Raw genomic sequence first — 72,089 nt, 5'->3', positions numbered from 1 at the left:
AAAAGAAATTCAATTCAACACTAGGAAGGACGATAGTGTTGGATATATATTTTTTTAGTTTTACATTGGTTTATAATGAAAATGCATAACGTAGTTTATTTTTTTATTTATTGATAAGTTATGTAATTAATAGTGCGTATTAGCTATACTTAGCATGATCTATATATAGTATTTTTAGATTATGTTAATTTTTATTTAGGCTTATTAATAAGCAATATTTGATTTATGTAATTTTATTATCTTTGTTATTGAATGTTTTAGTATAATGCTATGACTTATGTCATATTATTGTGTTATTTTTTTGAAAAATATATTATATAGTTGTATCTTACTAGGACTAAAGAAATATCTAGAGTACAAGTTGTATATTTTGTACAATGAAGAATTTATCGGGAAAAACTCGAAAACCAAAAAATTCAAAAAACTCGAGAAAAAACGAGATTGAAAATTTCGACTTTGTTAATTTGATTTATTTTATAAATTTAAAAACCCGACACCATTAATTTAGTTTGGTAATTAAAAACCCCAAACTAACTTGACATATGTACATTCCTAGTGCGCCTATCTTCAGTTTAGACAAACTAGATGTTGGATTTTTACTTATGAACGCCAATGGGATGCTTATAATTATATATAAAGAGAACATTTTTCACTCACAAACTAGGAAGTTATATGTAACGACCCAAATTCAACAATAGATTGTGATGGTGTGCAACTAAGCTGCTAGGCAAGCCAACGCGTGAACCTCCACTTAACTATTCATTTTAAAATTTTAAAATCAGGAATTTTATTAAATAAATAGAATAAAATCTAACACTCATAGAAACCTGTGTTTTTTTTTTTTTTACCAAATTTCCGAATATAAATAAATCATAAAGTGAAGTAATAATAATAACGTGAAATAAAATAATGAACACCCACTAGGAACCCTCAAAATCCGGTATCACAAAAGCATGAGTACCTACTAGAACAATACAACACTACCACAACATCTGTCTAGAATATAAAATAGACAAGATATAATAACTAAATAAGATGAAGACTCTATGTGTTGCGAATCGTAGTGTAGAATGCAGCTCACCGTAAAGTTCCCTCAGCAGTTGCCAATGCATCAGGATGACCACCTAATGTACATGCTTTTGTACCTGCATATTTAGTGCAGAAGTATAGCGTGAGTACGTAAATCAACGCCAACCGAGTAAGTATCTAGCCTAACCCCGAAGAGGTAGTGACGAGAGGTCGATATTGACACTTACTAGTGGTCCAATAAATAAGTTATAATAAGGTAGACAAGTATAAAACATAGTAAGTGAATAGTGAGAACAAATATAGGCAAATAATACGGTTTATAACTGAACAGTAAACACAAAGTCCTCAATTATCGGATACCTCCTCAAATGGAATACGTAATGATCAACATCAAATCAACGGTCACATCTCAAGTCAGGAAACTCATGAGCACGCGGACTCCTAATCAAGTATTTCGCACGATTCTGGCGAGGCGAGCGGCCCCATCCTATAAGAGTTGTTTCATAGAACTGTCGAGGTGAACGACCCGATACCACAAAAGTATGATACATAATCTTGCCGAGGCAAACGGCCGAATCCCATAAGAATATGATACATGATACTGTCAAGGCGAACGACCCGATTCCATAAGAATATATTACTCTGCCAAGGCGAACGGCCCGATCCCATAAAAGTATTGTTGAGGCATTCAGCCCGATCCCATTAGAATATGAAATTTTGACAGATCGCTTCCCACTCAGGAATATACGTGTGAGTTAAAAAATTTAAGAAAAATTATTTGACGAATACACCCAACATAGAAGAAATCCATAAAGGAAAGTACAATGTCTACTAATAAATCAGGTAGCTCGTCAAGTGTCACGACCCGGAATTCCCACCTTCGGGACCGTGATGGCGCCTAACATTTCACTTGCTAGGCAAGCCAATGTTAGAAGATTCTTTAGACCAATTTTTAGTCAATTTCAATAGCATAATCAATTAAGCTATATAGTTGCTAAAACTGAAATGTAGAATAACATAAAGCCCATCATATTTGATACAATACGGATATGAAGTCACAACTCACGAACTTCTAAAATTTACTACAAATTGAGCCTGAAAGAAAATACAATTGTTCTGGATGAAAAGAAATAGTTAAATAAGGAAACTAGGAAGGGACCCTAAGGTCTGCGGACGTCAGCAGATCTATATTGAGTCTCCGATAAGTAAGTGTGGACTGCCGAGTCTCACGATCAGCTAGGGATGGTACCAAAATCTGTACAAGAAGTGCAGAGTATAGTATGAGTATAACCGACCCTATGTAGTCGTAAATGTCGAGTCTATCCTCGATGAAGTAGTGACGAGGCTATGACAAGACACCCACATAATAAACATGTGCACATAACAATATATGTACAAGAAAACAACAATAACCGCTAGACATGTACTATTGGGAGGGGGACATGCAAAAGGGGCACAAGATATAAGAGATACAACGGAAATGATAACCATAACAATCAACATATTTTTAACAGTGAAAACAACTATACATAGTGAAGAAAATTACACGGCATCACCCTTCGTGCTTTTACTCTCAACCTCACAATGAAACAATAATACTACACGGCATCACCCTTCGTGCTTTTACTCTCATCCTTACAATATAAATCAATAGATACGACACAACATCACCCTTCGACCTTCCGCAATTGCGACCGTTTGATCGCAATTGCGATCACTATACCCCCTTTGACCCACTTCGCAAATGCGAACTTGAGGTGCCCCAACTACTCTTCGCATATGTGATGAGTTGCTCGCAAATGCGAACCCATCAGAGGTCGCAAATGCGAAGCCTGACCTCGCAATTGCGAGGTCTGAGGCCTCCACCAAAAACTGAAGCACACCAGCAATGTTCTAAGTCAAATTCCATTCCATTGCCTATCCGAAACTCACCCGAGCCTTTGGGGCTCTAAACCAAATATGCACACGAGTCTAAATATATCATACGAACTTGCTCGTGCAATCAAATCGCCAAAATAAACACCTAGAATTATGAATCAGACACCAAAATCAAATGAAATTTTCAAGAAACTTTATAATTGCTATATTAATAACCAGATGTCCGAATCACGTCAAACCAAATCCGTTTCTCACCAAATTTGACAGACAAGTCATAAATATAGTATTGGACCTATACCGGATTCCGAAATCAAAATACGGACCCGATATTCAAAAAGTCAAACAATGGTCAAATATTTCAAAGTCATTAAGCCTTTAACTTTCAAATTTCAATAAAATGCGATAACTCGAGCTAGGGACTTTCAAATTCGATTTCGGGCATACGCCCAAGTTTCGAATCACGATACGGACCCACCGGGACCGTCAAAATATGAATCCGGGACTGTTTGCTCAAAACGTTGACCAAAGTCGAGTCAAATGAATTTTAAGGCAAAAATTTCATATTTTCTCAGTTTTTAACATAAAAGATTTTTTGAAAAAATACCCGAACTGCGCACGCAAATTGAGAAAGGCTATAATAAGGTATTTAAGGCTTCGTAGCGCAGAATTAGATTCTAAAATATAAGATGACCTATCGGGTCATCACATCAAGTATCTAAAATAGCAAGTTTGATACTCTACGCGAGTCTAATGTCACAGACCCGTTTTCTGAGGACTCCGCGAGGGTAGCAAGATAGCTTGACTACTACTCTTGCTTCAGCCCTTAACAAGAAACAAGCACAAAATTGTGCTTGGGACCAAGGCAATCACACAAACTGAAAGGTTGGAGGGATAACGAAATGAAAGACACAAAGATGGGAGGCCAAGGCCAATTTTCGGGGTTTATCTCATATACAAAAGAAGGAAATACAAGTACAAAGAGCTGTCTTCTAACAAGACTTATGTATCCTATTTATACAGAAAAATGCCCACAGGCAACTAAGTTGGCTGTGGGATCGGCCAGCCTGGGATGCACTGCTCTATGCTGGATTCCTGGAAGATGTTGGCAGTCCAGCTGCCATTTGACTTGTCCAGCTGCTGTGATCCCTTTCTTGCTGGCGGGATTTGCTCCCATGTTCCTCCAGACAGGATGTGGCCCTACTTAGCGGCGCAGCACTTGGTTTTGCTGGCGGAAAGTAGCCTCTATGAGGGCCCGGACAACCTGTCAGATTGTTGCCTCCTTGTGCAAAGACCTTCTGATCTTTGCCAGCCCAGTTTGGCTCGTTTGGCAGCCCTTTAGGCGGCGAATTTGGGCGAAAAATATGCGGGTTGGAACACTCTCCCCCACTTGAAATGGCGACGACCTCGGCGCCACAACGATTCAAGTAGTCGTGAACTTGATCTTTGAACGGCCATAATGCCTCATTTTTTTCCCACGTCGCCCCTTCTGTCGGTTGCCCCTTCCATCGGACAAGGAATTGGGCGCTTGAATTGCCCCAACCTACTCCTTGTATCACCTGATGATTGATAATGGTCTCGACCTTTTTGTCGACGACCGAAGAACTTGTGAAAACTGTTGGTCGCCTGGATTGCCTCCGCTCCTTATCACCCTTGTCCCTACAAGGTGCCTGTAACGGACTGACATGCCTCGACCCATGTAGCTTTCCACGTTGCTTCCTTGATTCCCCCAACTTTGGAGGTGCCATGTACGGACCCTTGGCAGGTGGCTTCGTCCACACATTTAAGTCCTTACCCTTAAGGACTCGTTGTTCCGAAGGAGTCAAGGCTTTGTCCCTCTTGACCTCCTTAGTCCCTATCCCGACTGCCAACACCGGTGCTCCCTTCTCCTTGAAGCCTTTTACGGTTTGAATTGCGGACAGCAAACTAACAACTTGTGGCACCCGAACTGCCTGCACCACACACGGACCCCTTGGGTCATAAATGTAAATCTGGTTGAGAAATGGGCAGATGAATGCCTTCACTGCATCCCAATAATCTAGCCCCAGAACCAGATCAAACACGTCCAGGGAAGCGACAAAGAAACTCACGTTTCCCTGCCAAGCTCCTAAGTTGAGCTGCACATTGCGGGCGATCCCTTTCACGTTGGTGGGTTTGGCGTTCACCGTCTTCAGTACAGAACTGCTAGGACCGAACACAAGGCCAAGTGACTTAGCCTTTGCTTCGGACACAAAGTTGTGTGTCGCGCCGGTGTCTACCATGATGCGAACTGATTGTCCGTTTAATTGTGCATCCACGAACAGAGACCCTGGTTCCTCTGACTGACGCTCCTTGTCAATCACATCGTCGCCTAAAGCGTTAACCAGTTTGACAATGTCATGCTTTCCCTGGGCGACCTGCTTCAAAGCAGGCTTTTCGGCAACTACTGCGCCCAGTACCATGTTGCCAAGATGAGCTATGTGCGGCGGTTGTTCTCTGGCTTGTTGACCTGCTTGAAATCTTTCCTCTATAAGCTTTCGCTCGGCAGTAACTATGGTGCCGAGTTTCTTCAAAGTAGGACAATCTTTAAGACTATGACTGGTTTCCTTGCAGATGTAACAACGATGGCGGGAACCATCATCCTTCCTCCTTTGGTTGTACCGATCGCGCCAAGGCGCCTGATTGCCTTGTTCTCTGGAATCGCGGTTTGGGGCAGCAACTTGTTTGCCCCTATCATGATATCCATGGTCTCCATCCGTCTGGAAGTTGGTGTCCCTCGCCTTTGTGGGTTCTGTCCTATAATCATTTAAGGACTCCGCAACCGCAATAGCTTCATCGACGTCTTTGACTTGACGTCGCTGCAATTCCTATCTTGCCCAGTCTTGAAGACCATCGATGAAAGTGAATAACAAGTCATCGCTTGCTAAGTTTGGAATCTGCAGAATGAGTTTTGTGAAATTTTTCACGTACTCATTTATGGAAGTTGTTTGCCTGAGCTCTCTCAACTTCCTACGTGCCTCATTGACAACGTTTTGTGGGTAAAACTGGCGCTTCAGTTCGAACTTGAACTGATCCCAGCTATTGATGGAGCAAGTTCCCTTCTCCATATCGGCCTTCTTCCGTCTCCACCTAAGCATGGCGGTCTCGGTAAGATACATCGTCGCTGCCCGGATCTTGGCAGCCTCATCAACGATGTAAAGGTGCTCAAAGTAGTCTTCCATCTTCCAGATGAAGTTCTCTACTTCTTGAGCGTCTCGTTCGCCCCTAAACTCCTTCGGTTTTGGGCCCTCGATTTTGGTTTCTCGCACTGTCACATGACCAGTGCCACCGGCTAACTCTACTGCCTTCAGTTGCTTCTTCAGGAGCTCAATCTCCCCGTGCAATGCTGATACAACCTCGGTCAGCTTCAGCTCAAGGTTGGTTAGTCCTTCCTTGTGCTCAATACTTGCTTGATCTACTGACTCTTTGACTTCGTCAAGTCCATCTAGCGTCGTAGACTCAAGTGCTTGGAAGTTATGTAGAACTTCCCCCATGTGCTGGTTTAGAGCATCTAAACTAGCTTCAGTGAGACCCATTCTCACGTTTAAAGGATCTGAGACAGAAGCCTCACGATCATCACCAAGTCTAACCTGTTGTGGGGGCGGCGGTAAAGCTGGCGCCTCACTTGTTATGGCTATGGTGGGATCTCGAACTTTGCTTGTTCCTCTCTTCTTTGGTTTCTGCCTCTTTGTTGGTGACTCGTCTCTGCCACGATTGTTGTCTAGATTTGCGATATCTCCATCAGTTGCCATGGTCGATAACCTTTGCTCTGATACCAGTTGTCACGGACCCGTTTTCTGAGGACTCCGCGAGGGCAGCAAGATAGCTTGACTACTACTCTTGCTTCAGCCCTTAACAAGAAACAAGCACAAAATCGTGCTTGGGACCAAGGCAATCACACAAACTGAAAGGTTGGAGGGATAACGAAATGAAAGACACAAAGATGGGAGGCCAAGGCCAATTTTCGGGGTTTATCTCATATACAAAAGAAGGAAATACAAGTACAAAGATCTGTCTTCTAACAAGACTTATGTATCCTATTTATACAGAAAAATGCCCACAGGCAACTAAGTTGGCTGTGGGACCGGCCAGCCTGGGATGCACTGCTCTATGCTGGATTCCTGGAAGATGTTGGCAGTCCAGCTGCCATTTGACTTGTCCAGCTGCTGTGATCCCTTTCTTGCTGGCGGGATTTGCTCCCATGTTCCTCCAGACAGGATGTGGCCCTACTTAGCGGCGCAACACTTGGTTTTGCTGGCGGAAAGTAGCCTCTATGAGGGCCCGGACAGCCTGTCAGATTGTTGCCTCCATGTGCAAAGACCTTCTGGTCTTTGCCAGCCCAGTTTGGCTCGTTTGGCAGCCCTTTAGGCGGCGAATTTGGGCGAAAAATATGCGGGTTGGAACACTAAGCTCAGGCTAAATGTAAATTAAATCATTTAAAGAGGCATGGATAACTCAAATAGTACAATTAAAGCATGGCGTGAGTCTAAGTCTACCCGAACATAATCAATAATTCTAGCATACATAGGGACACTCATCACCTCATACGTGCATAACTCCCATAACATTCAGCACATAACAAATATAACACCTACGAGGTAAATTCTCCCTCACAAGGTTAGACATGAGACTTACCTCACTCCGAAATTCAATTACCGGCTCCAACGCCTCTCTAACTCCTCAAACCGATGTCAAAAGATCCGAAACGAATCAAACAATGTGCAAACCAATCAAAATATCCTTAAATACTCGTAATTTAACAATTAATAATAATTTCCAACTCCGCTCGAAAAATCAACATAGTCGATCCCCGGACCCACATGCCCGAATTTCAAAAATTATTACTCTTAACTTATATAGTATATATCCAGAAAATCATTCAATTTCGTCTATGAATTAGCTCTCAAATCAAGGATTTACCATTTCTCAACTTTGGGGCTCAAAATCCCAATTTCTACAATTCAAATACGGATAAAAATACTAACTAACGAAACTAATCATGTAAAAATATCAAAATAAAGGTTTGATACTTACCCCCTTGTTTATACGAGAACAACGCCGCAAAAATCAAAAAATCACCTCAAACGGAACTCTAGAACTCAAGATATGCTCAAAATACTAAAATGCTCGGTCTAGCCATTTAAAACACTGCCCTAGGTGGTTTTTGTTCTTCGCGTTCGCGAAGAGTCATTTTTTGTGTTGAACGGTCAACCCAGAAATCCTTCTTCGCGTTCTCGGAACCTCTCTCGCACAAAGGTTCGCCCCAGAAACCAGCAGTCTTTCCCGACACGAAAATAGGCATAACTCTCTCATACGACCTCAGAATTCGACGATTGTTGTTGCTATGGTTACGTAATTATGATACGTATATAATGGTCCAATCTAATCACACAAAAAATATTGTTTTATCAATATATTACCCTTTATACCCAAAGAAACAACGCTGAAATATCAAATAAGAGCGCGACACAACCAAACACATCTGAAACACACCCTAGGCCCACGGAACCCGGTCCAATCATACAAACCAGTCCCAAAACATAACACAAACCTACTTGATGCCTCAAATCACACCAAACAGTATCAAACCCTTGAATCGCACATCAATTCAAGCCTAATGAACTTTTAAACGGCTAAAACACATGCCGAACCATACCAAATCAACTTGGAATGACCTCAAATTTTGCATGCTAGTCCCAAATGACACAACTAACCTATATCAATTCCCAGAACCATAATCCAGATCCGATGTTAATAAATTCAACTCTCGGTTAAGCCTATCAACCTTCAATCTTCCAACATTGCCAAAAAGCATCAATTCAACCTACTGACCTCCAAACCCAAATTCGGTCATATGCCTTAGTCCAAAATCATCATTCATACCTAACGGAACCGTCAAAACGATGATCCGAGGTCATTTATTCAAAAGTCAAACCTTGATAAACTTTTCCAACTTAAAGCTTCGAATTGAGAATTATTCTTCCAAACCAACTCTGGCCTTCCCGAAAATATAATCCGACTATATGTGCAAGTCATAATACATAAAGTGAAGCTACTCAAGGTCTCAAACCACCGAATGACATGTTAGAGCTCAAAATGACTGGTCGGGTCGTTATATTCTCCCTCACTTAAACATACGTTCGTCTTCGAACGTGCCAAGAACCATTCTAGAGTTGCCCTAAATCACTGTTTAACACCTCGTGCACCTACCCGTGGCACCACATCCCATATAAGCACATTAGCTCAAGCGAGACTGAAGATCCTTCCTGCTACCTTAGCCTACAAGCCTTAGAACCAAATTCCAACATCCATAATTATTTACCATGTCAGATTCTAACATACGCAAGCCATATCAATCTCAATACACTACACCAAAACATGATAATGCACCCATGTTGATTCACGCAATGCACCGCATAATTCGTATGCTCATAATAACATCCTCTAACCACAATAGTTGCAAATTCACGAATTTGATGCCCATAATATACCTCACAACACATATAAGCCCTGTTCCAACCCTCTCAATACTGCAACGATGAAAGAGATGTGTAGAAACTCATAACCACCAGCCAAATCAATAACGCATGGAGTCTTTCTGCTTGGCAAGAACCATTCCCTTATTCTAAACTGATTAGTGACATTTTCCCTCTATTATACATTATATAAATCTGATTGCACTAATTCTAGGTCCAACAACCTTGTCTCGCCCAGTACAAGCTGCTCGGGCAATAAGCCACCTTAAACATCGTCTAAAATCTCATACGACATAGTCAATGTGCCAACAAGCCACAACTCGAATATGACCAATATGGAATAACGAACTCTAATACAAGATTATCCGGTCTGCGCAACAAACAAAAATAACCAAACCAATGCTATGAACCTATCTCAGAGATGAAAAACAAAACTCACAAAAAGTATAAGGAACCGTACTCAACATCTCACTGTTGCAGAATGCATCCCGATCTAAATATCATACCCGTGTCGGCTTGCCACCCGATCCACACATACCAATCAATAAGGAAATACTCATTGGGCCAAAATGCTCATACCCACTAAATGCCCGAATATCGACCACAAGCATGCCAAATGCATAAACACAACCCGGAGGAGACAGATAGTGCCATGCGCTACAAAATGCCAAGCATGACTAAGGTGCAATAAATGACCTACATCTCGAGAGCCATCTCGCTTACATAACACCGCAAGCTATACAGGATCTCAACACATGTGTGAATAATCAAGTCGTCTCACAACCCACATAGCGAAATAGTAGCACCTGAAATAGGCGAAGGTAGGAATATCATCCACCACGCCCGAAGACCTATCCATAAGTAATACTATGCCGAATAAGCATATCTGATCTAGTATAGAATATACATTCACATTTGACCTATCCACAGATCTCAAAGCCAATTCTGATCATCCCCAAATGGGTCTACAACCTCCCAAAGATCCACAATAACCATGTCCATGATACATACGATCAACCGTCAAATCAGGAACAAACTCTCACAATCCGCAACCAAATAAATAGGGTGCCTTTTAGACATAAACTCTCCCATCAACGGCAGTACTAGAATCTTCATACATGATTTCAATCTCTACCACATAAATAGCTGACACATCATACTTATACAATTATCCCGCGGGAGATACTCCCACGACCTTCCGCATTAGGTAGCAAAATCTGCACATCCATGGATATCAACCATACTATTAATGTAATGCAAATCAAGAATCCATAAATCAATGTACACTGTCTATTCCACATAACACCATTCTCAAGTGACACAAAAATAATGCCAACATACTTTGAACATCTAAAATATCTCCCCATCTCTTCCGAGCTCGTGACATTTCTGTCAAAATTGGATCGCAACATTGATCCTCAAATTCTAAATCCATACCGCTCACTGCACCTATCATGATGCTACGCGAGAGTACAAGAATTTCATCATAACTCCTGAACCACTAGTAGAATAAATATTTCATCGGCTAGAACCTTTCACTTAACTCATTTTAGAAGAAGAATCACGACACACAAAAAACTTCCCATAGCCTCAAAAGACATAGAACTCAAGTCGTATTCTTAACCGTCATAACTCTTCCGGGGTCTATTTACACATAATCAAAACCATCAGAATCAAATACCTCTAAATCAATCAAATTACAAAAGATTGTCATGCCTGCACGTACAACCACGAAACACTTGTATTACCTTACCACACCGAAGGAATCGATCATTTTCTTAACCATGCTGATCCTAACCACTACTAGGTTGACTCAGCTTCTTTCGATTTCTTCTTGACTTGCCTTCATAATCAATACCTCTATTCAATCACATAACGGATCTCAATCAACACTCATCCCGAGTGAACCAAATCATGAGAACACGTATTTTCAATACCTATAAGCTATTTTATACCATCCTCATGCAGTCGATAGTAACTCCAACTGATACACCTACGCTAATTAGATCTTCTGCGAATCTGAAGCTGTTTCTCCTATTTTTCTAACACTGCACCGCAGACCCGTTGAGAACATAGAAATGCTCCAAGTACCCTTCACACTCTACTGCAAAACCCAATCCTCAGCCACACAACGAACCTAAAAATCCTTAAGCACCACACATAAAATCTCGAATCCACTAGAACCATTATTAAGAGTCATCCACTCTAGTCCAATCCAGATTATTTAAACAAACCACTAGTGCTTCGTTAGCACATGATCACTCCAATAAAGCAACCAGATAAATACTTTCCCTTGTACATCATATCCATCAAATCCCCTGCTTAAATTACCCCCGATGGTTTCTTCCCTTAGTAATAATTAATCCACCAATGTACCGATAACCCGAAACTGCAAAGGTACATCACCACGTGTCCCAATCATAGACAGTAGGCTCCCCCACTTATCTTTAAGTCACAATTACATAAATCCAGAACCTACAATGTCTTCTCCTCCTCAGTTACCATGATCTTGCACCGTTGGTCAGCCAAATTTCTCATAAGTTCTTGTTGTACTAATCATAACACATCCCGAATTACCAGCCATAATCGCACATTCGACCTCCTGACAGTCATACTATCTTCTTCAAGAAATCCAAGCTCACATCGCAATACATGTATCCCATTGGATAGAAGGCAAAACTCTTTATAGGAACTTCATCAGTAGTCATGCAACCCCTTAACCTTATCATAAGAGATAGCCCACATGTGTAACTTTATACCGACATCCTCCAACGGTATAGCCATAACCACGTCTATTAGGAAATCAGTTGATTCTCCTAGGTCCACACTCATCCACCAACTACAAGAGTCTATTCATCCCATTAACATCAATTAAAGGTCCAACAATACGTTCCAAAACTTGAAGTCATGTTGCATCCCAAAACGATAATCAAGCTTACACATCCTCTACGTTCCAAGCAAACTGTTCTCGTCACATTCAAACTTCCTAAGCAAACTACTCTATCTTTGCTACTCTTACTTGACCTTCTAACTACTCACATACCTCGAGACATAACCCTCTATGTCCTTCCTCACCCTTCGCTACTAAAATACTGCCTCAAATCATAATCCATCTTTGTATCATCCGAACTAATGATAAGGAAGATTCAATTTATAAATAAGACGTCTGTACTATTGGGTGCTTGTTATCAATTTGGGACATTCACTGCCGCAACACATAAATAAGTACCATACCATTCATACCGGCACTGCGCGATAACAACGATGGACATCACAATGCAGTATGCATAGCCTCGAAACCATAAGCAACTCTAACATTGGCTGAAATGACAGAACACCCCTTCACAAGGCGGCGATAATAATCCACTCTAATACGTATGAAAAAACATCTTGCACCACATCTGCAACACCACTACAACTCCTCAATGCCCAATTGATAACAAGCACTCAAGGTACTATTGGTGCTTGTTATCAATTTATTAATTATCCCTTTAAATTATTTGTGGTGACCTAATCATCCAAATTTGTTATTTTACACCCACATACATGTTTTAAAACATTTTTTACATCATTTCATATAATTACGTTAGTATTTTTAGCTATTTATGTAATTTTATAATAATAGCCTATATTTATGCATAATTACGTCTTATTTATATTATTTATGCCAAAATAGTATTTGTTTTATTATTATAGTGTTAAGTTATTATTTTCAATTATTTTAGCGCATAATAAATATTTTATTATTTATTGTTAATTAATCTTATTTAAACAAGTTTGTATTTAAAGTATAGCCCAAAATTATACCAATTATGGACTACATTAGTGGCCCAAAACTACCCAAACCTTATTCCAGTCCGCCCCAGCCCAAACCAGATGACCCGCTCTCTTAACCCACCCCATCTCCCTTCGATCCTGGCCGTTGATCTCTTATTTAAAGTATAGCCTAAAATTGTACCAATTCTCGTCCACATTAGTAGCCCAAAACTACCCAAACCTTAGCCCAGTCTGCCCCAACCCAAACCAGACGACCCACTCTCTTAACCTGCCCCATCTTACTTCGATCCTGGTCATTGATCTCAGATGATCAATGGCCCATAATAAAACCCTACTCCCTCTTATATCCCAAACCCAAACCCTAAAGACCCATTTCCCCTGCCCAGCCGCCTCATTATTCTCTCATCTCTCCACCTACCTCTGGTAAACCCTAGCCGCGATATCCCCAATCTTTTCCAATTCCAACCCAAACATGGAATCAATCCATGATTTACTTACCTATTTTGTGATACTCTGCTATTATACGCGTGTCTATGGTGTTACTTAGTTCTTGCCCTATTTTTGGAAAGAACTACTTCTAAAAAACGGGACCGATTTACCTTGATTTGGTGAAGATCTGGATAACCTTTTATCTATATACACGCTACAATGAATGATTCTTGCATTATTGGTTCGATTCAAGGCCGTTGGACCCAACTAGGATTTGAGATTTTCCTTTTTCCTTACTGATTTTTGATTGCATGTGATATTCTTTCTTTTCTTGTGTTTGACTGATGATTTTTCCTTGTTTGTGTGTTTAATTTTGCTACTATATAAACCCTTCCCTAACCCCCCTAAACGGACGGAAGTTTTCACTACACTCAGTATACCTTTCTCACTCGTTCATCTTCTTTGAAACCCTTGGATCTTTGGCTGGCTGAAAGCCAAGGCCATAATATTATTAACCTCCTCCGATGCAAGCACTGCTCGGGGCCCTTACGAGGCTCTTGTGAACTCTGAAGTATTGGAGATTTAGGGTTCTTCTACCAGTATTCTAAAATCCTTATTCTTTTGCTTGTCCAATTTTGTTACATGTTAGTGCCTTTAACTCTTGCAATGTTCAATATTTTTTCTTCTGTATATCTCTATGTGTTCAGGATATTAAGGACATTTAAAATTCTGTGAGCATGATTTAGTTCCTTTATTAGTTGTGAATCCTTGATACTACACTGCTATGATACTCCTATGTTATTCTGTATTCTTTGATAGTTGAATACATTTTAGTACATGTGATAGATTCCAGTTTGTTCTTAGTTTGCATTAGGCTAATATGTGTTTTTCACTATATCCTGCACTTTTATGTTGGATTTCCTTGTTTTCCTCTGGAATCAGTCCCATAACTCTGTGTTTTCTTAGTATTTGAACACGTTTGAGTTTTGTGTTTCAATACATGCCTATTGTAGGTGGTCTTTTAATAAAACTGACTACCTGTTGTTAGTTATAGAATCCTTTTCATGCCTTGCTTTGGGTACTATACTAAAACTCTTATGAAACCATTCCTTTGCTTTGAATGAATTAGTGAGTCTAGTATTTTATCGATTGTTCTTTGCAAAGTTGTCACAACTATATTAATCTCATACTGTCTTAAGATCTAGCATAAACGTGTTTCCTTGCTATTTGTGATCTTGATCTTTAGCATCATCTAAGACTTTAGGGTAAATAATGTCACATTTCCTCTCTTATGTATGGTCAACTGACATGTTAATGTGTAGCTAATCTGCCCTTTCACATGCCATAAGTTTCTGTAGAGCCTTTGTACTATGATCTATTCCCACCATGTTAAGTTTCATGATATTGGCAAAGTTATGCCATTAGTATGTTAATATGATGTTTGTAACCTAATTAGAACTGTCATGTTGGAACTTTCATGAAAAACTCGTACTCTACTTGTCTCCTGCTTATGATTATATCAAATTGACGTTTGAAATCATTTAGGATAGTGCCTTTTTCTAAACTCGTTTGGCATTGTGCACCCTTATATGTTTTTCCTATAATCTCAAAGAACCTGGTTTCCCCTAACTCTCTCTCAATATGTTGTGCTATCTCCTGCTAATTGATCGAGTCTGGAATGTCAGTATTGTTATATCAAATTCCATCACTTAGTCACTGTTAGTAGGTCCAAAATTCTTTAAGTAATTGCTATATGTATTTGTCAAATTGTCAACTCCCAATTGCTTGGTAAGTGAAACTCCATATGGGTTTAATATGGGTCCAAATATGGACTTGGGTTGTGCAAATGACACCCTCCAGTTCTTGAGCTGGATTTGCATTTGGGTCTGCTATTCGTAGAAGGTTGAGCTTGTGGAAGGCCCATGCAGTGCTGGGTTATCTTCATTTTTCTTTTGGGGCCTGATCTTGGGCCTGCAGTTTCTCGTGTATAATATTTACTTATGTTCATTAATTGGGCAATGTAATAATTTGTAAACAAACAATTGGGGTGTTAGTGAAATTGGGGAAACTGGTATATTATAATGTTTGCATAAAAGGGTAGAAACATGCCTATAGGTTTTATGTGACCTACTTGTTATTCTATCCAACCTGCCATATATGCTATTTAGTTTTTTCATGTGCACTAGTAGAAACAATGCTTATAGGGAATCACACACTCACTCAACCTGTTTTACTACGCCTACTACTATGTTTTATTAGACAGCATGCCTATAGGAAACCAGTGTCAATAACTGTTCATTAAATTTGCGCAACTGTAGCGTATTCACTAGATACCATGCTTACATGATCATATTAATTTATATTCTGCTAGATATTATGTTTGTAGGGCTTTAATTGATTAACTAATCAACTGCTTCCATTGTCTTATTACACTTCTCACCTAGACAACATGCCTATAAGAATAAACGATAAATCTGCCAATCATTAGAACTTAGCTATAAAACACTACTACTTGCTTACATAGCATGCCAAACAGGATCAAACGACAGTAATTCTGAGTTTTTCAATAGCTATCACTGCCCCCTTTGCGTAACTCACTTAGAGATTATGACTATAGATGACAATAATCTGAATAGCAGTATTGCCATGAGACTTTCTTAAAATATGTGGTCACTTAGAAACCATGTCTATAGGATTGAAGCGATATCTCGAACCTAAAACTGCCCATACATAATACGGAATATGATTGCGTGCATCAATTGCTTATGTGTGGAGGCTAACTTGGGCCTTTAACTGTCTCTACATGAAGTCCTATTTGTTTTGACTGTCGCCTAGTTTTATCATTTTTTAGCAGCCTAAGTAAGTCTAGAACCACCCCAAATAGAGGTTCAAATCCTCCTAGACCATAGGCATGGGACATGTAGTGCACGCATAGGGTACAATTTAGAATTGAATGAGAGTGCCTTTAAGTAAACAACTTTAACATAGTAGTTGGGTAGCAGGAGATAATAGTCCGTTCCCGCTGAATAATACGAGTAATCCCTATCTTATGGGAGTTGCGAAGTATTATTTATGTTGTACATGGTGATCCTTTAGGCTAAAACACTTAGGACCCCCTCTCCTTTCCTTTAGGAATTTGTTATCCACACTTAGTCATTCGATATAGACCAATGTAGTGATATCATGATAGTCATTAAGATTTGTACCAATTCTCGTATGTCATAATAAACTCTTTGACCTTTTTATTCTCTTTATTTATTTGATCATCTCGCCTAATTATAATTCACATAGTCTTAAGTTCGGCCGAGACCCACAGTTGTGGACCTCGAAGAGTGCCTAACACCTTCTCTTTGAGGTAATTTGAGCCCTTACCCGATCTTTGGTGGCATTGACTTGTCAAACAAAGTTATCTGCATAATAGGTGCCCTAACACACCTTAAACCCCATTAGGTGATGATTCTTCTCTTTAACACTCTATCTTCCTTTTTAAAAGAGTTGTCACACGTCGAAACCCGTTTTCGAGATAAAAACGGGGCGCGACAACATGACGACTCTGTTGGGGAAATGCTTAGGCTCTTACCATAATGAACTTGACTTACGTGGATTACTTTCTTTATTAAATGCACATCCCTTCTTCACCTTTATTTGTTTAAATTTGCTATTACATACATATCATTTTTCCTATTTACCTTAATTTGTTTAAATTTGTTATGACATGCACATCCATTCCCCGTGCACCTTTATTTGTTTAAATTTTTTATGACATGCACATCTCTTTACCGTTCACCTTTGTTTGCTATGACCACTCTTCATTTCATCTTATCTAAGACTGCCATATCATGCCTCTCCCATCCCTATTCCCATATCTGCTTTATTACATTCTTGCATATATTCCACGGACTAAAACTGACTTATTCTTTTTGTCTTTCCTTTCTATATTTCCTATGTTTACTTTACTATTATATTTATTGCTTTTAAATATTTATCATGCAAATACTTGACAACGTGTTATTATTTTTGCATAAAGCATGCTCCGCATCATACTCCACTCGTGCCAAGAGAAGAGTAAAGGCAAAGAAAAGAGTCAAGACCACTAACCGACCTTCCCCCCGCAAAACTCATGATTTTTCTTTGAATGCAAGCATGATAAAATAGCACTATTCGTAAATACATACGCACATCACTACCTTCATAACGACAAGTTACCAAACGCAAACACATCCAGCTAAGAAATACTTCACTCTCTTACTGTCACTCATCATTTTTATTGCATAAGGCTAAGCACTGCCTTTCCTTTGCATGAGACTAAGCCTTGTCTCCCTTCCTTTGCATGAGACTAAGCGTTGTATCCACTTCTTGCTTGAGGCTAAGCATTGCCTCTGTAATTGCAAAAGGCTAAGCACTGCCTTTTCCTGCATGAGACTAATCATTGTCTCCCTTTCTTGCATGAGTCTAATTATTGCCTCCGTAATTGCATAAGGCTAAGCACTGCCTTTCCGTGCATGAGACTAAGCATTGTCCCCCTTTCTTGCATGAGGCTAAGAATTGCCTCTGTAATTGCATAAGGCCAAACACTGCCTTTCCCTGCATGAGACTAAGCATTGTCTCCCTTTCTTGCATGAGGCTAAGCATTTCCTCTGTAATTGCATTAGGCTAAGAACTGCCTTTCCTTTGCATGAGACTAAGCACTGTCTCCACTTCTTACATGAGGCTAAGCATTGCCTCTGTAATTGCATAAGGCTAAGCACTGCCTTTTCCTATGCATGAGACTAAGCCTTGTCTCCCTTTCTTTGTATGAGACTAAGCACTGTCTCCACTTCTTGCGTGAGGCTAAGCATTGCCTCTGTAATTGTATAAGGCTAAGCACTGCCTTTCCTTGCATGAGACTAAGCATTGTCTCTCTTCTTTGCATAAGGCTAAGTACTATCTCTCTTCCTTGCATAAGGCTAAGCACTGCCTTTCCCCACGCGAGACTAAGCATTGTCTTTGTTTCCTGCATAAGGTTAAGCATTGCCTTTCTTTGCATAAGACTAAATATTGTCTTCACTACACTACATAAGGCTAAGCACTGACTTTCCTTGCGTGAGACTAAGCATTGTCTCCATCCTCTGCATAAGGCTAAGCACTGCCTTTTCTTGCATGAGACTAAGCATTGTTTCCCTTCTTCGCATCGGGCTAAATACTGCCCTCATCTCATATAAGACTAAACCTTGTCTTGTACCGTCCTAACATATAACCAAGCATCACATGTTTCTTTTATCAAACGATCAATACCGCCATATCTCTACATCTCATAGGCCGAAACATCGCCATTTTTCCGAAGGCGTCATAAGTCCGAAGGCATCATCCTCATAGTCGGGAGACACCATTCCATGGCCTGAGGATCTCTCGATACTACATATGATTATTCAAAGGTGTCATAGTCCAGAGGCACCATCCTCACAGCCCGAGGACACCATTTCATGTCCTGCGAATCCCTTATCATGTACTTCATGGCCCATGACATCATGGTCTAAGGACATCATCCTCACCGTCCAAAGACAACCTTCATGGTCCAAAGGGAATTTGCATCATGTTTAAATTGTCGCAATAACCCATATATATTCGCATGCACCATGTTTTAAGTTTTGCAGGTAATTCGTGAGGTAACCGTTCTACAAATCGGAGAAATATTTGCGTCGATTTCCGTTCACAACGTTCACATCCTTCGATCGCTTCAAACGTAACCGACTACCAGTAATTGCCTACCTTTTACTCTATGGCCGTTCAGATATCTGTCTTGTGATACATCCGTAACGTTTCAAATTCGCATTCATGACTCCACCTAAAATCATCTATTATTTGCGATAATATCCTATCAAAAGAACCTTTTCGAAACATACGACCGTTCTTATAACAACTCCATCGATTTCGTTCACCGTTGGATCCAGAACTACACATGGCCTGATTCCCGTAACACCAGGAATATGTAGGCAACTCAGAAACTAGGGTTCGGCCCCCATTTTTAAGTCACATAATTTTCCATTCAACTCAGACAAAATTGGTCATCATTTTTTTTACCCGACAACTCTTTCATCATTCCCGGATAAAGAGGGGCAGTTGTTGTTACCCAATTTTGCCCTCACAATTTTCCAAATAGTATATATATTCTTAAGATGTCATTTTTCATTATAATTTAATTTATAAGAATTATACATGTATTTTTCATAATTTTTAGAAATTTTTAGAGCTTTAAAATCAATTTTCCTGTATTTAAATTACTTAAATATTTATTAATTATCCCTTAAAATTATTTGTGGTGACCCAATCATCCAAATTTGTTATATTACACCCACATACATGTTTTAAAATATTTTTATATCATTTCATATAATTACGTTAGTATTTTTAGCTATTTATGTAATTTTGCAATAATAGCCTATATTCATGCATAATTACGTTTTATTTACATTATTTGTGCCAAAATAGCATTGTTTTTATTTTTATAATGTTAAGTTATTATTTTCAATCAATTTAGGGCATAATAAATATTTTATTATTTATTATTAATTAATCTTATTAAACAAGTTTGTATTTAAAGTATAGCATAAACATTTTACCAATTCTGGCTAACCAAACCTTAGCCCAGTCCACCCCAGCCCAAACCAGGCGACCCACTCTCTTAACCCGCCCCATATCTCTTCGATCCTGGCCATTGATCTCAGATGATCAACGGCCTATAATAAAACCCTACTCCCTCTTATATCCCAAACCCAAACTCTAAAGACCCATTTCCCCTGACCAGCCGCCTCATTATTATCTCATATCTCCACCCACCTCTGGTAAACCCTAGTCACCATATCCCCAATCTTCTCTAATTCCAACCCAAACATGGAATCAATCCATGATTTACTTACCTATTTTTGTGATACTCTGCTATTATACGCGTGTCTATGGTGTTATTTAGTTCTTGCCCTATTTTTGGCAAGAACTACTTCTAAAAAATGGGACCGATTTACCTTGATTTGGTGAAGATCTGGACAACCTTTTGTCTATATACACGCTACAATGAACGATTCCTGCATTATTGGTTTGATTCAAGGCCGTTGGACCCAACTAGGGTTTGAGATTTTCCTTTTTCCTTACTGATTTTTGATTGCATGTGATATTATTTCCTTTCTTGTGTTTGACTAATAATTTTTCCTTGTTTGTGTGTTTAATTTTGTTACTATATAAACCCTTCCCTAACCCCCTAAACGGACGGAAGTTTTCACTACTATTGCACTCAATATACCTTCCTCACTCGTTCATCTTCTTTGAAACCCTTGGCTCTTTGGCCGGCTAAAAGCCAAGGCCATAATATTATCAACCTCCTCCGATGCAAGCACTGCTCGAGGCCCTTACGAGGCTCTTGTGAACTCTGAAGCATCGGAGATTTGGGGTTCTTGCTACCAATATTCTAAAATCCTTATTCTTTTGCTTGTCTAATTTTGCTACTAGTTAGTGCCTTTAACTATTGCGATGTTCAATATTTTTCCTTATGTATATCTCTATGTGTTCAGGATATTAAGGACATTTAAAATTCTATGAGCATGATTTAGTTCCTTTGTTAGTTGTGAATCCTTGATACTACACTGCTACGATACTCCCCTGTCATTTTGTATTCTTTGATAGTTGAATGCATTTTAGTACATGTGATAGATTCCAGTTTGTTCTTAGTTTGCGTTAGGCTAATATGTGTTCTTCACTATATCCTGCACTTCTATGTTGGATTTCCTTGTTTTCCTCTGGAATCAGTCCCATACCTCTGTCTTTTCTTAGTATCTGAACACGTTTGACTTTTGAGTTTCAATGCATGCCTATTGTAGGTGGACTTTTAATAAAACTAACTACCTATTGTTAGTTATAGAATCCTTTTCATGCCTTGCTTTGGGTACTATACTAAAACTCTTATGAAACCATTCTTTTGCTTTGAATGAATTACTGAGTCTTGTGTTTAATCGATTATTCTTTGCAAACTGGTCACAACTATATTAATCTCATACTGTCTTAAGATCTAGTCTAAACATGTTTCCTTGCTATTTGTGATCCTGATCTTTAGCATCATCTAAGACTTTAGGGTAAATGTCACATTTTCTCTCTTATGTATGGTCAACTGACATGTTAATGTGTAGCTAATCTGCCCTTTCACATGCCATAAGTTTCTATAGAGCCTTTGTACTATGATTTATTCCCACAATATTAAGTTTCATGATATTGGCCAGGTTGTGCCACTAGTATGTTGATATGCTGTTTGTAACCAAATTAGAATTGTCATGTTGGAACTTTCATGCAAAACTTGTACTCTACTTGTCTCCTGCCTATAATTATATCAAATTGACGTTTGAAATCCTTTAGGACAGTGCCCTATTCTGAACTCGTTTGGCATTGTGCACCCCTATCTAGCACTCATAGAAACATGTGATTTTCTTTACCAAATTTCTGAATATAAATAAATCATAAAGTGAAGTGATAATAATAACGTAAAATAAAATAATGAATATGCACTAGGAATCCCCAAAATTCGGTATCACAAGTGTATGAGCATCTACTAGAACAATACAACATTACCACAATATCTGTCTAGAATATAAAATAGACAAGATACAACAACTGAATAAGATGGAGACTCTATGTGTTGCGAATCGTAGCGTAGAATGCAGCTCACTATAAAGTCCTCTCAGCAGTTGCGCCAATACGCCAAGATGACCACCTAATGTACATGCCTTAGTACCTGCACATTCAGTGCAGAAGTATAGCGTCAGTAAGTTAATCAACGCGTACCCAGTAAGTATCTAGCCTAACCCCGAAAAGGTAGTGACGAGGGGTCGACATTAACACTTACTAGTGGTCCAATAAATCTGATATAATAAGGTAGACAAGTATGAAACATAGTCAGTAAATAGTGAGAACAGATATAGGCAAATAATACGGTCTACAACTGAACATTGAACACAAAGTCCTCAATTATCGGATACCTCCTCAAATGAATACGTAATGGTCAACATCAAATCAATGGTCACATCTCAAGTTAGGAAACTCATGAGTACACGGACTCCTTATTAAGTATTTCGTATGATTCTGGCGAGGCGAGCGACCCGATCCCATAAGAGTTATTTTATAGAACTGTCGAGGCAAACGACCCGATCCCTCAAGAGTATTACATAATCTTGCGGAGGTGAACTGCCGAATCCCATAAAAATATGATACATGATACTGCCAAGGCGAACGACCCGATTCCATAAGAATATATTACTCTGCCAAGGCGAACGGCCCGATCCCATAAGAATATGATACATGATATTGCCTAAGGGAATGACCCGATCCCATAAGAGTATTGCTGAGGCGTTCAGCCCGATCCCATTAGAATATGAAGCTTTGACAGGTCACTGACCCCACTCACGAATATACGTATGAGTTTTAAAATTCAAGAAAAACTATTGGACGAATACGCCCAACATAGAAGATCCAAATTTCGATTACCGGCTCCAACGCCTCTCTAACTTCTCAAACGATGCCAAAAGATCCAAAACTAATCAAACAACGTGCAAACCAATCAAAATATCCTTCAATAATCGTAATTTAACAATTAATAATAATTTTCAACTTCGCTCGAAAAGGAAACATAGTCAATCCCCGGGCCCACATGCCCCGATTTCAAAAATTATCGAAAATAAATATTACCCTTAAGTTATATAGTATATATCCAGAAAATAATTTAATTTCGTCCATGAATTGGCTCTAAAATCAAGGATTTATTATTTCTCAACTTTAGATACTTACCCCCTTGTTGAGACGAGAACAATGCCGCAAAAATCACCTCAAACGGAGCTCTAGAACTCAAGATATGCTCAAAATACTAAAATGCTTGGTCTAGCCATTTAAAACACCGCCGAGGTGATTTTTGTTCTTCGCCTTCGTGGGATACCTTCGCGTTCGCAAAGAGTAATTTTTTGCGTTGACCGGTCAACCCATAAATCCTTCTTCGCGTTCGTGGAACATCTCTGTCATTCGCAATGAACAAAGGTTCGCACCAAAAACCAACACTCTTTCCCGATACGGAAATGGGCATAACTCTCTCATACGACCTCGAAATTCGATGATTCTTGTTGCTATGGTTCCATAATTAGGATACAGATATAATGGTCTAATATAATCACAAACCAAAGGTTGCTTTATTAATATAGTACCCTTTATACCCAAAGAAATGACGCCGAAATATCAAATAAGAGCACGACATAACCCAAATACATCTGAAATACACCCGAGGCCCCCCAGGACTCCGTCTAATCACACAAACCAGTCCCAAAATATAAAATGAACCTACTCGAGGCCTTAAATCACACCAAACAACATGAAACCATGAATCACACATCAATTCAAGCCTAATGAACTAATGAACTTTTAAACTTCTAAAACTCATGTCGAACCATACTAAATCAACCTAGAATGACCTCAAATTTTGCATGCAAGTCCCAAATGACACATCAGACCTATAGCAATTCCCGAAACCATAATCCGGATTCGATATCAACAAAATCAACTCTCAGTCAAGCTTATCAACCTTCTTTACCTTCAATCTTCCAACTTTTGCCAAAAAGCATCAATTCAACCTATGGACCTCCAAACCCAAATCCGGTCATACGCATAAGTCCAAAATCATCATCCAGACATAACGAAACCGTCAAAACTCCGTTCCGAGGTCGTTTATTCAAAAGTTAAACCTTGGTCAACTCTTCCAACTTAAAGCTTCCAAATTGAGAATTAATCTTCCAAACCAACTCTGATCTTCCCAAAAATCTAATCCGACTACACGTGCAAGTCATAATATATGAAGTGAAGCTACTCAATATCTCAAATTGTCGAACGACATGCTAGAGCTCAAAACGACCGGTCAGATTATTACATTATAAGAAGGAAGTAATTCGTAGAACAAAAAAAGGTAGTACATCATCTAGAAATATCATTAGGTTTTCCAAACATCGTCACAGGCTGTGACTACAGACTTAATTATCCTCACCTTCTATATAGTATTTCTGTTACCAAATTCTTGTTTCATTTCATTTCGTCTTAATTTAAAAAATCACTTGAATACAAAGTCTTTTGTTCTTCTTTCTTTCACATAGTTAATATGTAAATGAGCAAACTCAATTGAGATTGGGAACAAACTAGTTGCTAACCTTGTGACATTATAGTTCGAATTATGATTAAATGTCTCTTAGCAAACTTTGACTCGTAATAATCTAAAGACTAGCAACAATATATTTCTGTATTACTTAGCTATTGGTATGTAATTTTTCCAAAATGTTTCCTATTCATTTTTTTAAAATAACTTATTTAAAATGCTTTAAAATTTTGAAATAATCAAACAATTTATCTTAATTTGGGAGTTTGGGACGAACAACAAGGGGAAGTGAAAAAAGAAAAAAACAGAAAAACATACAAACGAAGTACTAATTGAAAGAGTAAGATGGTCAACACTTCCCACCTATAACCTTATGATCGTGGGTTCGAGTCACAAAGGATCAAAGAGGATCAAAGAGGACGGGAAATAAAAAAAGTACTAGTTGAAAGGGAGAAAGTACGATTAGTTAGATAATTAATCTTAAAAATTAACAAATAAAGTAAATATAAATATTACTTAATCCCCAAAAGTATATATACATGAAATATATATTACATTAATTCGTTTGATGTAAATATATGGTGTGAAATAAGTTTTTTCAGCCTAGCTTCCTTCATTGGAAAACAATAAATAGAAAACACGTAGATATGGTCAAAGAAAATGCCCGACAATTCAAAGTCAAAATGTTTCTAGAAAACCAAAGTTGCCCCTATAAGAATACAATTCTACAAACGCGTACTACCCAAGACAAAACAAAATACCAAACACAAGTCTAAATTCTATCATCATTCGCATAATAATCAGATCATCGATCATCGATCATCGATCATCGATCATCGGAGATGTCGAAGTACGAGGAGCCAGCGGTGGGAATCCCCTACAATCCGGCTTATAATCAGGCTCCGATGCCTCAGCAAATCCACCACCAGCAATATTACGTGGCTGAAAACCCTTATCAAGCAGGTATGATTCCTCCAAACGTCATATATGGAGATCCCAAAGGTATTCCGATTCAGCAAACTATATACAGAGATACGCCTGCTCCTTTTAATTGCCTTCACTGTGGTAATACTGGTCTCACCCTCGTCAAGTAATTCTTCTCTTCCTTCTCCTTTTTCTTACTTTTTACTTTTGGTTAGATAATTACAACTTTGGTCCTCTGTTATTGGTAAATTTTTAAATTTAGTCCTCCTGATACTTGATCAAACAATTAACTTTTGAATAATTAGAACCTGTACTTTCATATTGGACTGAATTTGCTTGCTTCAATTAATGGAAGGATAAATGTGCTTAACTTATATCACAAGGACTAACATCACAATTTGGCAGTAACTGAGTGAGTAAAAGTGCAATCTTTTTATTTTTGTTTGTCTTCTGCTTGTATGCAATTTTGTTGCTAGATGTATTGTATGATCTTTTAGTGATGGGTTCTCACTGGAAATTAATTTAGCTTATCTTTATTAAGGAGTTTATTGATATCCTAAATGGAGTGGAATGGATATTAAGGATGTTTATAGCTGCCTAAACTATAACACAAAATGTAGTTGACTCGAACTAGTTTTAGTAAAGTAGTGGTAGTTTCTTTTTGTTTTGGTGGATAAATGTGGTGTTCGGAACAACTTTCATGGACCTGAACTACAAAACCTGGTATCGATCTTTTCCCCACCAGTACAAGTATGGATAACTCCCACCAAGACTTGGGCTAATGAAGGGATCGCATGACTTTTTTTTTTAAATCTACGGTGGATTCACGAAAGTAGTAGTAGTGATAGTTATTATTGTTTATTAAACGAATCCTCTAAAAACTGGAGTGAACTTTTGTGGAAGTTTAATATCCTAATGAGGGCTCTTTATATTTCTAGCACTTCCAATAAGAATCAGGTTCCTGCATTAATGAAACACCAAATTGGTGTACAGCGTATCTATGGATTAGTTTGGTATTTTGCCTATAGAAGAATAAATAAATAAACACGTCTGTCTCTCTTATCCCCTAACTGCATCGTCAGTTTAGTTGGATGAGAAAAAAATCAGGAAGTTGGAACAGAGGTTTGTAAGAGCATACCTCTGCATACCCGCTACTTTTAACTAAGGCAGGGTGCAACAGTTTTGTGCATATGGGGCATGGGGCATGCAAAAACATTCTTGTTACTTTTTCTATCTGTAGATAAATCTTGGTGGAAAGCTAACAATTACTTTTCATTTGATAGCTTGATCTGGATTATAGTTTGCAACAGAAAGGAGTTCTTTCTTCCCTTGCCTTTATCTTTGGATCTTGACTAATAAGCTGATGACTGTGCGCTGTATCTTATTTTGGGTCCTTCATCAAACACAGTCCCTAACCCACCTTCATTAATATCAATAGAAATAACAGGAGTGAAACTTTAGTATACCTGAATGGCCTATCTTCATTCCCTTGTAACCATGTATTGCAGATAATCATTAGTTTTACTGTTGCTATAGTTTGACCATGTTTATGTAGATATGGTTGGTGATATGGCTTAATCAAGCCCTTTCATATGAGATATAGCAATATTTGAGTAAATAGTTTTCAGGCTTCCGAAGTTTGAGCATCAGAATCCATTTCTGAACTTGGTTTACATTCTAGTTTATTTCTAAGTTAAGTGTATCAGTGATCCTTTTGATAGGTACTTAATGAAAGCTTCATCCTACAAACATTCTTCTCCAAATCTCTTCATTGGCCAATGGTCGTCACTCTTACCCAAAATAAAAGGTTTTCTTGTGGTCTTAAAGATTCTAAAGAAAAGAACTATTGCAATTCTTATCGAGACTTGTGATCAATGTTATCAAAGGCGAAAAACGCAAAAAAATTGGGGCTTTAAGCGTAAAGCGCAAATAAAGTGGGTTTTAATGAAGAAAGGCGCAAATGGAGAACAGCTACAAATTTATATGTGTAGTCCAAGACTTATATCTATAAGCATGAATACCAAATAAATGGACAGAGAAATAGAAGAAAATTTACGACAAAGTGAAATATCAATCATTTAGTGTTGCCTCTTCAGGATTGTGCTCATTGGTAAGGAAAAATATATCTTAGAGCCTTGATGACAACACTGAAGCGACCGCTACGCGAGGCGAAGCGCTCAACATGTTTTGAGCCTCGCTTCAAGGCTTAAGCGCGCTTTAAGCGCTCCTTTGATAACACTGCTTGCGATATTTGCACCTTAGACAGAGACATTATGATGTTTTCCTCTGCTAATTGTCTATCACAATAGCACTTCTAAGAGTGCAGAAGTGCCCATTACGGTAAAAGAGAACTGACTTCAATTTTCCAATCTCACTGGCTGGACATTATAGTGACATGGCCCCATATAGAAAATTTGCATGGCTAGAGTCCACCAGTTCCTATAGTTAGAAGCCCAAACTTACTAATTATACAAAAGGTCCTATACAACAAACCAACACGTGCTTTAGCATGATTTATTTCGTGGACTGTGTAACTGACCAAGTTTAATGTACAAGGAGCAGAGATAGATGGTCATATAAGGAGCAGACATAGATAGAAAATTAATACACACATGTACATACTTGTACACCCACATGTATGTGTCTATGTAGGTTGTGCATGTGTATGCATATTGTGTTGTAGTTCATGGGTAATTCAGCTAAATTGACCTTCCAGTTGCATATCACAGGCAGCAACAAGGGATATTGTTGAGCTCAAAAGCGCTCACATGGTGCTTCTCTATCTTCCTCCATTTTATGCCTTGGCTCATCTTCTCTCTTTACTCAAAAGCGTAACATATGCGATGATCCTTGCACATATAACATGGCAGCCTAAGTATCTTCTGATATTCTAAATTCCTTCGCGATAATGCAGTGGTTGCTAATTAATAACGTGTAACCTTGCATATGATGTAACCAAGATCAAATACTGCTTCAATCAATTAGGGCTTTAACAACTAGCGCTATTCTAAAAGGAGCATTTCCTGTTTGCTTTTTGGTTCAAGGACACAAAGGATACTTAGAAATCTAGGGCAGCCTGGTGCACTAAGCTCCTGCTTTGCGCGGGGTCCAGGGAAGGGTCGGACCACAAGGGTCTATTGTACACAGTCTTACCCTATATTTTTGCAAGAGGCTGTTTCCACGGCTCGAATCCGTGACCTCCTAGTCACATGGCAACAACTTTACTAGTTACGTCAAGGCTCCCCTTCGATACTTAGAAATCTAATGTTGATTTTGTTAGCACTTGTGCAGCAACTTTGTATGATGCAATTCCCTACTTTTCTTTTTTATGAATGTTTGAGGTAATATCCTTAAGTCAATATTTGCAATATGCACTTTCTAGATTAAACTATGTTCTTATATAATTTGCCTTTGCATAGCAATCTTATGTTACAACAAACAACTTTGCTGCCGACTTCTCCTGTAGAGGTCCATCCAAACTTTACATGTTCTGGGCTTTCTTATTATGGCCTTATTTTGAATATATGTCAACTACTTGTTTGTTGGTAATCTATTTCTGGTGAATTTCTGAATTCCTCCAATTTGTGTTCCATTTAGATCAAAACCTAGTCCTGCAGCTTTTGTTGGCTGCATGATGCCATTTATGCTTGGAGTATGCTTTCTCTGTCCATCAATGGATTGCCTCTGGCATAAGTATCATTATTGTCCAAGCTGTAATCAGAAGGTACCGGCTATTACTAATCCAACTCTTTTCCTTGCCTAATTTATGGAACTTTTATCAATTTTAAATTTGATGGTTACTTAAGTTTCCTCCCTTCTGTAGGTTGCCGATTATGAGAAATCCGATATTTGTGCTGTGGTGGACCCTCCAAACTGGGAACAGCCAAGTTTTGCCTTGCCTGCATGAAAGCACGATCCTGGACTTGCCTCGTAGTATAACTCTTTTTCTTTGTATTTTTGTCTATATGTACGCATTTCTTGTTTGCTCGAGAGAATGGATGAACCAAATGCAGTTTGTTGTTTGTGTTATCCTATACATCAGTAACTAGAAAACGATCATTTGTAGAGCGCTTCTCTAGTAATGTGCCGAAGGAACCAGGCTTTGGAATTATAGAACTATGGCATATTGATTGATAATGGAAGAATATCAGTTCACTAAACATGACTCCTTTTCTGGTGCTGGTTGTTAGAGTTCTTATACTCTAGACTAGAGTCGATTGCTGTTGAGTCCCACATCGGGTGGGAGTTAACAATGGGTGTCCGTTCTTGGACAATCCTCATCTCATGAGCTAGCTTCTGTAAAGTTAGCCTCAAAATTCATTTATTACAATTGCTCTTTTGTGTCTCTCGTCAAATGATGATGGAAAATATTTTAGAAAGAACCATTGTCGCTATGCGTTATCCTAAATTCAAGAATCAAAAGATAATCATTTTTTTGACGTAGTTGCAGCTGGGCAGTCCTTAATGATATCGAAAATTGGAGCTTATTCATAAAACCAATCAATGAACAAATGAACGTGAATATTAATAAGAGAGTAACGTTTTGCAGATATCTAAAGTGTCTGGCGGGGAAAAACTTGTGAGGACTATCTATCTTATCATGTGAATGCTTTAAAGGCTCATCTAAAAGAAAGTAAAGAACTTCCCACCGCTCACAATTTACTTCAGTCACGCCTTTACTTTCCTTTATGTTCAATGTGATCTCCACTACTTGAATTAATCTTGAAACTGAAAAAACTCCAATTTTCCTGTTTTGGGTTCTTTGTTTAATCATCAAACAAAATCCTATATACTATGAAGGACTTGTCTTTCTTTCTTTTGAAGAATGGCATGGCAGCTAAGATGAAGAAAGGCTTTAAAAACTTTTGCAATGATGATTACTCTACTTCCACTCTCAACCAGCAAAAAACTACAACATCTTCAGTTGACCATCTCGTTTCCTCTCCCTACACAATGCAAACCACTAGTCCTGTTAATCCTAGGCAAAAAGAAAGCGAAAAAGGCCAGATAACCTTGGAGGAAATGTTGCTGAAATTAGACTTGGAGGAAAAGATGGCAATTAGTAGAGCAAAGTTGAAGGATTATGGGCAAGTCAATCATAGAATGTCGTGTGTAAACAGTTCTGACATTTTACGAACAGCAAGAAATGCATTAAACCAATATCCCCGTTTTTCTCTGGATGGTAAAGATGCCATGTATCGTTCTTCCTTTCATAACACATCTCCTATACTAAACACATTTACTGCTCCAAGAAAATCAGTTCAAAATAACCTGCCACCAACTATAGCAGGAGAAAAGGTGATTTGGTGTAAACCAGGTGTAGTGGCTAAGTTAATGGGATTAGACGCGCTGCCAATTCCAGTAAACTGCTATAAGTATAGTAAGGAAAGATTTAGTGCAATAATTAAAAAGCAAAACTTGAGGAAAAGAGCTGAAAGATACGAGATGGGGAAGAGAAGAGAAAGGGTGAACAATGTGATGAGTTCATGTTCAAGAAATGGATGCTGTGTTATGAAACCTATAGCAATGGAGAATTTAAAGGATTACCAAGAAGTAGGCTGGCCAATGCGAAGTAACGTTTTGTACAGAAATCGTAATGTTGTGTAAGTTTTATTAAGTAGTTTCTTTGCTTCCAAATGCTACCACCAAGTTTTGGTAGTCGATGGAAAATGTACTATTATTACTCATATATATGCTGCTTTCTTACACCTTTTTGTAGGTGAGTCGTCAAATTTGGAATCCAACACTTGATGTGTAATTATATTTTTCTTTGGCTTTTTTCCCTAAATAAATTTAATGCATAAAGATATTAATTAAGAAATGTGTTGTTTTCTTCTTCTATAAAATTAGACAATCCACATTTTGTGAACTAATTTTTGTGAGTGAATTGTACCCGATATCCATATTTCTTTACATTATACTTTATACTGAAGAATCAGCAGCTTGTAGAAATGCCGTGGACGTGGTCCAGACGTTAGTGATAACAAACAGAACATCAATTACCGCTTACCGCATGTATTATCTCTAATTTTTCAAAATCTCAACAGATGAAATTGCATTTTAGCATTTTCATCAAAACATAATGGCATCATATTAGAGAAAAGTAACTTTGTTGAATTGGAGAAGACAACGGTAGGACTATATTTTGGATCACTGAATTTATCATTGGAGATAATTGTTTGATTGTGAAAAATGAGATTAATATATATAATGCTGAACAAAGGCGGCTCAACAGATCTCGGGGCCTAAGGCGAAACCATATTCGGAGGCCCTTAATCCCAGTATAATCTCACTCTGGGGAGGGTAGTTTGTACGCGGACCTTACCCCTACTTTGGAGTAGAGAGGCTGTTTCCGATAGACCCTCGACTCTCTCCCTCCAAGAACTCCCCACTTTGCTCTTGGGGTGACTCGAACTCACAACCTCTTGGTTAGAAGTGGAGGATGCTCACCACTAGAGCAACTCACTCTTGTCAAATATACTAATTAATGAGGGAAGAAAATTATCATAATTTATAAATTTATTATATAAAATAACCTCAATCAAGTAACAAAAAATATACCGTAATACTTTTTTAATTCTATTTATTTATATAAATTATATAATATATAATAGTAACAATAATAATAAGAATTTAAAATAAATTTGGGGGCCTTCAAAATTGGGGGCTTAAGGCAATTGCCTCACTACCCAAAGCTAGGGCTGCTTATCGGGCGGATTGGGCGGTTAATTACTCTTAACAGTTTGGCTTAACGGTTATCGGCTTTTAAATGTATTAATCCGCTAGCCACCCGATAAGATTCGGGCGGATTGGTATCGGTTTAGCTCTTATCGGGCGGTTATCGGGCGGCTTATCGTCCTAATTCAATCTATATTGCGTGCATTAATTGTGTGCTGACCGCCTAGCATACAAATTCAGAATAAGAAATTATACATTGAGTCTAGACATACATGTCTGTTAACGCCTACATAAGAATGATGTAGTGTGTCGTGTGTTGTAGAGCGAAAAAAGCAGAACACATTGTAGGCTACATTACATCCCAAAGCAGATTACATATGAATCAAGACATATATTTCTGTTAATGCCTACCATTAAATCCCAAAGCAGACTACATTACATCAGTCCAGAATGCATATTTCAAAATGATTAATCCATAAGTGAGCAGACTACACATAAATGTTTGGCCTGCAGCTAACGCCTAACAGTGCTTGAAATTCTGCAGCTTCAAAGTTCAAACAACAACTTCAAATTTCTAACTTAAACTCTCAACCAAGCATTTCACGCTATATCATTAACCATACAAACAACACCAAGCAAAAGGTAGTTATGTATAGAAATAGGGATGGATTATAAGCAGTAAACATTTTACAGGAAACGCAGCTGTGCTCTTTCCCCAGAGCATAATTCAAGACAGTACTATCATCAATATTGTGGGATAAAAGTTGTGGCACAGCACTGTTGTTCTTCTATTAAACATAGACCACATGCATTAGTTTAAAAAAACAAAAGCAGAGGTGAACCATAAACAGCAGCTTCAACAATCTTGTTGTAGGGTGAGAGAATAAGCTAAGCTAATAGCTCGAAGAAGTGGAAGGGTTTTTGATATTTAATATATATATATATATATATATATATATATATATATATATATATATATATATTCTTAACGGTTAACGGATTATCCGTTAAGAAAATTGAATAATCCGCCCCCAAACCGATAAGCCGTTAATAAAAAAATTTCAATCCGTTCTCCGTCCGTTAAATCGTTAACCCGATACCAATAAATCATTAAGTTTCGATTTCGGTTCGATTTTGAACACCCCTATCCAAAGCCTTAGAGCCGCCCCTGATGCTGAATATATTAAAGGATCAGAAGATTTGGTCAAAGAAGATGTTAATCTTTTAGATTCATTCCCACGGTTTGATCAATTATAGTAAAACACTGGCACGCGCAGCATAGTTTCAAATTAATCTAATATGATCACTCCAGTAAGATTAGTTAAATATTAAGCAAGTTGAGAAATCTTCTAGAGGCAGTTCATCTATAACATTAATGTGTGGCTTTCTTCTCGTTATCAAGTATTAAAAAAAGGCACTAAGTAGAAATTTCAATGCCGGTTGCTACACGGGAAGAAAATGCCTACCTTCACCTTTAAGTTGATATAATTGGATTAATTAATAGCAGTAAGTTCTTGCAAACACTCATATAATTGACTTAGTAAACGTCCATTTCTGAACCAAAGAAAAAGACAGTTATTTTACGAAACATTATTTTGTAGTCGTAAACAACATACTGGAGTATTGTTTACAATTTCTGGTCAAACCACCAAATATTTATTAATAAAAGAAATAGCTTATGCGCTATGCTTGAATCAGTCTTTATCTAGCCAGAGAATTAACCCCTCCTAAGTATAAATATGTAAAATTAATACAGCACGCTTAACTAAGAAGAATTAGGGCAGCAACCACGATAAAATCTAGGGAAGATGAGGTCGGTCGCTCTTGTTTTCCTGGTTGGTGCAATTGCCTTTATATTTGCAGAATGCAACTCTGAAGGTTAAGTGTCTAATTAGAGAAACCATGTTTCATTTAATTTTCTTTACCCTCGTACATATTTATTGGAAAATAATTCGACGAACTTCTAGTATTTTTCATGTTTATTTTTAATTAAATTAATATATAATATTGAATTGAAGTGAACTTGAATGAATGAGCAGGGGACACTCTTTACGCATGGAAATCTTACCTGATAGATCCAAACAATGTGCTTCAAACCTGGGATCCGACGTTACTCAATCCTTGCACATGGTTTCATGTCACCTGCAACGGCCAGAATAGCGTTGTAAGAGTGTAAGTCACCATTTGACCTTCTAAAATCTCTTTATTAGATGAACATAGAGACATACTTAGAGTAGTTCATATGACAACGAGTTCCGTTAAATTCATCACTTGTGACTCAAATCATATATATAAATTCAGAAAAGTTACTCTAAATCCTATATTTGACTATGTAGAAACTAAGATTTATATGTTGATGTTATTTTCTTAAGCATGTTGAGATTGAAAATGATGATATACCAATGAAGGGACCTAGGTGCTGCAAACCTCTCTGGGACTTTGGTACCTCAGTTAGGAACGCTAAGCAATCTTCAATACTTGTAAGATCCTATATTTTGATGAATCCAAAAGTGTAATTTCAGATGTAAATCCTTTTCTTGTTTAATACATGGACAGGCAAGTTCAAAATAACTCAATTAGCGGAGAAATCCCAAGCAAATTAGGCAACTTGACAAAGCTAGTGAGCTTGGGGCTGGAAAATAATCAGCTGAATGGTCCTATCCCATCATCTCTTGGCAATTTAAAATCCCTACGGTGGATGTAAGCCATTCGACCATTCATTGCTACATAATATTTATTTTCTTTTATTATATGCACCCTATATTTTTTGTATGTGAATTTGTTTGAGTAGATACGGAGTTTAAGTAAGAGAGAAAGACGTTCAGAATAAGTGGTCATAAATATGCAATTACATTTGAATTGTGTGTTTATAGAATCTTGTCATTGGAGATGAAATGTAAAGTTTAAGGTATATTATTTTTAAATGTAAAAATATGTTATTTTTTTGGAGAGAAAAAAATAGCATCATAAAAAATGAAACAAAAGAGAGTAAGGCTTAACTAATAAAATGACCGTAATGTGCTGTAATAATGACTTTTATTTCCTTTGCAGGAGATTGGACGGTAATAAATTATCAGGGACCATTCCAATCTCAGTCTTGAAGCTCGTCTACTGGGGAAATTTGCAGCTACTGTAAGTTGCATATTTGTTATATTCATTGGTTTTTCTTTATTATTACTTTCCAAATTGGAGAAAAGGAACTAGATCTGTAACATATGTTTTTCAATGTCATTCATTGAACAGGAATGTGTCCGACAATCAATTGGCAGGGACTGTTCACCACGCTAACCAAACAGGTTTGGAAAAAAGCATATTGTAAATTGAGTAAATTATTATTAGAATTAGGGCTGGTGGTTGATATAAGTCTAAAAGAGAGGATTTCCTTTTCTGTAGGATTTGCTACTACAACAATAATTCAAGACTTGATAGCCTAAAGAGGTCACTTGGTTGACGATTTGAATTGGATAGTCGTCCTGTGAAGCTGCACTTTGGTATATGTTCAAGTCTATTAAGATTTGGAGTAAAATAATACTCTGTAATAACACTGTCATAGCATTTTGTACCTTTCAATTGACATTATTGATCGGCTTAACCTTTCTTCTCTACGGTCGGGGTGTTACACACTAAAACTATTTATATTTGCCTCATTTAAGAGTAAACTGATCAATGTAGCATGATGTATGATTTCACACTATCTTGGCATCTAGAGAAGTGACTTCTAAACATCCGATGATTGGAACTAGGTTGTTCCCATAAAAAAATTGTGTGAGGATGTGATGTTTTTTTTTTTGAAATAAAATAAAATAAATAAATAAATAAATAAATAAATATATATATATATAATGTGATCACCAGTTTCGATGCTTTTTAACGTTAATTCTCAAACCGCTCAATTATCTACCAATCATACTAACAATCCCTAATAATGTACGCAATACCTTGATATGTACAAATCCAAGCATACATTAGACTTCCTAGCGGCGAAGCATAGGGAGACTTCTACATTTTCTTAGTCTCAAAATCATTCTTGAGCTATTTTTTTCAATGAGCTTATTTGCTTTAGCAATAAGGTTATCACCCGATTTTTAATTAGTCATGCATGGCAAATATCTTTGGCACATTTTTTATTGAGTTTTTGTGATACTTTAAGTTAGGATCGAAATAATCAGGTGTTATGTGGAAGCTAGTAAAACAACATTTGAACGACGATAAATCAGACAACAAAAGAAAAATATATCAAAAGAGACACAAACATTTTAACGTGGTTCGACCAATTGACCTATGTCAACGGGCGGAGATGGGCAATCCACTATAATAAAAGAGAGTACAAAATATCGAGAGAACAATCTCACGAAAAGACAAACACAAGTGACACACTAATACTTGTTATAAATCTGTATTGCTGTAATAAACAATTAAACTATTAAACTTTCTGAAATATATAAACAAAACAGAAAGTTAGTAATACTTCTTTAACGAAATAAATTCTGAAAAAACAGTATAGGAATAAATCGAGCCCACTAAATACACAGTGTATCCTTAAGAAAATTATTTTCGTTAATTATTTAATTAATTGAAAGAAATTTTGTCCAAAAAGATTAATCAATCAATCTTTGACCGAAGCCCAAGCCGAGCTAAGCGAGCGACGATGACGGCGGCGCAATGCTTGCCTTCTTCTTAACTCTTTAAGAGCTAGAAGAAGAACAATTATATATATACCCATCAAAAACCTTTTCTTCTTCCAATATGGGACAATGTCCCTTTGCCAAGGAGGAAAACTCAAATATTTCATTTTTCCTCCATTTCTCATTCACCATCTTTAAGCTACACAAGCTTAAAATCCCAACAACACTTGTCCAATAAAGTTCCCCCCCCCCCCAAACAGGACTCTCAAACCCCATATGACTACATTGTGAATGCTAATAAATGAGAAGGAAGAATCCTCAACTTATAGAAGTACAAAGCCTTTTCCTCCAAAAAAAAAAAAGAACTAGCCAAATATGAGAGATTTTAATTTCCTTCTAGGAAAAGAAAAACTCAATTATATATAAATAACCCTTTCCTTCAAGAGATATGAAAACTAAATATGATAAGAAAAACAGGACAAACACATAACACTCTAGAATACATCAACTATAATGTATTTGAATTGCTAATACAAAAGTCACGTCACAATATTATCTTTCATCTCAAAATTAATTAACAGAAATCTTTTGTTTCGTGCAAAAGCCTATCGTTGCGGACGAACAGTATATCATCGGCATATGCATATTAGACCAAAATGATATGATCTTCTTTATTCATTCTTTTTAATTTCCAACATACTTGACATATAAAGATCAAGTTCAGAAATTTGTGCCTTATATACTTGATATTTCCTTCCTTTCCTTTTCACATTCTACTATCTAATAACAGGGAGTTAGCAGACAATTGGACGATATATTTGCTTGGGCTTCTGAGGGTTATCTGGTCATTTCAGTTGAAATGGAACTATATGATTGGTTCATAGAGAATCTTACCGTAGACACCTTTAAAACTTTTGGACACTTTGACTAATTTAGCCCTCTACTTATATCATCAACAATCATCACATTCTTTCTTTGTACTACCTCACATGGACCCTACCTCTCTCACGACTCATTTTTTGAACAAGTCATGATCGGTACCCAAACACTAAACTTGACCGAGCGAACCATCTCCGCTTATCAAATATATTATAACTTCAAAATTTATAGGCAACATGAAATACTTTTTTCAATTAATTTGAATATTTAAAACAACCAACTCCAAAACTTTATTCGTAGTAACTACTGAAATACTGCTAAGTTATTATAAAAAATATCTGAATCTTAACCCACTGACTGTGTCTATGAAGCCTCTATTGATAAACTGATGCACTGCTCAGGACATGAGATTGCCTGGCCAGTTCTCCAAGTAAACAAAGAAATGAATAAATAAAGATGACCCAAAGAAATACTCCACGAACAAAAGCGGATCTCACCAATAGCACTGGAAGAGAGGGAAGTCCTAACCTGTAGCCTGCACGCCTGCAAAATCGATTGCTACGTTGTACCACAGACCAACGTAGGTTCCCAAAAGAAAATGTCAGTACCATCCATTGTACTCAGTGAGTCTCAACGAGCCCCCCACTAAAGCAGAGAATGAGACTTAATAAAATATACACTACAAACAAAGATTCTAAATGCACGAAAATATAAAGCTTCTAAGAACAATTCTAAAATAATTGCATAACATTAGTTTATGAATATTCTAAAAGAAATTCTTTTCTTTTTTTCTTTCTTATCAAAAAAATACTTCCCTTTATGCTTCGGGAGTTTCAACTATACTGACTTATTTATGTCTTAGTCACCGTGTGATCGGCACATGTTTGATTCTGACCTGATCGAATAGGCCCAATCCATGAGGTGCCACTCGCTTCATGGTTCTCAACGCTCATGTTTCATACCTTAGCCTGGCTAAGTTAAATCTCAGCAGACCCTCGGCTAATGTGCTCCCTACTTTGGCATAAGTAGTTTCAGGAAGTCAACGCCTTGATCAGGACCCTCGGCCTGGACGATGACCCCTTTTCAGAATAGAGGATATTCCCAAAAAACTTTTCTTTTTAAAGCTTCTTCTTGTGACTTTTCAAGTCTAAATCTTATTTGAAAGTGATCTATCAATATTCATAATAATATTTTTGAGTGTATACATAGCATAAACATGAAATAAAATTACTCAAAGTATTTTTAAAAGTTCTCTCTAACTCTTGAATCCTTAACATGTAAGATCATGTAATAAAATATAAAAATATAAAAAATAGACGCTTATACTTCTCGAGTAAAATATATAAGCTTTAACTAGAATATACTTAGTCAATGTACTCACTCGTTCCAATTAAGCATATGTTTACTCTTTAAAGTATTTTATCGAATACTTTGTGGGCATGTTTTTGTGAGTAGAACTATTTTAGTAAAGGGTTATATCCACTCACCTCAATTTCTCCTTTCAAGCAACAATGCAAGTTCCAATCGTTGTAATCAACTCAACGATCGAATACTACAACAATAAGTTACAATAAGTATCCAACTTTCCCAAAGTATTAATCTTTTCTCAACTCTAAGAACTTTAGATTCAACTTCTAAATTTCTAAGTTTTGGGGTGAGGTCTTTTTCTAACAATTCTTTACTATCTCTAACAATTTTATCCCGTTATAGCAATCCAATAAAAATGAAGAATTTATCTTGTGACACCAAAAACCTACCTCGTACTTGATGGGTGTTCTTGAGGTTTTGTAAAACTTTCCAATGAATTCACCCCATTAAGGTGTTAGATTCTAGTGTATAATGATGTTATAACTTACAATTCCATAAAATGAATTACCTCAGTCGTGGCCTAAAGAAGGTCATGCGGAATAGCTCTCAAAATAACATACACGCTGCCTTGTTCTTGCTCCATGAAAAATCTATTTTTTTGTTGTTGTTTTGAATATCTACACGCTGCCTTCTTTTCCAGATCTTGACCTCTCGTTCTTTTCCTTTTTTCTTTCAACAAATCCTTCTATAGGTTTTAGGCCCAATTCTTAAGTGTCTTGCTCTTTTATTTTTTTGACTTAACAAGTATTTAATGATACTCACTTTTAATAATTAATAATATTAAAATTATTAATATTCCCCTATTTGTATATCCAATTATTTATAAATAGAGAAGTAACTCAAAAGTCAATCATAAGTGTTTAAATCTGTAATAGAAGTAAATTTATTTTTATGCACTCAAGGTAAGATAAAAAAAATTAAAATCTATATTTAGCGTGTCTTAAAACTTTTATAGATTTGAGGAGTATTACAATCTTCCCTCCTTAAAAACATTCATCCTCGAATGTTGCTAGGGCCTTATTCTTAAGCTAACAATCATTCCTTAAGTCCTTGAACTTCTTAAGTTTTCTTAGCACTACTCACTTTCCCAAGGGACTCTAAATTTTGGCTAACTCCCTAAATTTTTAAATATTTTGGAAGAGTCTCCCCTATAAATTGGACTGTCCAAAAGAAATCCCTTTCACCAATATCACAACTACACCAACAACAACCAAATATACCATAACAAGCCATTTATAGGCACCATACACAGCTCGTAAATTAATTACTCACACTCCGGCAAGGAGGTACCACAATAACCAACAAAAATCTAAAGTACAATACTTCAGCAAAAGTAAATCACTTTAATTAATTACATATACTTTGGCATGGTACTGGATTATTTAATAACTAAATATACTCTGATAGAAACTAAATTACTTCAACAACAAAGAGTAATCTAGCAAGGAAATAAACACATGCTAACTTGTACTTAATAAATGCCAAGCCAAACCTAGGTTCACATACCTTGTTCCTCAAATAAATAAAGATACTTCTTCCTCGTATCTTCCTCGACCTCCCATGTAGCGTCTTTTGAATCATGATTACTCCACAAAACTTTTATTCGATGCTATATCTTTTATCCTCAAATTTCTTACTTGCCTATCGAAAATTTCTATAGGTACCTCTTAACAAGTCAAGCCTTATTTAATTTCTATGGTACCAACAGGTATTATATGCGACTCATCATGAATATATTTTCCAAGCATAGACACATGAAAGATAGGATGAACAGAGGATAACTCAATGGGAAACGCTAGCTCATAAGCCACGTTTTCCTTCTTTTCTATACTCTCATAAGGTCCGATAAAACTAGGACTAAGTTTCCCTTTCTTACCAAACCTTATAAAACCTTTCATTGGTGAAACTTTCAAAAATATCTTGTCACCAACCATGAACTCTAAGTCATGATGCATCTTGTCAGAATAGGACTTTTAACGACTCTGAGCCGTTTTTAGTCTTTTTCTGATTAGCTGAACTTTCTCTAAGGCCTCATAAAAAACTCAGGACTAATCAACGACACTTCTGCTGGTTCAAACCAACCCACTGGAGACCTACATCTTCGCCCATACAACACTTCATAAGAAGCCATAACAATGCTGCCCTGATAACTGTTATTGTAAGCAAATTCTATAAGTGGCAAGCGATCATCCCAGTTACCTCTAAAATCTATAACACATGCTCGCAACATATCTTCGAGAGTCTGAATGGTCCTTTCTACCTGACCATCGGTCTGTGGATGAAAAGCGGTGCTCAAGTTGACCTTAGTACCTAATCGTTTTTTTAAATGCCTGCCCGAAATGTGCCGTAAACCGAGGGCCTGAATCAAATATGATTGAATTGGAGTACCATGCAATCAGACTATATCTTTGATGTATAACCGCGCATACTGCTCTGCTGAATTTGTCGTCTTTACTGGTAGAAAATGCATGGACTTTGTCAGTTGGTCTACAATAACCCAAATTGAATCATGCTTACGGTATGTGCGATGCAGAACTACTACGAAATCCATATTAATCATCTCCCATTTCCACTATGGTATCTTTATATATTGAGATAGGCCACTGGGCCTCTGATGCTCAGCTTTGACTTGCTGGCAATTCAAATATTTGGCCACATGATCTGCTACTTGCTTCTTTATGCCTTTCCACCAATACAACTCTTTCAAGTCCAGATACATTTTGGTAGCACCTGGGTGGATAGAGTAACTCGAACTGTGAGCTTCTTCCATTATGGCCTTCCTAAGCCCATCTACATCAGGCACACATAGCCGATCATTTAACTTCAAAACTCCATCACTTCCTAGAGTGAAAGTAGTGATTTTTTGGTTTCTGACTCCTTCTTTTAACTTCACTAAGTACGGATCATCATCTTGTTTAGCCTTAACATGCGCAATTAGAGAGGATTGCACTAAGGCATAAAAAGTTATACCTCCTTCTTCGGTCTCATCCAATCTAATTCTATCATTTGCCAGTTTTTGAATTTCTCAACCCAAAGTTCGCCATTGTACTACAAGATGGGCCAGGACACCGACAACCAAATATACCATAACAAGCCATTCATAGGTACCATACACAGCTCGTAAATTAATTAATAACACTTCGGCATGGAGGTACCACAATAACCAACAAAAATTTAAAGCACAACACTTCAGCAAAAGTAAATCACTTTAATTAATTATATGTACTCTGGCATGGTACTAGATTATTTAATAACTAAATATACTCTAATAGAAACTAAATTACTTCAACAACAAAGTGTAATCTAGCAAGGAAATAAACACATGCTAACTTGTACTTAATAAATGCCAAGCCAAACCTAGGCTCACATACCTTGTTCTTCAAATAAATAAGGATATTTCTTCCTCGTATCTTCCTCGACCTCCCACGTAGCCTCTTTTGAATCATGATTACTCCACAAAACTTTTATCGATGCTATATCTTTTATCCTCAACTTTCTTACATGCCTATCGAGAATTTCTATAGGTACCTCTTCACAAGTCAAGCCTTATTTAATTTCTATGGTATCGGCAAGTATTATATGCGACTCATCATGAATATATTTTCTAAGCATAGACACATAAAAGACAGGATGAACAGAGGATAACTCAACGGGAAATGCTAGCTCATAAGCCACGTTTCCCTTCTTTTCTATACTCTCATAAGGTCCGATAAATCTAGGACTAAGTTTCCCTTTCTTACCAAACCTCATAACTCCTTTCATTGGTGAAACTTTCAAAAACATCTTGTTACCAAATAATGAAATCTAAGTCACGATGCATCTTGTCAGAATAGGACTTTTGACGAATCTGAGCCATTTTTAGTCTTTCTTTGATTAGCTGGACTTTTTCTAAGGCCTCACAAAACAACTTTGGACTAATCAATGACACCTCTGCTGGTTCAAACCAACCCACTGGAGACCTACATCTTCGCCCATACAACACTTCATAAGGAGCCATACCAATGCTGGCCTGATAACTGTTATTGTAAGCAAATTCTATAAGTGGCAAGTGATCATCCCAGTTACCTCTAAAATCTATAACACATGCTCGCAGCATATCTTCGAGAGTCTGAATGGTCCTTTCTACCTGACCATCGATCTGTGGATGAAAAGCGGTGCTCAAGTTGACCTTAGTACCTAATCATTTTTTTAAATGCCTGCCCGAAATGTGCCGTAAACCGAGGGCCTGTATCAAATATGATTGAATTGGAGTACCATGAAATCAGACTATATCTTTGATGTATAACCGCGCATACTGCTCTGCTGAATCTGTCATCTTTACTGGTAGGAAATGCACGGACTTTGTCAGTCGGTCTACAATAACCCAAATTGAATCATGCTTACGGTATGTGCGATGCAGAACTACTACGAAATCCATATTAATCATCTCTAATTTCCACTATGGTATCTCTATATATTGAGCTAGGCCACCGGGCCTCTGATGCTCAGCTTTGACTTGCTGGCAATTCAAATATTTGGCCACATGATCTGCTACTTGCTTCTTTTTGCCTTTCCACCAATACAACTCTTTCAAGTCCAGATACATGTTGGTAGCACCTGGGTGGATAGAGTACCTCGAACTGGGAGCTTCTTCTATTATTGTCTTCCTAAGCTCATCTACATCAGGCACACATAATCGATCATTTAACTTCAAAACTCCATCACTTCCTAGAGTGAAAGTAGTGATTTTTTGGTTTCTCACTCCTTCTTTTTACTTCACTAAGTACGGATCATCATTTTGTTTAGCCTTAACATGCGCAACAAGAGAGGATTGTACTAAGGCATAAACAGTTATACCTCATTTTTCGGTCTTATCCAATATAATTCTATCATTTGCCAGTTTTTGAATTTCTCGACCTAAAGTTTGCCTTTGTACTGGAAGATGGGCCAGGACACCGATTGACTTCCTACTAAGTGCATATGCTACCACATTAGCTTTTCCCGGGTGATAAAGGATATTGATGTCATAATCCTTCAATAGCTTGAGCCACATTCTTTGTCTCAAATTTAATTTTTACTGATTGAAAATGTACTGGAGGCTTTTGTGATCTGTAAACACTTCAGAATACTCGCCATAAAGGTAGTGTCGTTATATCTTTAATGCCAACACCATTGTTGCAAGCTCCAAGTCGTGTGTGAGGTAGTTATTTTCATGATTCTTTAACTTCCTGGAAGCATAAGCAATAACTTTTCCATTTTACATCAGAACACAACCGAGAATATACTTAGTCAACATGTACTCACTCGTTCCAATTAAGCATATGTTTACTCTTAAAGTATTTTATCGAACACTTTGTGGGCATGTTTTTGTGAGTAGAACCATTTTAGTAAAGGGTTATATCCACTCACCTCAATTTCTCCTTTCAAGCAACAATGCAAGTTCCAATCCTTGTAATCAACTCAACGATTGAATAGTACAACAATAAGTTACAATAAGTTACAATAAGTATCCAACTTTCCCAAAGTATTAATCTTTTCTCAACTCTAAGAACTTTAGGTTCAACTTCTAAAATAATAAGTTTTGGGGTGAGGTCTTTTTCTAACAATTCTTTACTATATCTAACAACTTTAACCCGTTATAGCAATCCAATAAAAATGAAGAATTTATCTTGTGACACCAAAAACCTACCTCGTACTTGATGGGTGTTCTTGAGGTTTTGTAAAACTTTCCAATGAATTCACCCCATTAAGGTGTTAGATTCTAGTGTATAATGATGTTATAACTTACAATTCCATAAAATGAATTACCTCAGTCGTGGCCGAAAGAAGATCCTGCGGAATAACTCTCAAAATGACCTATACGCTGCCTTGTTCTTGCTCCTTGAAAAATCTATTTTCTTGTTGTTGTTTTGAATATCTACACGCTGCCTTCTTTTCAAGCTCTTGACCTCTCATTCATTTCCTTTTTTCTTTCATAAAATCCTTCTATGGGCTTTAGGCCCAATTCTTAAGTGTCTTGCCCTTTTTTTTTTTGACTTAACAAGTATTTAATGATACTCACTTTTAATAACAAATAATACTAAAATTATTAATATTTCCCTATTTGTATATCCAATGATTTATAAATAGAGAAGTAATTGTCACGACCCGAAATTTCCCACCGACGGGACCGTGATGGCGCCTAACTTTCACTTGCAAGGCAAGCCAACGTTAGAAAAATCGTTAAACCCATTCCTTATTTTCATTCAGTAAATAACAATAATTAATTAAGATGAAATATAATAAGTGCAGAATATCATAAATCTGTATTAATTACTACCACCCGGATCTGGAATCACAATTCACTAGCATTCTAGAATTTACTACAAGTAATAGTCTGAAAGAAATACAACTGTTTGAATGAAAGAAAACAGTAGGACATAAAAGATAGACGGGGACTTCGAGATCTGTGAACGCCGACAGATCTACCTTGAGTTTCTGGACAACGGACCAGTAGAAAATCTCGATCAACCTGAGCCGATATCAAAATCTGCACAAAAAGTGCAGAGTGCAGCATCAGTACAACCGACCCCATGTACTGATAAGTGTCGAGCCTAACCTCGACGAAGTAGTGAAGGCTAGGACAAGACTCCCACATATAACCTGAACAGTATAAACATGCTAGTGGCAACAACAATAAGTAAAGCAATAACGCAGAAATAATGGGAAAGGGACATATAGTGGGAGAATACAACATAAAGAGTGAGAATAATGAAAAGATACAATTAAACAGAAAATCCGTAAACAAATTGAGCAATTAAAATAGCAAAGGAAAAGTGCACGGCATCACCCTTCGTGCTTTTACTCTCAATCTCACCAAACAAATAAATAGAACGGCACGACATCACCCTTCGTGCTTTTACTCTCAACCTCACCCAAATAAATAAATAGAACGAAACGACATCACCCTTCACGCTTTTAAACCTCTCATAATATACACGACATCACCCTTTAACCTGTTATAGCAATCCAATAAAAATGAAGCATTTATCTTTTGACACCAAAAACCTACCTCATACTTGATGGGTGTTCTTGAGGTTTTGTAAAACTTTCCAATGAATTCACCCCATTAGGGTGTTAGATTCTAGTATATAATGATGTTATAATTTACAATTCCATAAAAAGAATTACCTCAGTTGTGGCCTAAAGAAGGTCCCGTGGAATAGCTCTCAAAATGTCCTACACGATGCCTTGTTCTTGCTCCTTGAAAAATCTATTTTCTTGTTGTTGTTTTGAATATCTACACGCTGCCTTCTTTTCCAGATCTTGACCTCTCGTTCTTTTCCTTTTTTCTTTCAACAGATCCTTCTATGGGCTTTAGGCCCAATTCTTAAGTGTCTTGCTTTTTTTTTTTTTTTGACTTAACAAGTATTTAATGATACTCACTTTTAATAATTAATAATACTAAAATTATTAATATTCCCCTATTTGTATATCCAATTATTTATAAATAGAGAAGTAATTCAAAATTCATTCATAAGTGTTAAATCTGTAATAGAAGTAAATTGTTTTTATGCACTCAAGGCAAGATAAAAAAAAATTAAAATTTATATTTAGCATGTCTTGAAACATTTATAGATTTGAGGAGTGTTACAATCTTCCCTCCTTAAAAACATTCGTCCTCAAATATTGTTAGGGCCTTATTCTTAAGCTAACAATCATTCCTTAAGTCCTTGAACTTCTTAAGTTTTCTTAGCACTACTCACTTTCCCAAGGGACTCTAAATTTTAGCTAACTCCCTAAATTTTAAAAAATTTTGGCAGAGTCTCCCCTGTAAATTGGACTGTCCAAAAGAAATCCCTTTCACCAATACCACAATTACACCAACAACGACAAAATATACCATAACAAGCCATTCATAGGTACCATACACAACTCGTAAATTAATTATTCACACTCCGGCAAAGAGGTACCACAATAACCAACAAAAATCTAAAGCACAACACTTCAGCAAAAGTAAATCACTTTAATTAATTATATGTACTCTGGCATGGTACTAGATTATTTAATAACTAAATATACTCTGATAGAAACTAAATTACTTCAACAACAAAGTGTAATCTAGTAAGGAAATAAACACATTCTAACTTGTACTTAATAAATGCCAAGCCAAACCTAGGTTCACATACCTTGTTCCTCAAATAAATAAGGATACCTCCCACGTAGCCTCTTTTGAATCATGATTACTCCACAAAACTTTTATTGATGCTATATCTTTTATCCTCAACTTTCTTACTTGCCTATCGAGAATTTCTATAGGTACCTCTTAACAAGTCAAGCCTTATTTAATTTCTATGGTACCAACAGGTATTATATGCGACTCATCATGAATATATTTTCTAAGCATAGACACATGAAAGACAGGATGAACAGAGGATAACTCAATGGGAAACGCTAGCTCATAAGCCACATTTCCCTTCTTTTCTATACTCTAATAAGGTCCGAAAAATCTAGGACTAAGTTTCCCTTTCTTACCAAACCTCATAACTCCTTTCATTGGTGAAACTTTCAAAAACATCTTATCACCAACCATGAACTCTATGTCACGATGCATTTTGTCAGAATAGGACTTTTGACGACTCTGAGCCGTTTTTTGTCTTTCTCTGATTAGCTGGACTTTCTCTAAGGCCTCACAAAAAACTCTGGACGAATCAACGACACTTCTGCTGGTTCAAACCAACCCACTGGAGACCTACATCTTCGCCCATACAACACTTCATAAGGAGCCATAACAATGCTGCCCTGATAACTGTTATTGTAAGCAAATTCTATAAGTGGCAAGCGATCATCCCAGTTACCTCTAAAATCTATAACACATGCTCGCAACATATCTTCGAGAGTCTGAATGGTCCTTTCTACCTGACCATCGGTCTGTGGATGAAAAGCGGTGCTCAAGTTGACCTTAGTACCTAATCGTTTTTTTAAATGCCTGCCCGAAATGTGCCGTAAACCGAGGGCCTGAATCAAATATGATTGAATTGGAGTACCATGCAATCAGACTATATCTTTGATGTATAACCGCGCATACTGCTCTGCTGAATTTGTCGTCTTTACTGGTAGAAAATGCATGGACTTTGTCAGTTGGTCTACAATAACCCAAATTGAATCATGCTTACGGTATGTGCGATGCAGAACTACTACGAAATCCATATTAATCATCTCCCATTTCCACTATGGTATCTTTATATATTGAGATAGGCCACTGGGCCTCTGATGCTCAGCTTTGACTTGCTGGCAATTCAAATATTTGGCCACATGATGTGCTACTTGCTTCTTTATGCCTTTCCACCAATACAACTCTTTCAAGTCCAGATAGATTTTGGTAGCACCTGGGTGGATAGAGTACCTCGAACTGTGAGCTTCTTCCATTATGGCCTTCCTAAGCCCATCTACATCAGGCACACATAGCCGATCATTTAACTTCAAAACTCCATCACTTCCTAGAGTGAAAGTAGTGATTTTTTGGTTTCTGACTCCTTCTTTTAACTTCACTAAGTACGGATCATCGTCTTGTTTAGCCTTAACATGCGCAACTAGAGAGGATTGCACTAAGGCATAAAAAGTTATACCTCCTTCTTCGGTCTCATCCAATCTAATTCTATCATTTGCCAGTTTTTGAATTTCTTGATCCAAAGTTCACCTTTGTACTGCAAGATGGGCTAGGACACCGATTGACTTCCTACTAAGTGCATCTGCTACCACATTAGCTTTGCCCGGGTGATAATGGATACAGATGTCATAATCCTTCAATAGCTCGAGCCATATTCTTTGTCTCAAATTTAATTTTTACTGCTTGAAAATATACTGGAGGCTTTTGTGATCTGTAAACACTTCAGAATGCTCGCCATAAAGGCTGTGTCGCTATATATTTAATGCAAACACCATTGTTGTAAGCTCCAAGTCGTGTGTGGGGTAGTTCTTTTCATGATTATTTAACTGCCTGGAAGCATAAGCAATAACGTTTCCATTTTACATCAGAACACAACCGAGACCTACTCTGGAGGCATCACAATATACTGTGAACCCACCCGAACCTGTCGGCAAGGTTAACACAGGTGCAATGGTCAACCTCTTCCTTAACTCTTGAAAACTATGATCACAAATGTTTGACCACTGGAACCTAATTGGTTTCTGGGTCAACTTAAGTAATGGAGCTGCAAGTGAGGAAAATCCCTCTACAAACCTTCTATAGTAGCCAGCTAACCCCAAGAATTTCCTGATTGCGGTTGGTATTGTCGGCCTTGGCCAGTTCTTGACTGCTTCTGTCTTCTTAGGGTCTACTTTTATGCCTTCACTAGATACTACGTGGCCTAATAATTCCACTTACTGCAACCAGAACTCACATTTTGAAAACTTGGCATAAAGCTCATTCTCTTTCAAGGTCTGCAAGGCTATCCTGAGATGTTCTGCATGCTCATCCTTTCTCTTAGAGTATACCAAAATATCATCTATAAACACGATAATAAAGGTATCAAGGAGTGGCTTGAAAACCCTGTTTATGAGGTCCATGAATGCAACTGGAGCATTTGTCAACTCAAAGGACATTACTAGAAATTCATAGTGCCTGTAGCGAGTTATAAAGGTTGTTTTAGATATATCTTCTTCTCTGATTCTCAATTGATGGTACCCTGACCTTAAGTCTATCTTTGAAAAGTACGTTGCACTCTGAAGTTGATCAAATAAATCATCAATCCTTTGTAGTGGATACTTGTTCTTAATGGTAACTTTATTCAACTGCCGATAGGCGACGCATATTCTGAGAGATCTATCTTTATTCTTGACAAACAGGACCGGGGCACCCCTACGGTGAAACACTCGGCCTAATGAAGCCCTTGTCAAAGAGGTCTTTCAACTGTTCTCTCAACTCATTAAGTTCTGCTAGAGCCATCCTATGAGGAGGTATAGATATGGGCTGAGTGCTTGGCATGCGATCAATGCCAAAGTCTATGATTCTTTCGGGAGGAATTCCGGGAAGGTCATATGGGAAAGCTTTTGGAATTTCTATAACAACTGGCATAGATTGAAGAGCTGGTAGTTCTGATTCTGCATTAATGATGTGAGCCAAATAGGCAAGGCGCCCCTTGCCGATCATTCGTTGTGCCTTAAGGTAAGAAATAAACTTACCTAGAAGTGATGCTGAAATACCCTTCCACTCTAAGACTTCTTCATTTGGAAATTGGAACCTGACTATCTTGGCACGAAAATCTAACATGGCATAGCAGGAAGACAACCAATCCATACCTATGATCACATCGAAATCCACCATTTCTAACTCAATGAGATTGGCCTCGGTGCTGCGACCTTGGACTGAAACTATATAACCTCTATAGACTCTTGTGGCTTCCACTGACTTGCCAACTAGAGTAGATACTAGGAATGGCTCACTAAGTTGTTAAGGTTCTAGCCCGAGGTTAATTGCAAAGTATGGAGTCACGTACGAAAACGTTGAACCTGGATCCATTATGGCATAAGCATTATGTGAGAAGACTAGAAGTATACCTGTAATAACTTCTCCAGATGCCTCTACACTCTGAGGATCAAGTGTAGTAAACAAACGGGGTTATCCCCCTCCCTGAGTAACTCGATCTGCACCTCAGCCTGCTCCATGCCCCGCCTGATTATGAAAACCACGAGCCTTAGGTGGTGCAATTGTAGTTGCTGAGGAACTAGAAGGACGAGTTGATCCCCCACTGAAATTATATTGCAACTTTGGGCAGTTTGCCTTTATATGACCACTATCTCCACAATGATAGCAAATGTGAAACCCGAACTTGCACTGACATGAATGTTATGTTCCACAAAGACCTTGTTGTTGTGAATGTTGCTCAGCATGACTCTGGCTATGTGAGGATGATGTCCTAAAATTCTGATTTTGGCGAGACTGGTTTCCATAACTCTGAGTACGTCTGAAGGAAGACCCACCACCTGACTGACGACTGGACTGAGCTGGTGTTAATGACTCCTTATTGGAGGAACCCCTTCCACATCTGCTGGATGTACCATTAAACCCGCCCGTTGTCTGAGCTTTATTGTTATGATCTTTTGTTCTCTCTTTTGTTGTTTGTCTTTTTCTAAGTGCTTGGCGAATCCCACAACAGAGGAGAAAGCCGTCATTCCTACCTCTACAGTTGATGTCATATCCTTAATGTGGTAAGCCAAACCGCCAACAAACCTGCGAATCTTTTCTTTTTCTATCTTAACCATGTGAGAAGTATGCCTAGCCAAACTTATGAATTCTATGTAGTACTCTTGCACACTTTATTCCCTTGCTTGAGCTACTCGAACTCTATAGCCTTAGCTTCCCTATCCTCTTTTGGTATAAAATTAGCCATGAAGGCCTCTTCAAATTCTTCCCAAGTAGGCATACCGTCATCTTCATCTCTTTCCTTTTCCAACATCTCAAACCAAGCGCCAGCAACATCTCTAAGCTGGTAAGCAACCAGCTCAACAACTTCATCATTAAATGCCTTCATCGCTGAAGGACTTTCTTGATACCCTCCATCCACAACATTGGATCTTCATCAACTACACTACCACAGAACAATGAAGGACTCAACTTTAAAAATTTATTCACTCTTGAGGACTCAGAATTGTTCTATCTATTTGTTTGAGGTGAAATCTCATCTCTTCTTTTGTTCTGGTTGGCCATAAAGGCTTTAAACATCTCCATAGCACTATTGACAACATTAAAAAACTGACCCACCCCTGGAGATATAGTTGTCTGAGCCGGAGTTGCTGTTGGGGGGTGGCATTGGATCCTGAGGTACTTGCCCATCATGCTCCACCCCTTCTTCATGTTCAACCTAGGGTACTTGAACCCCCATTGTAGATTTACCCTTCCTTTTCTGAGTTGACGCCTTCTTAGTTCTACCTTGAGCCACAATAGTAGCAATAGTTTCTTAAGTAGCATCTTGAGTGTTGGTGTCAGAGTTGCGTGTACGAGCCACTTCTGCGAGTTTTGGAGAAACAAATACGTTAGAGAATTTCTTAGAGGTAGGCTCTACTGCAGGATCTAAATTATGAAAAAACAATGAGACTTTTCCCAAATGCTAGTTGCCTCCTTCTTATAAGTATGGCGCGCTTTACACCCATAAATAAGACTTTACTGATACGACTTCATAGACCCCTAGGACTCTATAAACCTGATGCTCTGATACCAAGTTTTTCACGACCCATTTACTGAACAAGCCATGACCGGCACCCGAACACTAAACTTGACCGAGCGAACCATCTGCGCTTATCAAATCTATTATAACTTCAAACTTTATAGGTAGCAAGGCAATACTTTAACCAAATACTGTCAATTAATTTGAATATCTAAAATAACCAACTCCAAAACTTTGTTCGTAGTAACTACTGAAATACTGCTAAGTTATTATCAAAAACATCTAAATTTTAATCCACCGACTATGTCTATGAAGCCTCTTTTGATAAACTTACGCACTGCTCAGGACATGAGATTGCCTGACTAGTTATCCAAGTAAACAAAGAAATGACTAAATAAAGATGACTCAAAGGAATACTCCACAAACAAAAGCAGAGCTCACCAATAGCACTGGAAGAGAGGGAAGTCCTATCATGTCCTGCTCGCTTGCAAAACCTATTCCTACGTTGTACCGCAGACCAACGTAGGTTCCCAAAAGAGAATGTCAGTACCATCCATTATACTCAGTGAGTCTCAACGAGCCCCCTACTAAAGCAGAGAATGAGATTTAATAAAATATACACTACAAACAAAGATTCTAAATGCATGGAAACATAAAACTTCTAAGAACAATTCTAAAATAATTGTATAACAACAGTTTATGAATATTCTAAAATAAATTCTTTTTTTTCTTTCTTATCAAATAAAATACTTCACTTTATGCAATGGGAGTTCCAACTATACTGACTTATTTCTGTCTTAGTCACCGTGTGATCAGCACGAGTTCGATCCCGACCTAATCGAATAGGCCCAATCCACGAGGTGCCACTCGCTTCATGGTTCTCATCACTCATGTATCATACCTTAGCCTGGGTAAGTGCATTTTCAGCAATGAGACGCTCGGATCGTGTGCTCCCTACTTTGGCACATGTAGTTTTAGGAAGTCAACGCTTTGATCAAGACCCTCGGCCTAGACGATGTCCCCTTCGCAGAATGGATGATACTCCCAAAAAGCTTTTCTTTCTAAAGCTTCTTCTTGTGACTTTTCAAGTCTAAATCTTGTACAAAAGTGATCTATCAATATTCATAATAATATTCTTGAGTGTATACATAGCATAAGCATGAAATAAAACTACTCAAAATATTTTTAAACGTTCTCCCTAACTCTTGAATCCTTAACATGTAAGATCATGTAATAAAACATAAAAATATGAAAAATAGACGCTTATACTTCTCGAGTAAAATATATAATCTTTAACTAGAATATACTTAGTCAATATGAACTCACTCGTTCCAATTAAGCATATGTTTACTCTTTAAAGTATTTTATCGAACACTTTGTGGGCATGTTTTTTGTGAGTAAAACCATTTTAGTAAAGGGTTATATCCACTCACCTCAATTTCTTCTTTCAAGCAACAATGCAAGTTCCAATCCTTGTAATCAACTCAACGATCGAATACTACAACAATAAGTATCCAACTTTACCAAAGTATTAATCTTTTCTCAACTCTAAGAACTTTAGGTTCAACTTCGAAATTTCTAAGTTTTGGGGTGATGTCTTTTTCTAACAATTCTTTACTATCTCTAACAACTTTAACCCGTTATAGCAATCCAATAAAAATGAAGAATTTATCTTGTGACACCAAAAACCTACCTCGTACTTGATGGGTGTTCTTGAGGTTTTGTAAAACTTTCCAATGAATTCACCCCATTAAGGTGTTAGATTCTAGTGTATAATGATGTTATAACTTACAATTCCATAAAATGAATTACCTCAGTCGTGGCCTAAAGAAGGTCCTGCGGAATAGCTCTCAAAATGACCTATACGCTCTCTTGTTCTTGCTCCTTGAAAAATTTATTTTTTTGTTGTTGTTTTGAATATCTACACGCTGCCTTCTTTTCAAGCTCTTGACCTCTCGTTCGTTACCTTTTCTTTCAAAAAATCCTTCTATGGGCTTTAGGCCCAATTCTTAAGTGTCTTGCTCTTTTTTTTTTTGACTTAACAAGTATTTAATGATACTCACTTTTAATAACAAATAATACTAAAATTATTAATATTTCTCTATTTGTATATCCAATTATTTATAAATAGAGAAGTAACTGTCACGACCCGAAATTTCTCACCGACGGGACCGTGATGACGCCTAACATTTCACTTGCTAGGCAAGCCAACGTTAGAAAAATTATTAAACCAATTCCTTATTTTCATTCAGTAAATAATAATAATTAATTAAGATAAAATATAATAAGTGCGGAATATCATAAATCTGTATTAATTACTATCACCCGGATCTGGAATCACAATTCACGAGCATTCTAGAATTTACTACAAGTAATAGTCTTAAAGAAATACAACTGTTTGGATGAAACAAAACAGTAGAATATAAAAGATAGACGGGGACTTCGAGGTCTATGAACGCCGACAGATCTACCTTGAGTCTCTGGACAGCGGACCAGTAGAAAATCTCGATCAACCTGAGCCGATATCAAAATTTGCACAAAAAGTGCAGAGTGCAGCATTAGTACAACCAACCCCATGTACTGGTAAGTGTCGAGCCTAATCTCGGCGAAGTAGTGACGAGGCTAGGACAAGACTCCCACATATAACATGAACAGTATAAACATGCTGGTGGCAACAACAGTAAGTAAAGCAATAACGTAGAAATAATGGGAAGGGGACATACAGTAGGGGAATACAACATAAAGAGTGAGAATAATGAAAAGACAGAATTAAATAGAAAATTCGTAAACAAATTGAGCAATTAAAATAGCAAAGGAAAACTGCACGGCAACACCCTTCGTGCTTTTACTCTCAATCTCACCAAACAAATAAATAGAACGGCACGACATCACCCTTCATGCTTTTACTCTCAACCTCACCCAAATTAATAAATAGAACGACACGACATCACCCTTCATGCTTTTAAACCTCTCATTATATACACGACATCATCCTTCGTGCTTTACACTCTTCCTCATAATATAAATAATGCATGTACAGTATCACCCTTCGTGCTTTACACTCTTCCTCACAAATTACAGAATTAATGACAATGGATAGATAAGAGTATCACAAAGAAACCAATATTTTTCCCATAATCAATAGCACAATGTAATCTCAACCTCGAATCAATATTCGAAAGTTACCAAATCTCAGTGAAACAAAATATGAGTCACCCAACATTTCAAATAACCCGCTAAACACAGATAGTAGTATTTAAGGCTACAAAATAGACAAGAATAGAATTTTACTCGCATGCTATGACTCGACAACGACGCATAGATGCTCGTCGCCTCAACTATACATCGCATTTAACAACCAATCACATAGCAAATGAACACATAATACCTATTCCCTCAAGCCAAAGTTAGACACGACACTTACCTCGCTCCGTAGGCCACTTAATTCTTAATCACAGTTTTCCTTTGGAATTCACCTCTAAACCACTCGCACCTATTCAAAAATGACTCAATAATATCAAATATTTCTAAAGGAATCAATTATATTTTAAATTAAACTTCCCAAATTTTCCTCCAAAAAGTCAAATAAAATCAACCCCGGGCCCGCTTGGTCAAAACCCGAGGTTCAGACCAAAATCCTTTTACCCATTCACCCCCGAGCCCGAATATGTAATTAGTTTTGGAATCCGACCTCAAATCGAGGTCTAAATTCCCAAATTTTCGAAATCCCTAGTTTCTACCCTAACCCCTAATTCTACCATGAAGACTCTAGATTTTAGGTTGAATTCTAGTAAAATGAAGTAAAAGATTGAAAGAAACGAGTTAGGGAACACTTACCTATGATTTGGGGAAGAAAAATGTCTTTGAAAAATAGCCTTAGGCCTCTTATCCTTTTGAAAACGAGAAGAAAAATGGCTGGAGTCCGAATTAAATAAACTCACTGCCCAGCGACCTTCGTACATGCAGTGCTTTGGTCGCACCTGCGCATGCGCATGTGCGGATAGGATGTGCGCTTTTGCGGTAAAGGACTGGGCCAACTGGGGCCACACCTGCAGACAGGGTTCCGCTTATGTGGTCCCGCTCCTGCAGAGAAAAGTCAGCATCTGAGGAAAAATGAAGTCCAGGCCTGGGTCGCACCTGCGACCAAGGCTCGCAGGTGCGGGCACACCAGATTTGGTGCACCAGCAGCCTTGTTGAGGTTTGAACTCAACTCGCGCATCGCCCGAATGGCACCCGAGCCCTCGGGGCTCCAAACCAATCATGCACGCAAGTCTAAAAATATCATACGGACATGCTCGCGCGATCAAATTGCTAAAATAACACCTAGAACTACGAATTTTGCACCAAATCAGGTGAAATTCTCAAGAACACTTTAAAATGTCTATCTCCTCAATTGGACGTCCGAATCACGTCAAATCAACTCCGTTTCTCACCAAATTTCATAGACAGGTCTTAAATATCATAATGAACCTGTACCGGGTTTCGAAACCAAAATACGGACCCGATACTAACAATGCCAATATCAATCAATTCTTTAAAATAAATAATTTCCAAACTATTAATTTTCATAAAAAATTCATAACTCGAGCTAGGGACCTCCAAATTCGATTATGGACATACGCCCAGGTCCCATAATTCGATACGGACCTATCGGGACGGTCAAAGCATAGATCCAGGCTCGTTTACCCAAATTGTTGACCGAATTCAACTAAAATCAACTTTTAAAGAAAAAATTCTTATTTTCAATAGTTTTCAACATAATAGCTTTCCGGAAACCTGCCCGGACTGTGCACGCAAATCGAGAAGGGTAAAAATGAGATTTTAAAGGCTTAAGAGCGCAGATTCGAGTTCTAAAACATAAGATGACCTTTTGGGTCATCACATTCTCCACCTCTAAAACAACCATTCGTCCTCGAACGGACATAGAAAAGTACCTGGGCTGGTGAAAAGGTGGGGATATCTACTCCGCATATCGGACTCGGACTCCCAAGTAGCTGCCTCAATAGGCTGACCTCTCCACTGCACTCAAACTGAAGGGTAACTCTTTGATCTCAACTGGCGAACTTACTGGACTAAAATTGCCATCGACTCCTCCTCGTAAGTCAAATCTTTGTACAACTGGACAGAGCTGAAATCTAAACACATGGGACGGATCGCCGTGATACTTTCGAAGCATGGACACATGGAATACCGGATGAACAATTGCTAAACTAGGTGGCAACGCAAGCCTGTAAGCCACCTCTCCGACTCTCTCCAAAATCTCAAACGGTTCGATATACTTAGGGCTCAACTTGCCCTTATTTTTGAACCTCATTACACCCTTCATGGGTGATACCCGAAGTAACACTCTCTCTCCGACCATGAATGCAACATCACGAACTCTACGGTCGACATAACTCTTTTTCCTAGACTGAGTTGTACGAAGTCGATCCTGTATAATCTTGACCTTGTCCAAGGCCTCCTGAACTAAATTTGTACCTAATAACCGAGCCTCCCCTAGCTCAAACCACCCAACTGGCGACCTACACCGTCTACCATATAATGCCTCATAGGGAGCCATCTGAATGCTCGACTAGTAGCTGTTATTATAGGCAAACTCCGCTAACAGCAAAAATTGATCCCAAGTTCCTCCAATGTCAATAACACAGGCATGAAGCATATCCTCCAAGATCTAAATAGTACGCTCGTACTGCCCGTCCGTCTGAGGATGAAATGCTGTGCTCAACTCAATCCGCGTACCCAACTCACCCTGAACTACCCTCCAAAAGTGCGAGGTAAACTGCGTACCTCGATCAGAAATGATAGACACGGGCACCCCGTGAAGACGGACGATCTCACGAATGTAAATCTCTACCAACCTCTCTAAGGAATAGATGACAACCACATGAATGAAATGCGCTGACTTAGTCAGCCTGTCCACAATAACCCAAACTGCATCGAACTTCCTCTGAGTCCGTGGGAGTCCAACAACAAAGTCCATAGTGACACGCTCCCACATCCACTCAGAAATATCTAACCTCTGAAGTAAACTACCAGGTCTCTGATGCTCACACTTTACCTACTGGCAATTTAGGCACCGAGCTACATAGGCAACTATGTCCTTTTTCATTTGCCTCCACCAATAATACTGCCTCAAGTCCTAATACATCTTGGCGACGCCCGGATGAATAGAATACCGGGAATTGTGGGACTCTTCAAGGATCAACTCACGAAGTCCATCCACATTAGGCACACAAATACGACCATGCATCCTCAAAACTCCGTCATCTCTAATAGTAACCTGCTTGGCACCCCCGTGCTGCACTGTGTCTCTAAGGACAAGTAAATGAGGATCATCATCCTGCCGATCTCTAATGCGCTCAAACAAAGAAGACCGAGCAACTGTACAAGCTAGAACACGGCTGGGCTCAAAAACATCTAACCTCACGAACTGGTTGGACAAGGCCTGAACATCCAATGCAAGCGGTCTATCCCCAACTGGAATATATGCAAGGCTACCCATACTGACTGACTTCCTACTCAAAGCACCGGCCACAACGTTGGCCTTCCCGGAATGATACAATATGGTGATATCGTAGTCTTTCAATAGTTCCAGCCACCTCCTCTGCCTCAAATTGAGTTCCTTCTGCTTGAACAAATACTGCAAGCTCCGATGATCAGTGAATACCTCACATGGCACGCCGTAAAGATAGTGCCTCCAAATCTTCAACGCGTGAACAATGACTGCCAGCTCTAGATCATGAACATGGTAATTCTTCTCGTGAACCTTCAGTTGCCGTGAAGCATATGCAATAACCTTGCCACCCTACATCAATACTGCACCCAGACCAATACGGGATGTATCACAATATAATGTATAAGATCCTGAACCTGTGGGTAATACCCATACTGGTGCCGTAGTCAAAGCTGTCTTGAGCTTCTGAAAGCTCGCTTCACATTCGTCTGACCACCTGAACGGGGCACCCTTCTGGGTCAATCTGGTCAACGGGGCTGCTATGGATGAAAACCCCTCCACAAATCGATGGTAATAGCCCGTCAAACCCAGGAAACTACGGATCTCTGTAGCTGATGTGGGTCTAGGACAATTCTGAACTGCCTCAATCTTCTTAGGATCCACCTGAATACCCTCTACTGATACAACGTGACCCAAGAAAGCAACTAAACTCAATCAAACTCGCATTTTGAGAACTTATCATATAACCAGCTATCTTTCGGAGTTTGAAGAACGATCCGAAGGTGCTGCTCATGCTCCTCTCGACTGTGGGAGTAGATCAAGATATCATTAATAAACACAACCACAAAGGAATCCAGGTAAGGTTTGAAAACCCGGTTCATCAAATCCATGAATGCTGTTGGGGTATTTGTCAGCACAAATAACATCACTAGAAACTAATAATGCCCATACCGAGTCTGAAAAGCTATCTTAGGAACATCGGATGCCCTAATCCTCAACTGATGGTAGCCAGATCTCAAATCAATATTTGAAAACACCTTGGTACCCTGAAGCTGATCAAATAAATCATCAATCCTCGGTAATGGATATTTGTTCTTGATGGTGGCTTTGTTCAACTGCCGATAATCTATACACATCCTCATCGATTCATCTTTCTTCTTCACAAACAACACAGGTGCATCCCAAGGCGAGACACTAGGTCTAATGAAGCCCTTATCAAGCAAATCTTGTAACTGCTCCTTCAATTCTTTCAACTCTAGCGGGGCCATGCGATATGGCGGAATGGAAATAGGCTGAGTGCCCGGAGCCAAATCAATACAGAAATCAATATCCCTATCGGGTGGCATCCTCGGCAGGTCTACAGGAAACACCTCTGGAAACTCACGAACAATCGGCACTGAATCTATGGAAGAAACCTTTGCACTAGAATCGCGGACATAAGCCAAATAAGTTAGACACCCTTTATCGACCATATGCCGAGCCTTCACATAAGAGATAACTCTACTGGCAGAATAGCCAAGATTCCCTCTCCACTCTAATCCACGCAACCCCTGCAAGGCTAAGGTCACTGTCTTGGCGTGACAATATAATATAGCATGATAAGGTGACAGTCAATCCATACCCAGTATGACATCAAAATCAACCATGTCGAGAAGTAGGAGATCTACACGAGTCTCAAAACTCCCAATGGTGACCACACACGAACGATAAACACAATCTACAACAATAGCATTTCCCACTGGTGTGGACACATACACAGGAGCACTCAAAGAATCACGGGGCACAACCAAATAGGAATCAAAATAGGATGACACATAGGAGTAAGTAGATCCCGGCTAAAATAGAACTGAAGCATCTCTACTGCAAACTGAAATAGTACCTGTGATAACAGTGTCAGACGACTCAGCCTCAGGCCTGGCTGGGAAAGCATAACACTGGGGCCGGGCCCCACCACCCTAAACTACATCCCTGGGATGGCCTCTAACTGGCTGGTCTCCACCTTTAATAGCCTGACCTCCACCTCTAACAGTCTGGCCTCTACCTCTGGCTGCCTAGCCCCTACCTCTGGCTGGCTGAGCAGGTGGTGCAACAATTGGTATCGGAACCATGGCACGAGAACTCTGATGCTGTGAACTGCCCGTTGCCCGAGGGAAAAATCTAGCAATGTGCCTCTGATCACCACAAGTATAACATAACATCGGCTGCTGTGACTGCTGGCCATGAAACTGACCCTGTCGACCTGAATAACCACCCTGATAACTCTGGAGTGGAGGTGCACTAATAGGAGCTGGTGGTGCACTGTAGGCTAGCTGGTCGGAATAATGCGTCTGAGGGCCACGACCACCTGAGACATCGTGGGATGCCTGGAGCGCTGAATGAAACGGACTGGGAAGATGGCCTCTACCAAAAGTACTCCTGCCACTAGATGAGGCACCGCTGAACTCACCGGAATGACGAGGTTTCTTGTCAGACCCCTGACCTCCCTGAGTAAGAACCAGTTCGACTCGTTTGGCGACATTAGCAGCCGCCTGAAAGGAAATCTCACTCCAAATCTCCTTAGCCATCTGCAATCTGATAGGCTGAGCAAGTCCATCAATGAACCTCCTCACCCTCTCTCTCTCGGTGGAAAGCAGAAGAATAGCATGACGGGCCAAATCCACAAAACGGGTCTCATACCGAGTAACAGTCATACTGCCCTTTTGGAGACGCTCAAACTGACGGCGATGCTCCTCTCTCAATGTAATAGGCAGAAACTTCTCTATGAAGAGCTAAGAGAACTGGTCCCAAGTAAGAGCAGACGACCCAGCTGGTCTGGTCAACAAGTAATCTCTCCACCATTTCTTGGCGGAACCAGTCATCTGAAATGCAGCAAAATCAACCCCATTGGTCTCCACTATACCCATGTTCCGTAGAACCTCGTGACAACTGCCAAGATACTCTTGGGGATCCTCTGAAGTATTACCACTGAAGTGAACATGAAAGAGCTTGATAAACTTGTCCAATCACCATAAAGCCTCAGAAGACATAGCTGACCCATCTCCGACCTGTGCCGCAATAACCGGCTGAACTAATCCAACTGGCTGAGCTGCTGGAGCCTGATACTGGGGAGCTATTTGCTCTTAAGCGGGAGTTGTAGGAGTCTGGGCTCCTCCTCCAGCCTGAGAGACTGCTGGTGCCATGGGGAATGCACCAGTCTGGGCCACACTCTCCATATAGCCTACTAAACAAGAACAGGCTGGGCTGGAACCTCCTCGTCAAGCTCTATCTGAGGCTCCACTGTTGGGGCTGCTGCTCGGGCCCTAGGCTGAGCCCTGCCCCTGCCTTGGCCTCTGACACGGCCTCGGCCTCAAACTTTGCCCCGCGTAGGAGCTGTCACTGGAGGCTCTGGCTGCTGCTCAGCTGAGAAAGCGGTACGTGTTCTCGCCATCTGCGGTAGAACAAGAGTAGAAGAGTTCAATTAGTATTGAGAAAGCAAAATCGCATGACAGAGAAGGATGGAAGTGAAACTTGTTCCTAAACTTCATAGCCTCTGGAAGATAAGGACAGACGTCTCCGTGCCGATCCTCCAGACTCTACTAAGCTTGCTCGTGAATCGTGAGACCTAAGCAACCTAGTGCTCTGATACCAACTATCACGACCCGAAATTTCCCACCGACGGGACCGTGATGGCACCTAACATTTCACTTGCTAGGCAAACCAACGTTAGAAAAATTATTAAACCAATTCCTTATTTCCATTTAGTAAATAACAATAATTAATTAAGATAAAATATAATAAGTGCAGAATATCATAAAACTGTATTAATTACTACCACCCGGATCTGGAGTCACAATTCACGAGCATTCTAAAATTTACTACAAGTAATAGTCTGAAAGAAATAAAACTGTTTGAATGAAAGAAAACAGTAGGACATAAAAGATAGACGGGGACTTCGAACCTGAGCCGATATCAAAATTTGCACAAAAAGTGTAGAGTGCAGCATCAGTACAACCGACCTCGGGCCATCTTGGTCAAAACCCGAGGTTCGGACCAAAATCCTTTTATCCATTCACCCCCGAGCCTCAATATGTAATTAGTTTTGGAATCCAACCTCAAATCGAGATCTAAATCCCAAAATTCTCGAAATTCCTAGTTTCTACCCTAACCCATAATTCTATCATGAAGACTCTAGATTTTAGATTGAATTATAGTAAAATGAAGTAAAAGATTGAAAGAAACGAGTTAGGGAACACTTACCTATGATTTGGGAAAGAAAAATGTCTTTTAAAATTCTCCCTAGGCCTCCTATCCTTTTGAAAACGAGAAGAAAAATGATTGGAGTCCGAATTAAATGAACTCACTGCCTAGCGACCTTCGCACCTGCGGTGCTTTGGTCGCACCTGCACATCCGCATGTGCGGACATGATGTGCGCTTCTGAGGAAAAGGATTGGGCCAACTGGGGCCGCACCTGCGGACAGGGTTCCGCTTCTGTGGTCCCGCTCCTGCGGAGAAAAGTCCGAATCTGCGGAAAAATGAAGTCCAGGCCTAGGTCACACCTGCGGGGCTATCGCTCGCACCTGTGACCAAAGGCTCGCAGGTGCGGGCACACCATATTTGGTGCACCAGCAACCTTGTTGAGGTTTGAACCCAACTCGCGCATCGCCCGAATGGCAACCGAGCCCTCGGGACTCCAAACCAAACATGCACGCAAGTCTAAAAATATCATACGGACTTGCTCACACGATCAAATCGCTAAAATAACACCTAGAACTACGAATTTAGCACCAAATCAAGTGAAATTCTCAAGAACACTTTAAAATTTCTATCTTCTCACCTAGACGTCCGAATCATGTCAAATCAACTCCATTTCTCACCAAATTTCACAGACAAGTCTTAAATATCATAATGAACCTGTACCGGGCTCCGAAACCAAAATACGGACCCGATACTGACAATGCCAAATATCATCAATTCTTAAAAATAAATAATTTTTAAACTTTTAATTTTTATAAAAAATTCATAACTCGAGTTAGGGACCTCCAAATTCGATTCCGGGCATACGCCCAGGTCCCATAATTCGATACGGACCTACCGGGACCGTCAAAGTACGGATCAGGGCCCATTTACCAAAAATATTGATCGAAATCAACTAAAATTAAGTTTTAAAGAAAAAATTCTTATTTTCATTAGTTTTCAACATAAAAGCTTTTCGGAAACCTACCCGGACTGCGCACACAAATCGAGGAGGGTTAAAATGAGATTTTTAAGGCTTAAGAACGCAGATTCGAGTTCTAAAACATAAGATGACCTTTTGGATCATCACAGTAACTCAAAATTCATTCATAAGTGTTTAAATCCGTAGTAGAAGTTAATTCTTTTTTATGCACTCAAGGCAAGATAAAAAAAATTAAAATCTATATTTAGCGTGTCTCGAATGTTTCTAGGGAATTATTCTAAGCTAACAATCATTCTTTAAGTCCTTGAACTTTTTAAGTTTTCTTAGCCCTACTCACTTTCCCAAGGGACTCTAAATTTTGGTTAACTCCCTAAATTTTCAAAACTTTTGGCAGAGTCTCCCTTGTAAATTGGACTGTCCAAAAGAAATCCCTTTCACTAATACCACAACTACACCAACAACAACCAAATATACCATAACAAGCCATTCATAGGCACCATACACAACTCGTAAATTAAATACTCACACTCCGGCAAGGTGGTACCACAATAACTAACAAAAATCTAAAGCACAATACTTCAGCAAAAGTAAATCACTTTAATTAATTTCATGTACTCTGGCATGGTACTGGATTATTTAATAACTAAATATACTCTGATAGAAATTAAATTACTTCAACAACAAAGTGTAATCTAGCAAGGACATAAATACATGCTAACTTGTACTTAATAAATGCCAAGACAAACCTAGGTTTACATACCTTGTTCCTCAAACAAATAAGGATACTTCTTCCTCATATCTTCCTCGACCTCCCATGTAGACTCTTTTGAATCATGATTACTCCACAAAACTTTTGTCGATGCTATATATTTTGTCCTCAACTTTCTTACCTGCCTATCGAGAATTTATATAGGTACCTCTTCATAAGTCAAGCCTTCTTTAATTTCTATGGTATCAGCAGGTATTATATGCGACTCATCATGAATATATTTTCTAAGTATAGACACATGAAAGACAGGATGAACAGAGAACAACTCAACGGGCAATACTAGCTCATAAGCCATGTTTTCCTTCTTTTATATATTCTCATAAGGTCCGATAAATATAGGACTAAGTTTCCCTTTCTTACCAAACCTCATAACTCCTTTCATTGGTGAAACTTTCAAAAATACCTTGTCACCAACCATGGACTCTAAGTTACGATGCCTCTTATCAGAATAGGACTTTTGACGACTCTGAGCCATTTTTAGTCGTTCTCCGATTAGCTGGACTTTCTCTAAGGCCTCACAAAAAAACTCTGGACCAATAAATGACACTTCTGCTGGTTCAAACCAACCCACTGGAGACCTACATCTCCACCCATATAACGCTTCATAAGTAGCCATACCAATGCTGGCCTGATAGCTGATTTGAATTGAAAATTTGAAGGAAAAAATGAACATAAATAAAATAATGTGTATCATACTATGTATCACTTGTGTATCATATATGTCTCATCTTTGTATCAATTGTGTATCACATGTATATCTATGTATACCTGTGTGTAAGATACATGCATGATACATGTTTGATACATGTGTCGCAGAAGGATATTTTGAACTCGATTTAATTACGGATTTTGATACCAAACCAGTCCAAATCACCTCCAATCTTTCTCAAATTTTGTATATTGATGTATCTATATGTTTTCAACGAATTTCAACTTTACCCATTAAAAAAGGTCCATTTTTGCTTAGATTTTTGGAATATTATATATATTATTTTTTGTATTTCATCACCTTATTTGCTACTTCATCCATGAAATTTCCTTTACGTCTTGCATCTAATGTTGCTAATCACGCTTAAAAACATGGAAGGAGATTTTTGTGCGTGATTCTCTGAGAGATAGAACCTTATTTATTTGATTTTTTTATTTTTATATGTGTTTGGCTAATTTTAGTATGTTTATGACTGATGGCTAGAGGTTGGTAAGTTAAGACTTATTTGGGATATTTTTGTAAGTTTTCCTTTTTCTTTCAATAGATCCTTCTATGGGCTTTAGGCCCAATTCTTAAGTGTCTTGCTCTTTTTTTTTTTGACTTAACAAGTATTTAATGATACTCACTTTTAATAATATTAAAATTATTAATATTCCCCTATTTGTATATCCAATTATTTATAAATAGAGAAGTAACTCAAAAGTCAATCATAAGTGTTTAAATCCGTAACAAAAGTATAATTTCTTTTATGCAATCAAGGCAAGAAAAAAAAATGTAAAATCTATATTTAGCGTGTCTTGAAACTTTTATAGATTTGAGGAGTGTTACAACCTCCCACCCCGTCCAAAGAGACAGAAAATACTGATCAGATTTGACAAAACCAGTTTTCTAAATTCAATGAAAAATTTGGAATAGATAACGCTTTCCGTTCTCAAACATAACTAGGTTCATCTGATCATTAACAAATTATTTTGGGATTATGTTAAAAATATGCTGAATAAACCTTAAAAAATATTTTTAGTTTCATGTAATTGTTATCATCAACACTAATAAAGAAGATATAATTTCTATCAGTTTTGATATCTGTAACAAAAGGAAAATAACTATGCGCTATTTTACTGCTCTCTTTCTTAATAAATATAGTATGGTACATTCTCTTTGATTAGTAGGGACTAATTTAAAGCTTTATTAACTTAAAAATACTTGAAAATGTAGTTAACTACACATAATTATTGATAAGGAAGACAATTATATTACATTCTATCTAATAGGTCAATCACGTAAAATGAGACTAAAAGAATGTTAACAAGATCACTTATTAATTTATCAATTTCAAATCAGATTTTACTTTAAGGTCAATTTCATTATTTTTTTACAACTAATGATAAATTGTTGTATTGTTAAATATATTATCTATAAGTTTCAACACAAGTAAAACAACGTACAGGGTTAGAAACTTTCACGTTTCATTGTAAGGAAAAAAAAAAAGGATTATTTGAATTACCACTTTCTACGTTGGGTACCCTATTATTGATAAAATATGGTAAAATAGGAAATCTAGAGAAAATCAAATATTTTGAGAAATATTAAAAATATTAAAGAGCATAAGATAATTTATTACATTTAAATTTATAGAAGTTTATAGTACATTTTTTTTTTAAGAACAATTAATTAATTTAGAGTTTAATGTTGTAGAAACTACTCCATATATATTTACTATAGGTTAGACGAATTCATTATTACGATTGGTGGGCAGACTTGTGATATCAAAGCGAGAGTCTTAAATGAGCAATCCGAACCTATGGACATGGTTTCTAATTGAGATTATTTTAAGTCTTATGGGTAGGATATCTAAGTGATAAAGAATATCGTCAATGCGAATTGAACATTAATTATGAGCAAGACGTCTAAAATATATATGAAGAAATCCTAGCACATATTAGCTAAGCATATACGTAGCACATAATACGCAATTGTATAACTTAAACTCCTATAAGCATGAGTTTCTTTTCAACCATAGGACGTATTGGAAAACAAAGGGAGGACCAATCTGGAAAAAGTTAAAAAAGAAAAAGAAAAAAAAAGAGCAGATATGTTATTTATTTTGTTGTATAAGATTTGGAGTATAATACCAAAAATTTAGAATAGTATAATCTTTTTTGTTTTTTGAGAAACTGGAATAGTTTATTTAATCAAACTACAAAAAGTCTGACAAAAGATCCATAGGATCATTACAAACAACTGAGAGGCCTTGCATGGTATTAAGGTTGCCAAGTTTGGCTAGCTTCTTACAGCGCCAACAGGTGAAGCCACTTCATTTCCTTGTCGAAAGTTAATGTTTAAATAATTGTTATTGGCAAAAATGAAATTTGTTTCATAATTATTTTTATTGTTGTAGGACTAAACATTTAACCACCCATGCATGCATGCAATATCAAAGTTGGTTGAAAAAGAAAGTAAGAAAATTCGATAAGACATGAACTACAAACAAATTACATCTGAACATAAATTGTTGGGTCCGTACTAGCACGGACCGAAGGCCATCTAGTCACTTTATAAAAAATACTTGACCCCATAATATTTATCACTTAAGAAATTTAAATATTAATTTATTTTAAATTTCATCCTTACTACTTCAAGAAGGCATTAGTCATTAAGTACTCATTTAGAAAAATAGATAAAAATGATTTAGTCAAATCTATGTGCGATTAATTAATACTATAAATAGTTTATTTTATAATGAGTGTAACAAGAACGGATGGTATCACGACCCAAAATCCCTCTAAGTCCGACAGTAAAAGTCGCCATTATGATAAGAAACCAACAGAAATAATGAATGAAATAGCCAAAAGAGTTTAATAAACTATCCCAAGAACTGGTAGTACAAGTCATGAGCCACTATGATTTAAATTTACAAAATCGATATGAAGAACAAATACAATATATATTTGAAGTTTACATAAACAGAACTGAAATCCTAAATTACCATGAACAAGAGGTAGCTGGAATCTGGAACGCAGGTATGTCTTCAATGTAAGGCTTCGTCTTCCACAGCTACGCAGTTCCAAGAATCTGCACGCAGTGTGTGAAAGTGTAGTATGAGTACAACCGACCCTATGTACTTAGTAAGTATCTTGACTAGCCTCAATGAAGTAGTGACGAGGCTTTAAGTTAAAGGTACTCACTTATTATATATACCTGATTAGATGATAAGCAGAAAGAGCAATATCAACAACCACATAATAGATGAAACAAGAATATAAATGATAGAGGGCCTCAGAATATCATCATTTCTCAGTCTTACAATACTATGCGGTAATAGAAAATAACAGCTAGGAATAACCATAATACATCTTCTCCGTTGCGGCGCGCAACCCGACCCCATATATAATATCTTCTCTGTTACAACGCACAACCCGATCCCATATATAATATCAATCCCGTTGCGGCATGCAACCTGATCCCAATATCAATATATTTACCGTTGTGGCATGAAAATCTATCCCAATATCAATGTTGTGGCATGTAACCTGATCCAATATCAATATAATAACATTATATGATACTACAACAACAACCAAGTACAGAACAAGTCACAATGTAACACCAGAAAACGAACACGCGGTCATCAACGAGTAAATACAAACTCAAACAAAGTAAGATGGGTACTGGTATCCAAGAGCTAGTCTCCCATATAAAATGACAAAGCTTCCACAAAGCATAACACACAACCAATATGAAAATCACCCAATCCGGCTAAGCAAAGAAGAGTAGGACATGAAACGATTAAAGATGTTTGACAAGTAAAAACAAGTATCAAATAAAGGCATTTAATAAGTGAAATAACGTAAATACATGTAACAGGTAGAGGCATGTAGCAAATAGAGGCATATAGCATGTGAAGGCACGTAGTAAGTGAATGCATGTAACATGCCAAGACATCTAGTAAGTAAATCACGTAACAATTAAAGGTATGTAATATGTACGAGATATTAACAACTAAAGGCATAAAGTCGAAGAGAACATGTAGCAGAAGTAAATCAAGTAAAAGCGTAGGAGAAATAGTAACAGACAAGGTAGAAATATAAATATAACAGCATCAGGCCAAACATAAAACGCATAGGTACGTGAAAGTATCATACAAAACAACAAATGTTAATAGAAACTAAGGTAGATGGCATGTAAGTGTTTAAGAACGAGTAATCATAACAGATATCTAACTTCCTTCATTTTCATACGGTAACAACCAAGCAACCAATCTTATTTCAAACTGCACGAAAATACTTTTCGTGCCGACATCATATCAAACGCACAGAATTAACCATCGTGCCAAATATTTCCCTAAGTACCAATCATCATCTCTTATTACGAATAAAGAAGCTTAAGCAACATGACAATTAATAACATGTATATATGTGTGTTTATGATACTATGATCAAGTTAAGTATGTAAACAATCTCAAAACAGAGCATCAATACCTTAAAGATACCATACATTCTAACATGATCTCTAACACGGATAATTAAAGTCATCATTCATAGAATTAAGTGAAGCATAAATAAAAGGGATCACAAAATTAAACAAAGCATCAAGAAGCATATTATCCTCCCTCCTGAGCATGGAAACCCTAGCGCATGCATATACGCCCGTTGATCTCATCAAAGCCACACCTCTATTTGGGGTTGTGAAATGGTTCGAGCAATAATAGTACCCAACAAGGAGTCGGGGTCGATTTTCCACAGGGAGCTATGAGTGGGGCTTAGGAGTATATATTCGAGTGAATGAGCTTCAATTATCTCGGATTACACTTCCGCAAAAGTTGGTTTGTTTTTAAATCTATTTTAAACCAATAATAACAACTAAGAATTAAAACTAGCAAATTATAGTTGTTTGTTTTTCAAATGGTAAAAAGGCCTAGGGCTATGACCTTCACCTAGGTGTTCGCTTAATGGGTTGTAAGCTTTAAAGTTTGTTTTCTTGGTCGGGGTATATTATAGTTATCAATACATCTCGGTCAGAGAGTAATTTTGCCCAATTTGGATTTCTCAAGTCCAAATGGGTATTGAACAAAACAATTGATAATAAGATCAAGTCGGGTTGTACTATCTCTAGGTTCAACCCTTTAATTGAGTTTATGAATCTCTCGATTGACCCAATTTCTTGCTAGCCAAGTTTTCCTAGACTAAGTCTTGCTTTCTCAAGTAGATACCAAGTCAATTAGGTATGAGATAATGTTTGCAACCATTAAATCTTCAAATAAAAGTAAGAACAAGGCTAGATAATCAACACCCAATCATAAACAAGCAATAAATCAAATACCCATTAAGTTCACACCCTACGGTTGGGTCACAGCTCTAGTGAAAATCTAGCTGCTCATGCTTAAATTAGGAGATGATGAAGAAGAAGTGATAATTAAACCCATATTAATTATCAAAATAATAAAACTAATATTCAAAAAGCTCAAAATGGCAAAAATAACTAAAAGAAGCAAAGTAAACGGCTGCTGATGTCAAAGGTACATCTGTTAACCTAAAAAAAAGTGAAACTATTCTATTTATATAGTGCTAGAATTTTCAGACACAATTTCCCTTCTCGGAGGTCCTGCGGCCGCACAATTCCATGTGCGGTCCGCAATCTGTTTCAGTCTTGACAGGATTTAAATTTGCGGCCCCACAATTCTGAACCGCGGCCGCATCTTTCATATTCTATGGTTCGCACTTTTCTGGGTGCGTCCGCACAGGGTTCTTCTGCGGATCACATATTTCTGAGTGCGGCCGCACATGGCTCTTCTGTGAACCGCACATTTCTGAGTGCGACCGCGTAGCTGACTTCTGCGGCCACACTTCCTTTGAGCTTGGGATGAGAACTCTCTGAACTTTCGATCTTGCTTAACATGTGCGGCCGCACATTTTATGTGCGGACCGCACTTTGCATTTGGACTCTGATAAACTTTCCTTCGCAATCTTCGGCCGCAGATGAAAATCTGTGGTCTGCACTTTGAGCTTATGTGCCTGATTTTGTCCTTGAGTGATCACTTCTTTTTGAGTTGAATTGTATCTTAGTGGCTCATTTTCTAATTACTCCTGCAATTAAGCAAATTCCATCAGTTTTCGGGAATACAATTAAACGCTTTCAGACTAAAACGAGCGTAAAAAGGTACTAATAAGTAGTCAAAATCCCCACTCATCATCTCCCCCAAACTTAAACTTTTGCTTGTCCTCAAGCAAATAAAGTAATTACCACCTCCCCAAGTTAAGATCTATTCTAGCCAATTAAAAATGCATCAATCCTACCTCAACTAGGACCAACAATTACCCACACACTCATGAATTATTAACAAGGTAATGGATTGAACTTTTAAGCACAAATAGTTCTAATGTGACACTTGAGCATCAAGATTTGACTTAATTCATCAAGGAAGCTCGCTCTTTCATATAGGTCATTGTAGATCCCAAACTACTCCTCTTCTACTCTCTGTTTGCACCTCACTTAAGAATGTAGCACTCAATTCAAAGTTTTGAAAGGTTCGCTCATCTCTCTCAAAAGAATATCGCAAGTACGGCTTTAAGTACCATAGGCTTGCCCCTCATGTAAATCACCACTAATGTAAGCTCACTCGGCTTGAAATCACGTAGGATTTTTTGAGAATGTAATGA

The 72,089-nt window shown here is 38.0% G+C and overlaps 3 protein-coding genes across 4 annotated transcripts; 2 read left to right on the top strand and 1 right to left on the bottom strand.

Moving 5' to 3' along the window:
- The first annotated feature begins 25,427 nt into the window (after nt 1-25,427).
- LOC104094511 (GSH-induced LITAF domain protein) lies at nt 25,428-29,831 on the top strand. Its single transcript, XM_009600462.4, has 3 exons — nt 25,428-25,837; nt 29,269-29,395; nt 29,495-29,831. The coding sequence occupies exons 1-3, from the start codon at nt 25,590-25,592 to the stop codon at nt 29,576-29,578; spliced, it is 459 nt and encodes a 152-aa protein (XP_009598757.1). The 5' UTR covers nt 25,428-25,589; the 3' UTR covers nt 29,579-29,831.
- A 4,241-nt stretch (nt 29,832-34,072) lies between these two features.
- Nucleotides 34,073-36,043, top strand: LOC104094508 (leucine-rich repeat protein 1-like). 2 transcript variants are annotated; one of them, XM_009600460.4, is made up of 7 exons: nt 34,073-34,227; nt 34,389-34,521; nt 34,758-34,829; nt 34,906-35,049; nt 35,401-35,481; nt 35,593-35,645; nt 35,743-36,043. In XM_009600460.4, exons 1-7 carry the CDS (start codon nt 34,158-34,160, stop codon nt 35,781-35,783), a joined length of 594 nt encoding a protein of 197 aa, XP_009598755.1. In that variant the 5' UTR covers nt 34,073-34,157; the 3' UTR covers nt 35,784-36,043. The 2 variants fall into 2 exon arrangements, with proteins under 2 accessions (XP_009598755.1, XP_009598756.1); XM_009600461.4 differs by lacking the exon at nt 34,758-34,829.
- Nucleotides 36,044-47,861: 11,818 nt separating this feature from the next.
- On the bottom strand, nt 47,862-50,505 carry LOC138901831 (uncharacterized). The gene is made up of 5 exons (XM_070189627.1): nt 50,045-50,505; nt 49,567-49,803; nt 48,586-48,837; nt 48,268-48,325; nt 47,862-48,110 (listed from the first exon to the last, which is right to left on the bottom strand). Exons 1-5 carry the CDS (start codon nt 50,503-50,505, stop codon nt 47,862-47,864), a joined length of 1,257 nt encoding a protein of 418 aa, XP_070045728.1.
- Between the last annotated feature and the right edge of the window lie 21,584 nt (nt 50,506-72,089).

This window comes from Nicotiana tomentosiformis, chromosome 11, assembly GCF_000390325.3.
Source record: "Nicotiana tomentosiformis chromosome 11, ASM39032v3, whole genome shotgun sequence".
Taxonomy (NCBI): domain Eukaryota; kingdom Viridiplantae; phylum Streptophyta; class Magnoliopsida; order Solanales; family Solanaceae; genus Nicotiana; species Nicotiana tomentosiformis.
Note: the sequence above shows the minus strand (reverse complement) of the source record. Positions and strands in the feature narration are given on the sequence as shown.

Excerpts from the sequence above, each read along its gene's own strand:
- LOC138901831 (XM_070189627.1), bottom strand. The coding sequence starts at position 50,505 with ATGGTGGATTTCGATGTGATCATAGGTATGGATTGGTTGTCTTCCTGC. Across the intron at positions 49,804-50,044 it reads ATTAGGCCGAGTGTTTCACC|GCACTATGAATTTCTAGTAA; the intron begins GTAGGGGTGCCC and ends AACTCGCTACAG. Across the intron at positions 48,838-49,566 it reads AAATGTGAGTTCTGGTTGCA|AATTAGATTGGATGAGACCG; the intron begins GTAAGTGGAATT and ends GGCAAATGATAG.
- LOC104094511 (XM_009600462.4), top strand. The coding sequence starts at position 25,590 with ATGTCGAAGTACGAGGAGCCAGCGGTGGGAATCCCCTACAATCCGGCT. Across the intron at positions 25,838-29,268 it reads ACTGGTCTCACCCTCGTCAA|ATCAAAACCTAGTCCTGCAG; the intron begins GTAATTCTTCTC and ends TGTTCCATTTAG. Across the intron at positions 29,396-29,494 it reads GTCCAAGCTGTAATCAGAAG|GTTGCCGATTATGAGAAATC; the intron begins GTACCGGCTATT and ends TCCCTTCTGTAG.
- LOC104094508 (XM_009600460.4), top strand. The coding sequence starts at position 34,158 with ATGAGGTCGGTCGCTCTTGTTTTCCTGGTTGGTGCAATTGCCTTTATA. Across the intron at positions 35,050-35,400 it reads TTAAAATCCCTACGGTGGAT|GAGATTGGACGGTAATAAAT; the intron begins GTAAGCCATTCG and ends TTTCCTTTGCAG. Across the intron at positions 35,646-35,742 it reads TCACCACGCTAACCAAACAG|GATTTGCTACTACAACAATA; the intron begins GTTTGGAAAAAA and ends CCTTTTCTGTAG.